This window comes from Vombatus ursinus, unplaced genomic scaffold (assembly GCF_900497805.2).
Source record: "Vombatus ursinus unplaced genomic scaffold, bare-nosed wombat genome assembly UNPS02014804.1, whole genome shotgun sequence".
Classification (NCBI taxonomy): domain Eukaryota; kingdom Metazoa; phylum Chordata; class Mammalia; order Diprotodontia; family Vombatidae; genus Vombatus; species Vombatus ursinus.
This window is the reverse complement of record NW_020954582.1, coordinates 5,158,664-5,230,752: the sequence shown is the minus strand read 5'-3', so window position 1 is coordinate 5,230,752 and position 72,089 is coordinate 5,158,664.

Genomic DNA, 72,089 nt, shown 5'->3' with positions numbered 1-72,089 from the left:
ATTGCATGCCCATGGCCACCCAGCCTGCATGGAGATGGAATGTGTGGCCAGCTCCTCACATGCTAGGTCCAGCCTACTCCTTTCTCCTCCACAGTCTACCTCCAAGTTCCCCTTTAAGCCATGTTTAATGGAATTTTCTATCACAAACTCTACCTTCCCTCGGGTCAAGTTAATTAGTAGCTTTTCTCCAATTTTGATGTTACATTTCCTGCCTCCATAGATTTAAATGTGACATTTTCTATTCCTGGAACACACTCGTTCCCCAGCTCTACCTCTCAGAACCCTAGTCTTCTGCCACAGTTCAGCTTGGGTATTGATTAACTCTGTATTCCATCATCTTCAAGTTGTCAGTATCTTCACTATGATCTCACATGATTTCTTGTGAAGTATTAGGCTTACCCTGGGCACTACCATTCAAGAAGGATATTGGCAACCTAATATGTCCAGATGATGAAGAACTTGAAGCCCATGTCATAAGGGGAGAATCTGAAGGAACTGAGTAAGTTTAATCTGGAGAATAAATGAGTTAGGGGGACCTGAAACTCTTCTAGTATTTGAAGAATTGTCATGGGGAGTCATGTTTAGAAATATTGTTTCCAAATCATAGGTTGAAACAAGAAGTGAGGGATACAATTGTCATTAACAACAATTTTGGCTGACAACAATTTTTGTTACCAACAAAACAAAACAAACAACAACAATAACAACAAAGTCACTTCTTACCCCAACAGCATGGCCTGCATTGAGATGGTGCCTCTTTTGGATTCTTGCCTTTCTTTAAGCAGAGCCTGGACAGTCACATTTGGGATGATTTCCTTTTTCATATGCATTGGACTAGATAACCCTGAGGTATCTTCCACTCCTCAAATTTTGTTATGTTATGATTTTATTCTTCTATTTTTCCTTGTATGACCTGAAGCCATCAACACATATTGGAGAGAAAAAAGCAAGTCTAAAATTGAAGAGGAGATTGAGGGAAAGTTTAGATTGCTTTTGAGAATTACATAGAGTTTTCAATAACGTGAAACTTCCCCCAAAATAAAGGATCATGTATTTAACATCAATATTATTCCTACAATGCCGGATGGCTGAAAATCATAGAATATCATAGTCTCTGAAGGATCAAAGTTTTAAGACATTCGAAAAGTAAAGGAAAGACACATGGAAGGTATAAGTTGTGTATCAACAACTTCTTCATGTAGACAAACCTAAGCCCATCCACCTTTTCCAGGCTTCTTACAACTATTTCCCAACACATACTCTTTTAACCAATGGCACTGGTTTCCTGGCTATTCCACGAACAAGACACTCTGTCTCTTGACTCTGGAAGTTTTCTCTGGCCTGGAATGCCAAAGAATGGTCCTCCATAGCTGGAAAGATGTCTCCCTTTCACTTCAACTACTGACTTTCCTGGCTTCCTTTAAGTCACAAGTAAAACCCCACCTTCTGGAGGAAGTCTTCTCTAAGCTCTCTTTATTCCATTACATTCATTCCTCTGTTAATTATTTCCTATTTACCCTATATTTAGCTTGTCTTGTGTGTATTTTTGTATGGTGTCTCCCTCATTAAACTGTAAGCTTCTTGAGGACAGGGATTGTCTTTTGCCTCTTTCTTTTTTTGAGGTATTATTTTTTTATTAATGTATTTTGATTTATCAACAATCACTTCACATGCTTTTGAGTTTGAAATTTTTCTCCCACTTCCTCCCCACCACCCTCCTTAAGATGGGATACAATCTCACATAGGTTGTACATATACATTCTTATTAAACATATTTTCACATTAGTGATGTTGTAAGTAAAAATGAGAACCAAATAGGAGGAACCACCAGAAAGAGGAAACAAAACTCAACAGAAGAGGAAAGAAAATAACAAATAGTATGCTTCAATTTGCATTCAGATTCCATAGTTCTTTCTTTGAATGTGGATAGCATTTTCCATCACAAGGCTTTTGGAGATGTCTTAGATCCTTGAGTTGCTGGGAAAGGCTAAGTTTATCAATATTAGTCATCACACAATGTGGCTGTTATCTATTTTGCTTTTCGTAATGTTCTCTATCTCCTGTTTGCTCGTGAATTCTTCTGTTCTCCATAGATCTGATAGGTAAACTATTCCTTGCTCTCCCAGTTGCTTATAGTATCAGCCTTTGTATCTAAATCGTGAACCCATTTTGACTTTATTTTGGTATATGGTGTGAGATTTTGATCTATGCCTAGTTTCTGCCATACTCCTTTCCAATTTTCCCAGCAGTTTGTGGCATCTTTCTTTAGACCTAGTGTTTAGCACAGTGCCTGGCATATAAGAGCCACTTAATAAATGTTCATCAATTTTGGTCAAATAAACAAGCATTTATTTACATCTCCTATGTACCAGTATGGTACTAAGTGCTGGGGAAACAAAGAAAGGCAAAATCAGTCCCTGCAAACAAAAAACTCACAATCTAATGACTTAGACAGCTGGAAAACACTTATATATGAACAAGATATATAAAGGCTATACTAAAGATACCTAGAATTCAGGGAGACCAGGAAATATTTCTTACATAATGTGGGATTTTAGCTAAGATTTGAAGGAAGCCAGATGGAGAGAGAGAGACCCATATATGGGGTAATACAAGGGGAAATGATGCATGGAGTTAGGAAATAGAGTGTCATAGGAGGAATAACAAGGAGGCTACTATCACTGGATTTGAAAATACTTGGAGGGAAATGAGTTGTAAGAAGATGGAAAGGTAGGAAGGGGCCAGGTTATGAATGGATTTATAAATAAAGCACTGGATTTTATATTTAACTAAGAGATATAAGAAGTTGAAACTATTCTTTAAGCAGATCATTTTGATAGTAGATTAGAAGATAGACTGAAGTGAGGTCAGATTGAGGCAGGGAGACCAACCAGAATGGAAATGAAGTGATGAGAGTCTAATATTTCTGAGATGCTTCTTAAAGAAAGACAGTGAACACATTATGGGAAAGTGGTGGAATAAAGTAGGAACCTAACTGGCTCTCCCAAATCCCCCCCTACAAAAATATAAAATAATGTTTCAAAGTAAATGTTAGAATGGCAGAAAAAATTAAGTCGGGGCAAAGCCGTTGTGCAGCCTAAGACAACCTGAAAGGAATTCAGGAAAGACCTGACCTCCATGGTAGTATTGTGGCTTGATTGAAGTGCAAATACCTTAGGGCAAATACCGCTAATGAATAAATAACAAATCCTGGGGGCAGCTGGGTTAGCAGCCTCAGTTTCAGGAACTTTCACCACACAGGTATAGTGGGGCTGATCAGAGGAAGATTGCAAGGGTCTTCTACTTTCTGGCGATGGATGTGATGCCCAGGTGCACTGACCAGTCATGGTTACATGCTATGGCTGTGGGTGAAGAGGAGTGAGTGAGTGCTGTAGCAGAGGGCAGGGCCCCTGTTGACTGTGTCCACACACAAGAGAGCTGATTCCCTGATTTTGGTTCCAAGGTATAGGGGTGAGCTGAAGCTTGCAGTCACAGGACAGACCACAGAGAGTAAAACATTTGTGGTGGCAGCAGGGTTGGGGGACTTGGTCATGGCTTAGAGGCAGAGAGGATCACCTAAGGTTACTTACAGACCAAAGTATGAGCTGGAGGATCAGTGACCATGCCTGGCTTTGGACTATAGAACATCGGAAGAACCAGGAAGTCAAAGGCCTCAAATAGAGCTGAGAACACAACAGCAGGAGATAAACAGGAAAGAGGAAATATGAGGGACTCAATAACATTACATTGTTTGCATCCCTACACAGGAAGATGATGCTTGTATCTCTATTTTTTTAATCATTATGAGGCAGTTAGAAGGAGTGTGCATAGACAGAGGGTTCGAGTATAACTTGACTTTGATGGGATGCTATCCAAAACAAAGAAAATAACAAACAAACAAAAACAAAGTTAATGGGTGAGAAAGATGATGGCACTGGGAGAAGAGGGAAGGGAGAAGTAGAATGGAGTAAACTGCCTTACGTGAAGAGGTATTAAAGACCCATTACAATTGAAGGAAATGGGGGGGGGTTGGAATCACTAGAATTTTAATCTCATCAGAAAAGAGGAAATAACATTCACACTCAGTTAGTTATATAAAACTATCTTACCCTATAGGGAAGTAGGAGGGGAGACAGATAAGAAAAAGGGGGACTAATAGAAGGGAGGGCAGATTGGGGGAGGTGATGGTTGGAAACAAAATACTGGTGAGGAAGAATGGAGGGAGGAGCAAAACAGTGAGGGAAAATAGGATGGAGGGAAATGCACAATTAGTAATTATATATCTGAATGTGAATGGAATAAACTTACCCCCCAGAAAATCAGAAATGGATATCAGAATGGATCAAAAACCAGAACCTGACAATATGTTGTTTACAAGAAATATATTAAAACTGAGAGACACACATAAAGTAAAAATAAAGGGCTAGATTTTTTTTTTGTGAGGTAATTTGGGTTAAGTGATTTGGCCAGAGTCACACAGCTGATGAGTGTTATGTGTCTGAGGCTGGATTTGAACTCAGGTCCTCCTGACTCCAAGGCCAGTGCTCTATCCACTGCACCAACTAGCTGCCCCACTAGAGTAAAATTTATTATACTTCAGGTGATATAAAAAAATGGGATAGCAATCTTGATTTCAAACATAGTTAAATCTGTAATAAATTTAATTAAAAGAGATAGGCAGGGAAACTACAGTACATTAAAAAATACCATAGATAATGAAAAAATACCAATACTAAACATATATGCACCAAATGCTATAGCATTTAAATATTTAAAGGAAAAGGTAAATGAATTATAGGTAGAAACAGATAATAAAATTATAATAGTGGGTGATTTCAACCTCCTCTCAGAACTAGATAAATCTAACAAAAATAAATAAGAAAGAAGTCAAGAAGATTAATAGAATCTTAGATAACCTAGGTATTATAGACATGTAGAAAGGAATGCAAATTAAAGGAATATACTTTTCTCAGCAGTACATGGCACTTTTACAGAAATTTACCATTTAACAGACCATAAAACTTTACAGTTTATAGAAAGTTTATAGAAAAGCAAAAATAATAAATGCATCCTTTTCAGATCATAATGTAACAAAAATTGCATGTGATAAATGGTAGTGGAAACACAGATTAAAAATTAGTGTGCTAAAGGGCAAGTCAAAGAAACAATAGGTAATTTTATTAAAGAGAATGATAATAATGAGACAATATATCACACACTTAGTGGGTTCAGCAAAAGCAGTAATCAAAGGAAAATGTATACCTTTAAATGCTTACATCAACAAAATAGAGAAAGAGTAGATCAAATAATTGGGTAAACAATTAAAAATAATTCAAAAAAGTAGCAAATTACACTCCCCAATTAAACATCAAATTGGAAATCCAGAAAATTAAAGAGAAGGCTAATAAAATTGAATGTAAGAAAACCATTGAATTAATAAATGAAAGTAGGAGTTGGTTTTATGAAAAAAAATAAAATAGGTAAATCTTTGTTTAATATGATATTTAAAAAGAGGGAAGAAAACCAAATCACTAATATTAAAGATGAAAAGAGTGAATAACTATTAATAAAGATAAAATTAAAGCAAGTATTAGAAGTTATTTTATTCAATTGTATGTCAACAAATTTAATGATTTAAGTGAGATGGAAGAATACTTACAAAAACATTACCTATCCAAATTAATGGAAGAAGGAATAAAATATCTAAATAAAACTATTTTAGAAAAAGAAATGGAAAAGAACACAAATGAGCTTTCCAAGTAAAAAAGCATAGGGACCAGATGGATTTACAAGTGAATTTTACCAAATATTTAGAGATCAACTAATTCCAATATTAAATAAATTATTTGGAATAATATGCAAAGGAGCCCTACCAAACTCATTTTATGAAACAAATATGATGCTAATACCCATACCGCGAAGAGCAAAACCAAAACTTTTTTTTTTGATGTCATAAAGATTTTTTTTCATCATTTCTTTTTTTTATGGTAACTTTTATTTATTTTTTTTTGTTTTCAACATTTACTTCCACAAGATTTTGAGTTCCAAATTTTCACCCCATCTCGATCCTCCCCCCACCCCAATGTGGCATGCATTCTGAATACTCCTTCCCCTAGTCTGCCTTCCCTTCTATCTCTCCCCCACTTCTCTTATCCCCTTCCCCTTCAATTTTCCAGTAAGGCAGTATAGATTTCTGTACCTCATTTCCTGTATTTCTTATTTCCCAGTTGCATGTAAAAACATTTTTTTTAAACTTGAGTTCTTTAAAGTTTGGGTTTCAAATTTTCTCCCTTCCTCCCTACCCACTGACCTTCATTGATAGGGTAAGCAACTAAATATAGGTTATATATGTGCACTTATGCAAAACACTTCCATAGTAGACATGCTGTGAAAAACTAATTCTATTTCCCTTAATCCTATCCCATCCCCCCATTTTTTCTATTCTTTCTTTTGACCCTGTTCCTCCTCAGAAGTACTTGCTTCTTATTATCCCCTTTCCCAATCTTCCCTCCTCTCTATCATCCCCCAACTCTCTTGTCCCCTTACCCCCCCATTTTCCTGTAGGGTAAGACAGATTTACATACCCAATTGAGTGTGTATGTTATTCCCTCCTTAAGTCAGATTCTATGAGAATAAGATTCACTCATTCCCTCTCACCTTCCCTTGTTTCCCCTCCACTTTAAGAGCCTTTTCTTTTCTGTTTTTTTTTTTGTGAAATAATTTACCCCATTCTACCTCTCCCTTTCTCCTTTTCCTAGTATAATCCTCTCTCACCCCTTAATTTCATTCTCCAGATATGACCCTTTCATTTTCAACTCACCCTGTGCCCTCTGTCTGTCTGTCTGTCTGTCTGTCTATCTATCTATCTATCTATCTATCTATCTATCTATCTATCTATCTATCTATCTATCTATCTATCTATCTGTCTATCTATATCTATATATACATACATAAAATTTTCCCCCTCCAACTACTCTAATACTGACAAAGGTCTCATGAGTTGCAAATATCATCTTTCCATGCAGGAATGTAAACAGTTCAACAATAATAAGTCTCTTATGATTTCTGTTTCCTGTTTACCTCTTCATGTTCCACTTGAGTCTTGTATTTGAAAATCAAATTTTCTATTCAGCTCTGGTCTTTTCATCAAGAATGCACAAAAGTCCTCTATTTCACTGAATGACCATTTTTTCCCCTGCAGGATTATACTCAGTTTTGCTGGGTAGGTGATTCTTGGTTGTAATCCTATCTCCTTTGCCCTTTGGAATATTATATTCCATGCCCTGCAGTCCCTTAATGTTGAAGCAGCTAAATCTTGTGTTTTCCTGATTGTGTTTCCACAGTACTTGAATTGTTTCTTTCTGGCTGCTTGTAATATTTTCTCCTTGACCTGGGAACTCTGGAATTGGGCTACAATATTCCTAGGAGTTTTCCTTTGGGGATCTATTTCAGGAGGAGATTGGTGGATTCTTTCAATTTCTATTTGGCCCTCTGATTCTAAAATATCAGGGCAGTTTTCCTGGATTATTTCTTGAAAGATGATGTCTAGGCTCTTTTATTGATCTTGGCTTTCAGATAGTCCAATAATTTTTAAATTCTCTCTCCTGGATCTATTTTCCAGGTCAGTTCTCTTTCCAATGAGATATTTCACATTGTTTTCTAATTTTTCATTCTTTTGGATTTGTTTTACAGTATCTTAATTTCTCATAAAGTGACTAGCTTCCAATTGCTCTATTCTAATTTTTAAGGAAGTATTTTCTTCAGTAAGCTTTTGGACTTCCTTTTCCATTTGGCCAATTTTGCTCTTTAGGGCATTCTTCTCCTCGTTGGCTTTTTGGACTTCTTTTGCCATTTGGGTTAGGCTGTTTTTTAAGGTATTATTTTCTTCAGCATTTTTTTGGGTCTCCTTTAGCAAGCTGTTGACCTGTTTTTCATGATTTTCTTGCAAAACTCTCAGTTTTTCCTCTACTTCTCTTGCTTGCTTCTCAAAATCCCTTTTGAACTCTTCCAAGGCCTGGGACTGATTCATATTCTTCTTGGAGACTTTGGAAGTAGGAGCTTTGACTTTGTTGTCTTCTTCTGGTTGTATGTTTTGATTTTCTTTGTCACCAAAGTACAATAATATAGTCTGACTCTTTTTGTGCTGCTTACTCATGATCCCAGCCAAATATTTGAGTTTTAAACTCTTTGTTAAGGTAAGATTTTGCTTCCAATGTGGAGAATGTACTGTCCCATGCTTCAGGGGTTTGTGCAGCTGTTTTCAAAGATACTTCTAGGGACCCGAAAATTTCAGTTCTTCCAAGGTGCTATGATAAGGGGAGAGGTGTTTTCTCTCTGTTGCCACAAGAAGCTTAACCACACCAGCATTCCTCCTCGCCCCAGGACCGCCCCTCAGAACTGTGACCCAGATCCAAGCATAGGCAGAGCAAGAGATTCCTGCCTCAGCGCTGGCAAAGAGAGCCCTGCAATTCCCCTCTGATCAGCCACTTGATTCCCTCTCAGTCTGTGAGCTGGAAGCTCAGGAAACAGCCGCCGCCCTGGAGGCAGCTGAGACTTACCTCCTTCTCTCACCCCAGTCACAGACTTTTCCCACTGACCTCCTAAATTGTCTTTGGCATTCATGGGTTGAGAAGTCTGGAAACCACCACAGCTGCCCGTGATTCAGTCCTCTGAGGCCTGCTCCAGGTTCACTGTGGCCTGCACACCATGCTGCACTGCTTTCCTCTCCCTGCCTGGCGCAATATACTTTTCAGATCAACCATTCAGGTTGTCTTTGGCTGGAAACTTGTTTCACTCTCTGTCTTTTTGTGGGTTCTGCTGCTTTAGAATTTGTTTAGAACCATTTTTATAGGTATTTGGAGGGGTTTGGGGGAAAAGCTCAAGCAAGTCACTGCTTTCCCTCTGCCATCTTGGCTCCACCCCCCAAAACCAAAAATTACAAACCGATTTCTCTAATGAATATTGATGCAAAAATAAAATAAAGTATTAGCTAAGAGATTACAACAATATATCACAAAGATTACATATTATGACCAAGTGGGATTTATACCAGGAATGCAGGGCTGACTGAATACAAGGAAAAGCATTGATGTAATTGATTATATCATTAAAAAAATTCACAAGATTATATCAATTGATGCAGAAAAAGCTTTTGACAAAATACAATACTTATTTTTATTAAAAACACTTGAAAACATAATTATACATTGATTTTTCTTTCATATTATAAAAAAGCATGTACCCAAAACCATCAGCAAGCATTATTTGTGACGTGGATAACTTAGAAGCCTTCCCAATAAGATCAGGAGTGAAACAAGGATGCCCATTGTCATCACTATTATTCAATGTTCTTCTAGAAGTATTAGTTATAAAATGAAAAGTAGACAAAGAAACTGAAGGAATCAGACTGGACAATGAAGTATTAAAACTATTTCTTTTTGCAGATGTTATTATTGTCTTCTTGGAAGATCCTAGAGATTCAGCTAAAGAAATTTGAAACAATGAATAATTTTAGCAAGACAGCAAAATATAAAATAAATCTGCATAAATCATCAAAATTTCTTTATATCACCAACTAACCCCTACAACAAGACATAGTAAGAGATAGTTCACTTAAGATAATTGTAGACAGTGTAAAGTACCTTGGAGTACAACAGCCAAGACAAGTCCAGGAACTATATGAACATAGTTCTATTATTTCTACAAATAAAGTTAGACTTAACATAATTGGAGAAACATTAATTGTTTATGGGTGAACCAAGCTAATATTATAAAAATGAAATTTGATCTTAATTAATCTACTTATTCAGTGCTACCCCAATTAAATTACCAAAAATATATTTTATTGAACTAAAAAAAATAATTTGGAAGAAAAAAAGGTCAAGAAAGGAGATAATGAAAAAAAATGTGAAGGAAGGAGTTCTAGCAGCGTCAGACCTTAAACTGTATTATAAGGTGGTAATGATAAAAAAAATAAATTAAAAAATTAAAAAAATAAAACTATCTGATACTATCTGATACTAAGGAGTAACAGAATGTATAAATTATTATAGTTACTTTGTGTTTGGGAAATGTAAAGATTTAAGCTTTCAGGATAAGAATTTACTATTTGGTAAAAATTATTGGGAAAACTGAGAAGCAATCCGGCAGAAATTAGTTACAAATCAATATCTTATACCAGTTACCAAAATAAGGTCAAAATGGATACATGACCTAGACATAAAGGGAGATAAAAGTAAATTAGAAAAATAAAGGACATATTACCTATCATATTTATGGATGGGAAAAAATTTATGAATAAACAAGGGAAAGCATTGTGAGATGTAAAAATCAATACTTTTTATTACATCATATTAAAAAAAGTTTAGAAGGAAAGCAGAAAGTTGAGGGGGGAGGAATTATAGACAGCATCTTGAATAAAGGTCTCATACAGAGAACTTTGTCAAATTTATAAGAATATTGTTAATTCCTCAATTGATAAATGATAAAAGGATATGTAAGGCAGATTTTTGGATGAAGAATTCAAAGCCATATATAGTCATATGAAAAAACCTCTAAATCATTACTGATTAAACAAATGCAAATTAAAACACCTTTAAGATACCATTTCACACACATCATATTGACTAAAATTATAGAAGAGGAAAATAACAAATATTGGTGGGGATGTGGACATATTGGGACACTGATTGATAGACTGTCGATGGAACTGTGAACTGATCCAACCATTTTGAAGCATAATTTGGAATTACACCCAAAGAGTTATAAAAGGGTGTCTACCCTTGAACACCCCAATACCACTTTTGTGTCTGTTTCCCAAGGTGATTAGGGTAAAAGTAACAAAACTAAATGTTCTAAAACATTTATAGCAACTCTTGTGGTGGCAAGGAACTGTCTATTGAGGGGATGCCCATCATTTGGGGAATGGATGAACAAGTTGTGGTATATGATTGTGTTGGAATACTACTGTGCTGTAAGAAATGATGAGCAGATTGATTTTAGAGAAAAAAAAAAACATGGACAGACTTGTATAAATAATAAAGAATAAAATGAGCAGAACCAAGAGAATATTGCACACAGTAAGTAGTATTGTTTGAAGAGTAAATATAAATGACTAAGTTATTCTGAATATTCAAATCAACTACAAAAGATCTATGAACATGTTATCTACCTTCAGAGGAAGAACTGATAGATAGATAGATAGACAGACAGACAGACAGACAGATAGATAGATAGATAGATAGATAGATAGATAGATAGATGATAGGTTGATCATTATATGTATATTTGTATGTATGCATATCTGTCAAATGTTGGTTGTCTGCAGTGTGGGATTGGGAAGGAAGGAAGGAAACAAATGGAATCTCAAATGTTACAAAATTAAAAGAGAAAAAAATCAAAATAAAATCTAGGGAAAAAAGAAAAAAATCAACTCTAGAGATGGCAAGAATGTGGGAGGGCATTCTGGATTTGGGGCTAAAGTCATTGCAAATGGCTTTATGGAGATAAGATGTGGAGTATTGGGAGTAAGGAACAGAAAGCAGGTCAGTTTGGTTGGACTTCTGATCATTGAAGGGAGGGCATATCCAATGAACTGGGAAATACAGGTTGGTACCAGTTCGTGCATAGCTTTAAAAGCCAAACATTCATATATTTCATTCTGAGGTAATAAGGAGCGAATGGAGATTAGTAAGGAGTGGAATGTGTAGCTTAGATTTGAGTCAGGGAAGGATCTGAAAGAGGGAGATCAGTTAGAAGTCTGAATAATCTAGGCAAAAGGTGATGATGGCCTGAACCCAGGTGGTAGTTGTGTGAGTAGAGAGAAGGTGTCAGATAGAAGTGATATCGTGAAAGAAAAATAACATAGGTGACAAGTCATTCAACTTCTACTTGAAGAATTTTCCAGATACATACCCAATACTGCCAGACAGCCACTTGAGCTCAAAAAGAAAATAGCAATTAAAATAATCATATTTCTAATCATAAAGAAATTGTCTGTATCACTGTCTTTAGGAGATAGGGCATAAAGTGGATTCCTGCATTCATCAGAAAGTTTATTTGGATGAACAATAAGTTGTTTTCTTATCCTAATAATGTGTCATGATGAAATTAGTTTTTGCTTTTGAGCTTCTCACATTTGAATGATCAGGATAAATTCAGATAGTCACTACTTTAATTTTTGGTAACAGTTCATTTGAAGCGGGAAAAAAAAATACATCAGTGTTCTCTCCAATTCATATATTATAAATTTTGGCCTTTTAATTAGAGGGGAAAAAAAGCACAGAAAGACCAAAGTGATACCATCCATTTAGAGAGCATATTTTGGTTGAGTGTTACAGCTCCTTAGAACGTAGTTTTAGAGTTGGAAGGGATCTAAATAGTCATCTAGCCTAGAACCTCTGTCAGTTTAATGGTGAGAAAAGTGATGCTAGAGGAGGAGTCCATGGTCACAAAGGTAGAAATTGACCAAACTAATCCATTGGACTCTAAATTCTGTGCTCTTTACACTGGACCAAAGAGCCTCAGTTAAGTAGCATTCTGCTGGAAGAAAACGGCAACAGGCTAGCAAGCAGCAGTTGATGTCTAGTAATTTCCAGCATCGATTTTATGGAGCTTCCTTTCTAAATTTGTAAATTACACATATATTGCCAGTTGGACATTTTGGGTATTCAATTCACACTGCTTGAGAGAGAGATGGTAACTAACATCTCTTTAAAATTTTTTTTTCCCTGCAAGTAATTATCTTCAGGCCACCCTTTCAAATCTCAGTTGGATTCATTCAGTCAATTCCTATTGCAGCCTCAAACCTTAAAAACCCATGTTCATTCCAATCAGACTCCTATTATTTTTTTTCTTTGACAATTTAGGTAATGATCCTGATTGTGAATATGGTAAAGATAGTGTGATATCCATTCTGGGAATCTAGTCAGCTCAGGGAAATGAAAGGTGTCACTGAGATAATGTCACTTGATTGGTGTCAAAGCATTAAATATCCTCTGGCATTTATACAGATACATTCCAAGGAAAAAACACTAGCCAGAAGTCAGTTGGGGAGGGTAGATCTGGGAACACTGTGCCTTTCTTTTGTGTAGCTGGAAAATGGGGAGAAATTCTGCCCGTGGACTGGGGGATCTATTTTGCCTTTTTCCACATCAATTTGCTCAGGAACAGCACAAGGGTGAGATCCATGTCTTTGGTCAATGTCCTCTGATGTCCTGCAGAGCCACCATTTAACTTCCATGTGGGAGACAGCAGTATTTATGATACAGGGTAAGAAATCCTAATTTTTCTTGGTTCCATATAAGGAATTTAATGAGTCGAGAGAAGTAAAAGTCTTTGTGACTTCCACCACTATAACCAATGTTGCTGAAGTGTTGTTTGTGGGACAGAGGAAAATGGGAGCTGGGTGTTCAGGTCAATGAGCAAGAGATGAAAAGGGTCCAACATGTGCTGTGTCTTTGGCTCCCACAATTACCCCATGCAACTTTTGTGTTTCTGGGCGTCCAGAGTTGTATGAATGTTTTGCATTTTGAGCAGACTGAAGGTCTATATCATGGTACACCTTGGTGGGTTACTTTTTTTTTTTACCACAAATTCATGCAAATAAATAATAAATAAAGCTTATAAAAGACTAGCCACAGGAAATCCATGGGATGTGGGTGCCAAGATTCAAAGTTCAAATGCAAAACTTTAGGCTTTGTGTTTCAACTTCCAGAACAATCTCAACTCACTGCAAGGTGCTGTTTACTGCTCTAAAGATTTCAAACATCTTAAGCAAATACAGCAGTTTTTAAGGTGACAACCAGAGGCAATCCATCTTTTATTGTATCTTTCCTGCTATATGAATATATATATATATATATACATGTGCATATATATATGTGTATATATATATGTATTCCTGTTATACACATGTATTTTAAATGAATGCTTTTGAGTTTTGCATCACTTATCATTTCTGGATATACCATGCTACTCTGACTAAATGTACATTATCTCAATTTGATAACATTTCTAGTGCCTAGTACATTGACATGCACAGAGTAGGACAGTGGTCATTAACCTATTTTTTAGACCTCTTTGACAATCAGTCTGGTAAAAATCTATGGACCCCTTCCCAGAATTACATTTTTAAATGAATAAAAATATGTAGTAAAGAAAGAGAATTCATTTAGATTGAAATATTTTTATTAAAAATAATTTTAAAAATTGCATAGACACTAGGTGAAGGAATCTTCAATCGAGTATTATGAATGCTTACTACATGGGATTGTATAGCACACTGGGTACACTAAGGCATTTTCCTTATCTAGGAAGTTTGTTAGTCATCACTGTGCGAAGAACTATCAAAAGAGGTTATTATCTTTTAGCAAAAATGTCTGAATTAATCAGGGCTTCAGATATTCCTATAAAATACTATTGTGATAAATATTACTAAAATATATAGGATTATCATATTATTATTTTGAGGCAGCTTTGAAACATAGAGGAAAGTGTGCTAGATTTGCAGTCGGGAATGTCTGAGTTCAAATTCTGCCTCAGGTACTTATAAATTGTGAGTCCCTGGGTAAATCACTTTACATCTATAAGCCTCAATTTACTCATCTTTAAAATAGGAATAATAATAATAATACCTACCTCACGTAGTTTTGATGATCAAATGAGATAATGCATGTAAAATATTTTATGAATCTTAAGGTCCCGTGTAAGTGCTATCTACACTGCTTTTTCCCCTTTTGAATATAGGGCTAAAGCCTAGTGTCACCTGCATACCTTTCTCATCATTCTATGAAAGATAAGAGTCTGGCAGATGAAAGAATGCAAAAGGGTGAAGAAAGATCAGGAGAATATTTCAAGGAACACAAGTTCAGCAGGGAGAACTTGGAATCTATTGTGTTTCTAGGCATATTCAATCTCCTGACCTTGATTTCTAGTATATTCTTCCCCTGTTTAATCTTCTGGTGCAGATTAATTTTCCCTTTTCCTTTCTGGGAATCTTTCTTTCTTATTTGGTTTTCATTGACTTTGACACATTTCTACCATTTTTTCAAGGAGCACTTCAGTATCCCTGACCTCCTAGAGAGTGTTATCGTCGTTGAAACATTTTTTTCAGTGATGTGTGACTCTTTGTAACCCATTTTTGGGAATTTATTGACAAAGTTAAGGGATGGGTTTATCATTTCCTTCTCCGGCTCATTTTACAGATAACGAACTAGGGTTGACAAGGTTAAGTGCCTTGCCCAGGATCACACAGCTAGTAAGTGTCTGTGGACAGATTTGAACTCAGGAAGGTGAGTCTTCATGATTTCAAGGCCAGTGCTTCATCCACTATGCCACACAGCTGCCCTAACCTAGAGAACAGAGCCACATTTTTGCATCCTGCTCATCTTTTCTTCTTTCAGAAAAACCAACCTGTGTTTTTTTGTCCAAGTAGTTGTTTTCCCCAGTACCAGGAGTACAAACATCACACAACATCCATATGGCATTTGAGTTTTCTCATCACGAATATATGACGAAATGAAGTTTTTCGGTTCTTCATACTTTTGAGGCTGTCATGGTTGAGTCGAACTACTTGATGCCTTGTTCATTGTGCTGGAGGCTCTGCCACTGGATGGGTGGGGGTGGTTTATTTAGCTTTTCTTTCTGATACAACTTCTCAGGAATTATTATTGCATGTTGTTTCCAATTCAGAGAGTAGCTGCCTCTAACTTTTATCTAAAAGAATGCACTTCTGTTTCCATCATCTCATAAAGAAATCAACCTTTCAGCCATTTATTGACTCTTCATTTCTCTTCTTTCAGCTGTGCTCAGATATAAAACACTGCTTATTCATTTCCTTTCTTTCTTATCATTTTGCCTTCTTTTCTCTTCTGTAAAGATGGAGTGAGGTGGAAGGAGAGAAAGAGAGAGAGAGAGACAGAGAGAGACACACAGAGAGAGAGAGAGAGAGAGAGAGAGAGAGAGAGAGAGAGAGAGAGAGAAACAGAGAGAAGAGCAAGATCTTTGTGGGGGGGGAAGAGAATTGAGTTTGTTTTTTGTTTTTTCCCCAGAAAATATGAAGGATAATATTTCTTGGTTTTAAAATGTAATTCCTTGTATGCGACCAAAAATCAATCAATTAACAAGTATCAATTATATGCCAGGTACTGAGAACAAAATAATAGTAAAATTTGGGTCATTCTGGAGTATGTTGTCATGTCATCCTAAATGTACATTATGTGATGCTCATGTGTTGTACCAGTACCCTTTCCTCCAGGATGATGCTTGCACTCCAGGTATGCTCACTGTACTGATACAGACCCCCATACTCACAGATGTACAAGTTAGTAAGCCTGGTTAACAATCATTAATCAACAAGCATTTATAAAGTATTTATTCGGTGCCAAGATCTGTGTGAAGTAATAGGAATGCAAATTAAAATAAACAAACAAACGGCCCCTTCCCTGGAGAAGCTCACATTCAAATGCAGGAAGCAATAGGCATATAGCTACATAAACAATAGTAGATGCAAAGTAACCTGAAAAGCAATGGTGCCACTGAGCTAGGGGCTGATCAGTATGGTTCTCTTTCATATTACCAAAGCTCAGTTGGTATTTCATTTTTATAGGCTCCAACAAGTCCCTACAAGCCACTCACACAGGGCTCCTGAACTGTAACTGTCAGGATGCCTGGGCTCCCACATTGGCATCTCTAGAGAGCCCTGAACACGTGATGAATAGGATGTGAGTGAGCACGGCAGTGAGCAGCAGCCCAAGGGAATGATTCCTTGGCTTTTCTAAATGATCTCATGTACCCATGATCCTTGAATTCCACAGTGACCAGAAGCTTGTCATTTATTTGTCAGAATACATCAATTTTAAGTGAATGTTTTAATAAAATATTTCTGTCGGATTCTTAAGCAAGAAATCAGTGATACTCATTGACCCATCCAAATCATGATCTTGATCAAGAAGTGGATTTGGATTCAGGGACAAGACCAGGACTAGGAAACTTCGGAGCCTGCAGTGGGATGATCAGGGCTCATCTGCTCAGGCAGCTGTGTAGGAGAGGAAATGGAGTCGTGAACCTGGGTCAGGAAGGTGAGGTCACGTCCCACCTCAGACACTTATTGCCAGCTAGGTGACCCTGGGAAAATCTCTTAACCTCTGCCTACTTTAGTTTACTGCTACTAAAAATGTGAATATTACCAGCACCAACAACTCAAGGCTGCAGTAATGACAAAGTGAAATATCCGTGAAACACTTTGCACACCATAATGTGCTTTCTTAAAACTAACTAATTTTATTAGATGTAGAGCAAAAAGAGACCTTCAAGATTATCAAACTGGAACCTTTATTTGACAGAGAAAGAAACTAAGGCCCAGAGAATTCAAGTCAAGCAAAGCAGAACTTCTTAAGTGCCTACTCTTGTTCAGGCTGCATGCTAAGTTCTGAGGATAGAATGAGAAGCAAAACCCAAAGAAAACACTAATACAAAAACTAGCCTGGTCTAAAGGAATTCCAGACATCACTGGGGGAAACAAGATGCCCAAACTATAGATCAACAAGTTTCTATGTGGCAAGAAACACTTCTTAGAAGAGTTGAGGTTTTCCCTAAGACGTGAAAGAAGACAGTGAAACTAGGACGCAGAAGAGACAATGAGGAAGATTTCCAGGCAGGGGAAACAGGCAGTGAAAATCCCCAGCACCAGCAAATGCAATAGCTTTTGGGAGGAATAGCCAGTAAACCATTCTCTTCTCATTGAAGAGTAAGATCCAAGGGGCCAAAGTGGAGCAAGATATAAGAAGACTGGACATGAAGGAAAGGATCAGTGCTTGAAGGCTCTAAAAATCTATTGGAGTCTTTGCTGTTTATTTCCTGAACCATCAGATAATATTGAGAAGGGAGTGTGTGTGTGTCTGTGTGTGTGTGTGTGTGTGTGTGTGTGTGTGTGTTCGAAATATGTTCTCTTTAGGAAGATCAACTTGATGGCTCCTCAATGTCGTCATATAGTATTTATCATAGGAAAGAATTGGAGTCAGCTACTGTGACACTAGAGTCAATATTTTGTTCACTACATCACAGTACTAGAAGCCTTTCCACAGATCTTCTGTTCCAGGTTTCTACCTGTGAGCCTCAGCGTAATGGGTAGACGGGGAGACGGCTTCTGAAATTGCTTTCAGTTTTATGTCTATGATCCTGTGGTCAGTTTTGTATCCACCCTAATGTTTAGCACAGAGAACTGTACCCAGTAAATGCTTAATAACTATTTGTTTCATTTTAAAAGGTATAATTTTTATTTCCATCTTCATTGGTGATGAAATCCCCTTTTCAAAATATGGATGTTGATAATTTGGTTTTCTTTTATTTTTTCTAAATCCAATTAACCAATGGCTTATCTATTTTATTGCTTTGTTAATTAAACCAGCTCCTAGATTTATTTATGAGTTTATTATTTAATGTTCAATTTTATTAGTCTCTCCTTTGATTTTCACAATTTCCATTTTGACATTTAATTGGAAATTTGAAATACATTATTTTTTTTCTATTTTTTAGTTGAATGCTTAATTCATTCATCTGCTCTTTCTCTCTTTTATTGATGTGCCTTTTTAAAGATGTAATTTCTCCCCATGTACTACTTTAGTTGTATCCCACAAATATGGGTATGTTGTCTCATTGTTTTTATTCTCTTTAATTGAATTATTGGTTGTTTCTATGATTTGTTCTTGGATCTACTCATTCTTTAGGTTTATTTTATTTTATTTCATTTCCAATTAAGTTTTAATCTCTGCTTCCATGAACTTTTATTTAATGCATTTTTTATCTCATGATGGTCTGAAAAGGATGCATTTAATATTTCTGCTTTTATGTACTTGGTTGTGAGGTTTTCATACCCTATTATATGGCCAATTTTTTTAAATAAAAGTGGCATGTATAGCTTTGGAAAACAGTATGTATCTCTACCACCCTGTCACAAATCTCTCTTTCTGACCTCCTGAGTTTTTTGGGAAGGAAGAATTTTTCACTCTGACCTTTTGTTTGCTCTGCTACTCCAGAATTCAATTTAAGATATTATTTTAAAGGTGTTTGGAGGGGAATGTTGGAAGAACTGGGATAAATGTTTTCTCTATTCTCCCATCGTAGCTCTGCCCCCAGAAGTCCTTTAACTTTCCTAAGATTTTATTCATTTCTTTAACATTTTTTCTTATTTATTTTATGGTTAGATGAATCTAGGTCTGAGAAGGGAGAATTTATTTCCTTCAGTAGTACATTTGCACTGTCTATTTCTTCTTTTAACACATTTAATTTTTCCTTTAAGAATTTGGATGCTATATGGTTTGGTTCATTTATTTTTAGTATCGATATTACTTCATTGTCTAGGCTGCCTTTTAGAAGGATATAGTTTCACTGCTTATCTATTTTATTAGGTTTAATTTTGCTATTGCTTTGTCTAAGATCATGATTACTACTCCAGCCTTTTGGTTTTTCTTTAGCTCAAGCATAATATATTCCATTCTAGCCCCTTATTTTAGTTCTGTGTGTGTCTCTCTGTTTTAAGCGTGTTTCTTTCTGCTATCTGCTTCTGTTTTATGGATGAATACATCCCATTGCCATTACCAGTTATTGTTACTATTTCCCTCTATCCTATCTTTTATTTATCCTTGGATCTCTCTTTTTTACCCTGTCCCTCTTCCAAAGTCTGTCTTGCTTGTGGCAACTGCCATTCTTAACCTATTCTTTCTTTTATTATCCCCCTTTCTTATTTTATTTATTTATTTTTAGTCAATTGGGGTTAAGTGACTTACCTAAGGTCACACAGCTGGTAAGTGTCAAGTGTTTGGTCTAAGGCCAGATTTGAACTCAGGTCCTCCTGACTTCAGGGCCTGTGCTCTATCCACTGCGCCACCTAGCTGCTCTCCCCCTTTCTTATATGCACTTCCTTTCCTACTTCCTTCTTAAGTAAGATAGATTTCTATACATAATTGAGTGTAAATATGTGTATACACACACACACATATTCTTTTCTCTTTGCACCAATTCAGATGAATGTGAGTTTCAAGCCCTGCCTTCCATCCCCCCACCATTTTCCCCTCCACTGTAAAAGTCTTCTTTGAATACTTCTTTTATGGAAGATAATTTCCCCATTTTTCATCTCCCTTCCCCCTTCTTACATTGCATTTCTCTTTCTCACTCATCATTTTTCTGGGGAATATTTCAACATCCCTCTGCCTTTTGTTTATGTAGAGCCCTTCTAACTGCCGTTAATAACGATAAAGTTCTTAGAAGTTACACAAATCTTCTTCCCTTCTAAGAATGTGGTTTATCCTTATTGAGAACCTTATGGTTTTGCTTTCATGTTAATTTTTTGATGGCTCTTTTAAGTCTTATATTTGAAACTCAAGTTTTCTCTTCTGCTCCTTTGTCCCTCAGGAATGGTTGAAAGTTCTTTATTTCACTAAAGGTTCCATTTCCCCCTGCACAATAATAAATTTTGCTGAGTAGGTAACTCTTCATTGTAATTATAGGTCCCTTGCCTTACATAATATCATATTCTAAGCATGCTTCTCTGCTTAGTTGCTAAATGCTAGTTGCTAGTTGCTAAAGATGCTAGTTGCTAAATCTTCTATGATCCTGACTGTGGATCTGTGATCTTTGAGTGGTTTCTTTCTGGTTGTTGAAATATTTTTTTTTTCTTTTACCTGGGAGCTTTGCAATATGGCTATAATATTCCTGAGAGTTTTCATATTCAGTTCTCTTTCAGGAGGTAGTCTTTGGAGTCTTAAAATTTCTATTTTATGCTCTGAGTCTAAGATATTAGGGCAATTTTCCTTGATAATTTCTTAAAATATGATGTCTAGGACCTTTTATTGATCGTGGCTTTCAGCCAGCCCAATAATTCATAAATTATCTCTTCTTGACCTATTTTCCAGATATGATTTTTTTCTTTTACCAATGAAATGTTACAACTTTTAATTTTTTTCATTCTTTTTTATTTTATTTTGGCATTTCTTGATGTCTTAAGGAGTTATTAGCTTCTACTTGTCCAATTCTATTTTTTTCTTCGGTGATCTTTTGCATTTCTCTCTCTCTCTCTCTCTCTCTCTCTCTCTCTCTCTCTCTCTCTCTCTCCCTCCCTCCCTCCCTCCCTTTCTTTTGGTCAGTTCTGCTTTTTAGGAAGTTCTTCTCTCTAGAATTTTTGTGACTCTTTTGCTAAGCTTTTAATGTCTTCTTATAGTTTTTTTTGCATTGCTCTCAATGCTTTTCCCATTTTCTCCCTTTACTATTGTTATTTCATTTTGAAAATAATTTTTACCTCTTCCAGGAATTCTTGTTGGGCTTGTGGTGAATTCACATTTTTCTTTGAGTCTTTACTGTAGCTAGTTTTGAGATTAGTCTACTTCTGAGTTTGTGTCTTGCTCTTCCCTGTCACATAGTAGAATTTTCTGGTCAGCGTCTTTTTTTATTTGCTCATTTTCCCAGCCTATTTGTCTACTTCATGTTAAAGTTGAACTTTATTCCCAGTGTAGTGGGGTGGAGGGGTGGGACACTGTCACATGCTTCAGGTTTTTCCACCCTGCTTTTTTTAGAGCAAGTCCTGAGGCTTGTAAGTTTGTAGTGATTTCAAGGTAATGTGATCCAAGGAGCGGTGTGCTCACTGTTCTTTTGCAACTGCGGGTGATACTGCTATTCGAGGCCTCTGCACCTTTGTGACAAGAAGTGGTTCAGCTTCTCAGGACACTACTCAGTTGGGACAGCAAGGATTCCTCTCCACCCTGGAACTGAGACCTGAAAGTGGGTATAGGCAATGGATTTGCTGGACAACACCCTGTCCTGTGCCCAGTGCTAGAACAGAGGTTCCCTTTAGTCTCTATCTGACTAATTATCTGATACTCCTAATGTTTCTGAATTGAGAGCTCTTGAAACTGCTGCTGTTGCTATTGTCACCTCCAAGGCCCACCTGTGGCATTGCTGCTACAATCTAGTGTCACAGACCTTTCCAGACTCTTACGTTGTCTTTGCCTGGAAAAAGGCCTCATCCTGACTATTCCTTTGCTCCAGATTTTGATTTCAAATATTTAACATTTGTAATGAAATCAGCTTTAATGACATAGATCAAAGTGTTTTCATGGCTTAGTAAACTATATTCAACTCATATAGTCTAATAAATACACATATACACACATAGAAAATAAATATATACAATATATAAATTGCATATGAATATGTGTGTTTGTGTATGTGTATACAATGCATTTATATGTGTATGTATGTATATATAGTATGCATACACACATATATACATATCTCTATATCTATCTATCTATCTATGTATACACTCATATATATCACATATGAGCAGCTAGATGGTTCAGTGTATAGAGTGCTTGAATCTGCAGTCAGGAAGACCTGAGTACAAATCCAACCTCAGACACTTACTAGCTGTGTGGCCTTGGGCAAGTCACTTAACCTCGTGTGGCCTTAATTCATTGGAAAAGGAAATTTCAAACTAATCCAGTTTCTTTGCCAAGAAAACTCCATTGACAGCATTGGTAGGCTATGGCCCATGGGGTCATGAAGAGTCAGATATGACTGAAGCCCTGCACAGCAGCACCAACATGTGCACATGTACTGTTGCATACGTTTGTATATCTATCTCTTGACTTTTAACTTTTGGGCTATCTGGTAACAATCATAAATTTCTAAAAATGGAGCTTCTCTTTATATCTCATTGATGGCTTCTATGTATATATTCAATAATCTTTCTTGATGTACTTTAAACAAATTCCCTTACTCTTTTTATGGTTCTGATTATCCTAAAGCAAAGTGCTAATAAAATTAAAAACAAAAACAAAAACAAACACAGGCCAAATTTCTTTTGAATGTGCCCTCCAGACTTCTGTTACAAAATGTGTTTTTAAAATAGCTTTATTAGCGGCAGTTAGTCATAGGAATTCAGGGCTTAGAACAATCTTTGGAAAAATGAAACTCAGATCTTTCTCCAATGCTTCCCCCTCTCCCTTTAAGAACAGCTTTCGTTGCTTCTCTCTGAGTTCTCGGTTGGCTTTGCCATTTGTGTGTTGTATATGGCTGTCGATCATAAAGCTGTCTAATATTGTGCCAACTGTTTTAATACAAAAGAGGCATTTTAAAATGTGAATAGCTTCAGTAAAATTGATATTAAACACTGTTACTCATTATCAGAGCTAGTATGGTTTTGCTCAGCGTGAATAATTCATTTTCCTGACACATAAGTGGAATTGCCTTAAGTTTTGCGTGGTTAAGTGTACAATTTTAAGTATTTAATAAGCATCTCCCTTGACCCTGACCCTTCCCCACTCTAAAACTTTGAGACTAAGTATAAGATCCTATGAATTTTCCCTGTGTTTGTGACTCTTCAGAAGGCAGAACAGTATTCTTCCTGGGCTATTATCTTAAGCAGAGGAAACATCTGTTGGAAGATAGAGTGGTTCATTTATTTCTAAAAGGACTTTCCAGGATTGAAAATCTTTGTTGAATTGACTGCAAAGGAATATAACCATCACTGGCCTAAAAAGAAGCAGAGAGAGAAGGAAAGAGCAATTGTATGACACAGATCATTAGAAATTCATCTCCCAGTTGGATGCCAGCCCTTTCCTCAGTCTTTCCCACACTAGCTGCATGCCCGAGCCTTACTTTCCTCTAACCTCCAGGGCCATTATTACTTTTTCATAAGTCATTATTCTGGAAGATGGACATTCACCCACTCGCTTGGGTGAGCATTCAGGCAGCAACTTCAATGTATTTAGTAAGATGGCAGAAAGCAGATCCTTACCATCTGCTTCCTAAGTCCCAGCAGGCTTTACAGTTCGCCTTGTTGTCAAGTCCTCTGGACTCCCAGGCATTACCATCTGGCCTTGGCTGTGAACAAAGGTTGCTTGACTTTGCATTATCCCTGTAGCTGCCCCCTAAAAACCAGTAGCTCTTTCTATGAACCCCAAGGTGAAACCATCTAAGATACAGAGAAATGCTGTTTCAGTCCATTCTCTTCACTAGTCACCTCTCCTGAGTCTACCAAAGAGGGAAGGAAAAAAACACTATTCTATTTTACTCCCTTCTGGCCATCTTATTTGAGCCTGCCATCCAAGCAGGTGCCTCTCTCCCTTCCCCTTTCCAGGTACATATTTCTGCCCAATAACATGAGAAAACTTCATGCAGAGACCAAACTCTGGTCATGGTGATAACCTACCTCCACTCATCCCTCAATGTTTAACAAACCCCACCCTGTCATATCCTCTCCCACCATCCCACCCCCACCAATGATTCTGAGTCCATGGCTGGCATTATTCAAACTTTATTTCTCATTGCCTTCTAGCTGTTCCCAACTCTTTTACCCATCCTCCAAACATCTCACTCTAAAGCTTCCAATCTCTCTTACTGTGCTGTCAGAAATACTTACAATACTTACAATTTGCTACAATCAGTAACAAATGTTTCTATCTTAATTTTTCCTTCTTGACCCCTTCCATCTTGTGCCTCCCACTGATGACTGGCATCCCTGGCCACTGTTGCCAGCACTGGCAGAACTTTTTTCTTAACTCATACCTTTGATAGTCAACGCAAGGGAATTGGAATACCCCTTGTTTCCCATTGTGCCATCTAGGCTCTCCCTCTCTCTTCATCTCTTTATAACATTTTTCATTGTTTTTCATAACATTTCATTCATATTTAACACTCATTCAAGTGTTTGATAGCTTTTCTCTACTGAGTTCCAGACAGTCTCCCTTCCTTTCATGAATGAGTCCAGTACTCAGCACAGTCTTTCCTCACTCACTCCCTCCCTTACGCTAGGAGAATTCAGCATTCATAGAAATACTCATCCGAACACCCTAATGCCCAAGTTCCTCAACTTTTTCATTCCCTGTGACCCTTTCCTCCTGCCCGGGTCAGCCATACACAGAGATAGTCATACACAGGATCTTTCCATCACCCACAAATTCACCACTTCCACATCCATGAAAAACAGAACCCTAGGAAGATGAAATATTGTTTTTGAGGTCCCAAAGTACTATGCATCAACAGTTGTCCCTCTTATAACAGAGCCAGTCCTCTACCTACTCAGCTATGATATCTTTATATAGGAATCTTTTCTTTATCAACTCTTTGCCTTAGGAAATTTAGTACAAGCTATAAAATACTTAAAGCATTGTGTTATCTGAAACCCAAGTCTTATGGATCTGGGAACTCATCATTGTGGCTATTCCTTCTAAATCTCCAAATTGCAATCCATCATATTTGTCAATATGGTGAAAGTTTTCTCCATGCCCTCCCAGAAGTATTTTTTTTAATTTTCAAAAATAATCATTTGTTTTATCTCATTCCCACTTCTTCCACTCCCATACATACAAGAATAACAAAATCTTTTTTTTAAATAAATATGCATGGAAAATGAATACACATCCCTATGTTGTTCATGTCCACAAATTTCATCCCATAAGTTTGCCACACACCAGTGAGATCCACACACCAATGACTAAGGTTTTCTTTGCTTTCTTTTGATATTCCAAAGGTTTTATGTTGAGGGAATTATTTCATAGAATAGAATATGATTGGATTTTCCTGTTTATTCCCCAACATATAGTGAAAAATCTTCTCTATATGGGTGGCCTTGTTCAATGCAATAGTAGCACTATTGGGAAAAAAAAGAAAAGTCAAATAGAGAACATTCCTTTTTACACAAGGTTTATCAAACAGCAAAATATCATTGGTCATTTTTCAAAATAATGGAAAAGAGGAGTGGGATCCAATGGCTTCTGACACTCCACTTAGATTTATGCTAGGCTTCCATGTCTTCTCAGTTACTGGGGCTGGAGAGGGAAGATATTAGGTCTACTCTTCAGCATCTGGCATCTTCGGCAGGATTGAACTTAGACCCTGTGGCAGAGTTACTCTTATTTAGTGGAGAAAAAAAAAGTTTTATTTTCCACATCACTATTTATTATGAATACCACTTCTCCATTGTCTTTGAGGAGGTAAGAGCACTTATTATCCAGCACAAATGTCTGAGCTTGCATTGGTCTTTCAGGGAAACTCAACCTTGGCACACATTCAAAACCCTCAGCATTCTCAGATGCAGGTGCCTATTCTCTGGGTGGGGGAGGAGCCTATGATGGGCTGGTTCTCATAATTAGCCTAAAACAGTCAATGACTTTATCAAGTGACAGTTGGCCTAGGCATGGCAGCTTGGCCAGCTTGGGTGCTCATAATTAGTCTGAGAATGACCTTGACAAAAAGCAGCCATCTTCAAGTCCAGAGAGAGGTAACGGCCCTCCCCAAATTTTCAAAAGAAGGGAAAAGAACTATTGAAGTTTTAGCACAGAAACCAAGGAGATTAAAAACAGCTGTTCTTCAAAGAAAATTAATCACCCTTTAAGTGCTACAAAAAAAAAAAGGTTACAAAGAAGGAAACTTAATGTAAATGTCTCTTCTACTCAAAAGAGAAATGTCCAAAAATGGGAACTGCCTTTGAAGTTTCAATGTCCAAGAACTGTCAAAGCCTGGGATTGGTCCATCAGTTAGCCTCACTTCTCAGGGTGACTTTCCTACATCATTAAGACTTTTAAGGTTTGAGTTGTAGGGTCTTGATGTGGATCATTGTAGTACCACTGAACACACACACAAAAAAAAGGTTACCCAGAAAACAAGGAGACAATGAGGGAAAAAAAGGGACTATATAGGACAGTGGCCAGACTGCAGGCTTTAGTGGCAGGGAAATATAGGTTCCAAGCCTGTCTTTGTTAATGATGCATATGGGATACTAGGGAAGACAGTTAACTGTTTTGGTGTGTCAATTGTCTCATCTGGAAAGTTAGAATTTTAATATCTGTATTTCCAACATTATATCTATATCTATATCTATATCTGTATCTATATCATATATATCATATAGATGAGTGAAGCTCAGAAGTAATAAATGTAAAGGTTTGGGGTATTTTTTCCCCAAAGTTTCCAGTTCTGTAACTCCTTTGCTGACATTCTCATCACTGACTATTTCTCACTCTCACTACATGGTGAGTTGCTTCAATTACAGATTTTGATCCCATCCTTTACTTGGATTCTTTTTCATCCTTCCTTATTTCTTATATGTTGCAACTCATCACATTGCCTAAGGACAGGTAGGTGGCACATAGGACCTAGAGCAAGACCTGCAACTTGTGGTCACATGTGGCCTCCTAGGTTCTCAAATTCTTCCCTTTTACTGAATCCAAACTTCATGGGGTAGGGAACCTGTGGCCTTAAGGCCGTAAGGACACATCTGGCCTTCTAGGGCCTCAAGCATGGCCCTTTGATGAGTTTGGATTCATTCAAAGGGCCGCACTTGAGGACCTAGAGGGCCACATGTGGACTCAAGCCCTCAGGTTCCCCACCCCTGGCCTAGAGTCACTGAGTTCAAATCTGACCCCAGGTACTTACTGTGTGATCCTGGACAAGTCACAGAAGCTCTGTCTGCCTCATCTTCTTCTATAAAATGGACATCATAATATTAGCTACTTCACAATATTGGTTTGAGGAACAAACAAAATTAGATCTGTAAAGCACATAGCATAGTGCCTGGCACTGAAGCAGGAGAAGGAAGAGGGGCTTAAAAATGTTTGTTTTCCTCCTTGATCATCCCTAGTATGTGTTTCTTCATTGTCTTATATGAAGCATTCATTCTCAATTTCTTTGGAGATTACATGGCTCACAGTCAAACAAGGAAATGCATAAGGTATTGTTATTTTAAAGAAACGTGGCTATTTTAGGAAAAACTTTGGAGTCATAGTGTCTGGATATCCAAAAAAAGTGAATTACCCCTCTTCTCCTTCCCTGAAAGTTTGGGTTCAACTTATTGACAATTGATGGTGTTATTTTCCCCCAGATACACATATACAATGATGGGTAACCTTTATAAATGTCCCATCTAAATATATTTTATTTTACCTAAGACAGACATCCTGTGTCCATTTGTTTTTATTGTTTTCCTGTGTAGAAAGAAGACAAGGATATCCATGTTACACAGGTGATGGAGTCCTCTTTTGAAGCCAGGAAGACCTAGGTTACAATCCTTCATGTGACGTTTCCTGGCTGTGGAACCCTGGGCAAGTCACTTAACCTCACTGTGCCTCAGTTTCCACAGATGTAAAATGAGGATTTTGGACTAAGTAGACCCCAAGACCCCTCTAGTTCCGTGCTTTCCTCTCCCTTAATGTCTCCCGTATATGTTCTTGTGTAGTTCTTTAGCCCAACCAATTCTTAGGACATCATTAGGAATCCATCTGGAATGGTTCTGCTGTACGACGTTCCACTGGTTTGTCTCCCACATATACATGGTTCATGTAGGATGTAGGTGACTTTCATAAACTGCATAGCCTGGGGAAAGCCACTGATGAGCGTAGAGGTGTCAATGTGAGTTGTCAAGGGGACATAAAACCAGGATAATGGACAATGTAAATGTTACATCAAATTTTCACATAGTCATGAGCTTAAAACTCTATGTGTCCACTTGCTGTAGCAGTGGAAGTGGTTGATATCCCTCCAAAACTGAAGAATTTGCATTTCTCTCTGGAAAGATGAGACTCCACAAAATGGTCACACATCATAATTCACAAAAAGAGGATCATGAATTGCAGTCTATTGTCTCCTTGTTAGGATAGCATTTTTAAAATTATTTTATTCAAAAGAGCAGTTGCAAACATTAATGTGGGCCTTGGAATGGAGATGCATTTACGTGGAGATGGCAGCTCTCCAGGAAGGATTAGAAGGAAAATGGAACATGAGAAAGGCATCAGAGCAGTAGGCAACAGCATGCCAGGGAAACTTCCAGGTGCCAGCCATTTTAATAAGGCTCTCACACAAGAAGATGGCAAAGCACAGACATGTTGGGGGCTGTCACAAACCATGAGGAAGCCCCTGAATTCCTTGAAACATTTCCAGTGGCTTAAAGCTTAATCAAGTGACTTATCAACAAAAAAGATGTCTTTCAGGGAAAGAAATAACGGATTCTTTTGCTTTAGAAAAGTAATAATGATGTACATGATTCTCTGAACAAGAATATGTGTATATTTGTGTTTGTGTGTGCATGTGGATGCATGTGTGTATGACACACACACACACAGATAGAGACAGAGAGACAGAAAGAGACAGACAGAGAGACAGAGAGAGACAAACACAGAGACTATGGCAGGGATATTCTTTCCTGAAATATCAAAAATAATTGCTTCAAAAACAGACGATTCTGATTAATATAGATCAGTAAGCAAGGTGAAGCTCTTAGATTTACAGGTTTAAAAACATGAAATGCTTTATTTTGCCAGGAGATTTACAATCTCATCAACATGGATTCCCTACAAGGAAATAGGAAATGTATTGTGTTTTAAGGTTTCAAGGACCTAGAGATTCACTGGTAGGGGTTCTCCTTGCACTAATGTTAAGATCTCTAGAACAGGATCTCTAGAGCACAGTTCACTATTTTTAAGCTGCATTAAATAATCTGTCCCTTACATTTTCCATCATTTCAGTCCTAATGTTCTACCCAGATGACTCTTTGGCAATGAGATATAAAGAGCTACTGCAAACAACTCCCCAAGGTTGGAATGCTGTGTATCTGCACATCACTCCTAGGGGCTTCCTGGACATTGAAGCTGAATTCTACTATGTGTGCTTCCTCCCCTAATTAGGACAGAGCAGAGAATCTAGTCTTTCTAGTGGATCCCCAATACTTACCATAGTGTTTCACATAGATCTTTCATACCAAAAATCAAGGATAATTTGGAAAATCAGGACATCAAATTTTAGCATGATTAAAATATACTTGGTAAATTATAGCAAGGACACTGAATTTGGATTTGAAGGACTTAGGTTTAAATACACTGGTTCTACTTATTACTGCTGGTGTGACCTTGGGCAATTCATTTAACTTGTCTAGGTCTCGTTTGTAAGATGAGGTAGAATAAATGAATTCTATGACCCGCCTATGTCTATATCACATGATTCGTGAACTTTAAAAATATTTGCAGAAAAAGGTTGCGCTAAATAATTAATAAATGTAAAGTGTTCTAAAATATTTTTATTACTTGAGAGAACAAATTATACATTTTATGCTTATGAAAAATTTCTAAGCTTTATCTAAGTGATTTTAATATACTTTTTTTCTGTCTGGAAAGCCTAAAAGTTCTTGATTATAAACAGATAAATGAATAAAAATATATTAACTAACTATTTAAAATGATAAATCATTAGATTAGTAAAGTAATTAACAAAGACCTTTTAAATCATCCTTTGACTCACCAGCAGTAATTTCTTTATTTGCAGTTCTCTACTTATCCTACTCTATAGTACATATAAATACTTATCAAAGGTTAACCTCTTGAAATAAACAGGCAATCCAGCCCCATCTTAGTTCAATGACTAGAGAGCTTAGGTCTCCCATTAATAACATGTCCCACTGAGATGGTGCTTGCAGTCACTTCCCCAGACATCTAATCTCCCCATAGTCACTGAAGTAATCTTCCTACAGCACAGAACTGACCATGACACTCATCTGATGGAGGAGACATTGTGGCTCTCTACCGCCACTAGGATGGTCTATGCACTGCTCAGCTTGCTAGGTAAATCTCTTCCAGCTGATCTCTGCTGATATTTCAACTGACTCTCCTTCATTCATCCCATGCTCTAGGCAAACTTCACTGCTTGTTCTTTCCCTTCAGCTCCTCTATATGTCCTTTGAAGTCTGACTGTTCCCCATGCCTGTAATGCACACTCTCAATACTTCTTTCTCTGCAAAGTCTTAGCTTTTATTCCCAGCTTGATTCAGCTCCCATCTCCTGCTGGAAATCATTCCTAATCTTCTTAGTTTTGAGCAAGTCGTCCATCATCAAAGTACATTGAATTGTGATGTTTAGTTATTGTCTCCCTACCATCCAGAAGTAATGCAATTCCTTGAGGGTGGAGAAGGGTGATTTTGGTTTGTATTGTGGTTTGGTCTTTTCAAGCAAAGACTTTGACTTGCATGACTACATCATAGTAGAAGAGGAAGAAGGGCCAGCTACTCCAACACCTTCAAATCACAGACCCAAGAAGGTTCAAAGGACCTGCCCAGATTAGTTCAGGCAGCAAGCATCTGAGCCCATAGCTAGGGTTCTCTTCATTGTACAATGCTGCCTCATTTGTGGAATTTATTTTATTACATGTGGGGCATTTAGTTATCAATCAATGAATCTTATAAAAATCTTATAAAAAACTTATAAAAATCATATGTTAATTTTCAGTTCCTAATTTTCAGGAAGATCAGTGAGAACCTAGATAGTATTCAAAGGAGGGTCACCAGGATGTTGAACGGTTTCAGTTAAAGCCATGTGAATAAAGATAGACAAATACATTTAAAAAAATAAAAAGATAATAGATACATAGAATGTCAGACAAATACAGGAAGTTAATATACTATCATATAGCTTCTATTCATTTTGTATATATTATATGGCAGTTTACATATTTGCATAATATTATAAATCTTAAATATCTTAAATGTGCTTTATATGTCTTATATTAAATATATAATCAACATTCATGTCTTATATAAGACATTGTACATATTTCTACGGGGATAATCCTACAGAAGTAAAGACTGGAATCCTGAGGGCAAAAATACTGTTTTCAAGGATCTGAAGGTCAATAAGATGGAAGAAAAATCAGTCTTAGCCAGGTTGGCCCCAAAAGGTAAAATGTGAGAGCGAGAGCTCTGAGAACTTTGTTGAGGCAAATTCAGGCTGGGTGCATGTAAGAGAAATGCTTCCTATAAAAGACAGCTATCTCTCTACCAATGCATCAATAATTTTTTCTTCACTGAATTAGTCAATTGATCAAAAATCAACAAGCATTTATTCAACCTCTATTATGTGGTAGACTGTGGGGAAAGTTCATGAGATAAAAATGAAGGCAGAGAGTGCCCCCACCATCAAAGAGTTTACATCCCAAATGGGAAGAAAATTTGGAAATGAACAGGTACACGAATGATACATAGAGGGGAGGTGTAAGGTAATTTTAGAAGGAAGGGCTTTAATTTGCAACTTTGAAGTGAAATGACTTCTTAGAAGCAGACAACTAGACTGTGTCAGAGATGGGCTAGAAAGCAAGTCTTCACTGATTTGAGGCCAGATCTCCAAAACTGAGTAGCATTTGCGTCTTTGAGGAGCTCACATTCTATCAGAGGAGGCAGTATGTAAACACCTGAGACATTATAGACCAATTGTAGACAAAATATATTTAAGGTGCTTTTAGTGGGGAAGGAAACACTAGCAGCTAAGGGGATCAGTAAAGGCTTCCAAGTAAAGGTGTAGGCCCAATTCAATAGCTCTGTAAACTTAGGAAATATACTTGTACTCCTGGGGAAGACTGTTTCCTCATCCAGGTCACGCGCACACACACACACACACAGAGAATATTTTTTTTCTTTTTTTTCTTTATTTAGTATTTTATTTTCCCCAGTTACATGTGAAAACTTTTTTTTTAGGTAATTGGGGTTAAGTGACTTGCACAGGGTCACGCACCTAGTAAATGTCAAGTGTTTGGTCTGAGGCCGGATTTGAATTCAGGTCCTCCTGATTCCAGTGCCAATGCTCTATACACTGTGCCACCTAGCTGCCCCATGAAAACAATTTTTAACATTAATTTTTAAAATTTTGAGGTCCAAATTCTCTCCCTTTCTCCCTCTCCACCCCAACATTGACAAGGCAAACAATTTGATATAGGTTATACATGTGTAGTCATGCAAAACCCTTCTGTAATAGTCATATTTTGAAAGAAAACATAGACAAAAAAAAACCTTCAAGAAAAATAAAGTAAAAAAATAAGTATGCTTCAATCTTCATTCAGATATCATCAGTTCTTTGTCTGCAGATGGATAGCATTTGTCATCATAAGTCCTTCAGAGTTTTCTTGGATTGTTGTATTGTTGAGAATAGCTAAGTCACTTACAGCTGATGATCATACAGTATTGCTGTTACTTTGTACACAGTACATTTCACTTTTCATCAGCTTATATAAGTCTTTCCAGGTTTGTCTGAGAGCATCCTGCTCATCATTTCCTGTAGTACAGTTTTAATATATGGGCAGCTGGGAGGCTGAGTGGTTAGAGTTCTGGGCCTGGAGTCAGGAAGATAAGTTCAAATCTGGCTTCAGACACTTGCTAGTTGTGTGGCAATTCACTTAACACAATTTGTATCAGTTCCTAATCTGTAAAATGAGCTGGAAAAGGAAATAGCAAACCACTTCAGTGTCTTTGCCAAGAAAATCCCAAATGGGATCATAAAGAGTTGGACAAGCTGAAATGAATGAACAACCACAAAAAAAAATTAATAGATAAAAGTCAAAAAGGTACAAGCAAAGTATTGAAGAAAAATGTGAATTGGACAAGCCCAACAAGAATTTCTGGAAGCCCTATATACGACTTTCAAAATCAAATGAGAGTAATAGAGGAAAAATGGGTAAATAAATGAAAGCAAAGGGATAAAATTATGAAAAAGATGATTATAAGTTTGGTTAAAGAGACACAAATATGCTGAAGAAAATAATTTGAAAAAAACCCAGAAATAACCAAATGCAAAAAGAAGTACAAAAATTCACTTATGAAACCACAGCCTTAAGAAACAGAATTGACTAAATGGAAAAGGAGATACAAAATTCACTGAAGAAAATAATTCACTGAAATTTAGACTTCAGCAAGTGTTAACTAATGACTCAACAAGACACAAAAAAGTGAAAATAATGAAAAAAAAACAAAGAAAAATATGAAATACCTTACCAGAAAAACAACTGACCTGGAAAATAGATTGAGGAGTGACAATTCAGGAATTATTAGACTACCTGAAAGAGACGATAAAAGAGTCTAGACATAATAAAAAAAAAAATCAAGGAAAACTGTTCTAATATCCTAGAAATGTAAAAAAATCTTCTTATCATCACTGAAAAAAAAGATCCAAAAATGAAAACCTGCAGGAATATAATAGGCAAATTCCAGAGATCTCAGGTCAAAGAGAAAATACTTCAAGTATACAGAAAGAAACCATTCAAATACTTTGTAGTCACAGTCAGGATCACACAAGATTTAGCAGCTACCACCATAAAGGAATTGAAGGCTGGGATATGACATTATGTAAAACAAAAGAGCTGGAATTACAAGAAAGAATAATCTACACAGCAAATATGAGTATAATCCTTCAAGGGAAAAATGAATATTTAGTGAAATAGAGGACTTTTAAGAATTTCTAATGAGAAGACCATTGGATTATCAAATAAAGATTCAAGAGAAGCATATACAGGTAAACATAAAAGAGAAATCATGAAAGACTCCAAAAGTTTAAGGAATTTACTTTTCTATATGGCAAGATGAAACATGCATATTCTAAAATATTATTATTGTTCAAATAGTTAGAAGGATATATAGAAAGAGGGTGCAAAAGTGGGTGGATTATGTTGTGACAATGCAAAAAAATACATAATGGATAGGCAAAAAACAGAGATACCCTGGGAGAAGTGGGGAAGGGAGAGGAGCAATGGGAAAAGTTATTTCACACAAAAGATTCATGCAAAGAAGAGTTTTTACAGTGGAGGGGAAAATGGGGGCAGGGCAAGAAATGCTTGAATATCATTCACATCTAAATTGGTTCAAAGAGAAAAATAAAGCTGTATACTCAATTGTGAATATTAATCTATCTTACCCAGCAGGAAAATAGGAAAGAAAGTGAATAAGAGAAAGTGAGAGTGATAAAAGGGAGGGCTGATAAAAGAAGATGGTGGCTAGAAGCAAAACACACTTTAAAGGAGGGACAGGATAAAAAGAGAGAGACATGTATAAATAGAGGAAAATAGGATGGAGAGAAATGCATATTAATAATCATAACTCTGAAAGGGGATGGGATGAACTCACCCATAAAAAAAGCAGCAAAAAGGAAAAGAAGACAGAATTAAGAATTATGTTGTTTACAAGAAGCACATTTGAAACAGAGAGACCCATGCAGTATTACAACAAGAGGCTGGAATAGAAGCTATTCTACTTTAAATGGCATAAAAAGAAGAGAGGTGCAAATCATTATCTCAGACAAAACAAAAGCAAAAATGGATCTAATTAAAAGTGATAAGCAGGGAAACTACATCTTCCTAAAAGAGAAAACATAGACAATAAAGTAATATTGACACTAAACCCATATACAACAAATGGAATAGCATTCCAAATTTTTCAAGGAAATGGTAAATGAAAACAGAAGAAAATAAACAGTAAATGTATTCTAGTGGGTGACTTAACTTTCCCCTTTATGAACTAGAAAAACAAACCATCAAATGAATGAGAAAGAAGGTAAGAAGATGAATACATCTTAGAGAAGTAATATATGATAAACCTCTGGGGGGAAAATGAATTGACTGTGGAAGCATAGATCAAAAATTAATTGGAAATTTAATAATCTAATCCTAAAGTATACATGGATCAAAAAACAAATTGTAGAAATAAACAATGATTTCATAAAAAAAAGGAATGTCATTAATGAGACAACATTCCAAACTTCATAAGAAGCACCAAAATCACTACTTAGGGGGAATTTAACTTCTATAAACATGTATAACAATACAAGAGAGAAGGAAAAGATCAATGAATTGGGCATGCAACTTAAAAAACCTAGAAAAAAGCAAATTAAATATCACCAATAATATATCAAAATTGAAATCCTAAAAATGAAAGGAGACATTACTAAAGGCTAAAGTTAAAAAATGGAGGTAATAAATGAAACTCGGGGCTGCTTTGTGAAAAATAAAACAATAAAATACATAAGCTATTGGTTAATTTGAATAAAAAAGAAAGAAAGCCAGATTACTAGTATCAAAAAAAGGTTGAATGCACCATCAATGAAGATAAAATTAAAGCAATTATTGGGAATTACTTTGCCACTTAAATGTCAATAAAACAGCGTAAGTGAAATAGATAAAAATATATACATATACATATATATGTTAAACTTCCCAGATTAAAAGAAGAGGGAATAAAATAAATAATCATATCTGAGGGAAAAAAAAGAAATCAAACAAGACATCAATGAGTTCCTAAAAAAAGTCCTAGGACAAGATTTTTAGCAAATATTTAAGGAATAATTAATTCTGATGCTATATAAACTATTTCACAAATAGGTAAAGAAAGAGCCCTAACAATTATTTTCATGACGAAATATGTCTTTGATACCCAGACCAGAGAGAACAAAAAGAGAGAAAGAAATTGTAGACTCGTTCCCATAGTGAATATTAATACAAAAAAATTAAATAAAATACTGGCAAGGAGTTCACAGCAATATATCACAAAGATTATACACTATGACTAGGTAGGATTAATACCAGGAATAAAATTGCTGTTCAATATTAGGAAAATTATCAGCATAATTGACCATATCAATAGCAAAAAAACAACAAAAAAAAACATAAAAATGATTATATCAATAGATGCAAAAAAAGCTTTTGACAAAATATAACACTCATTCCTATTAAAAATACTAGAGAGCATGGGAATCAATAGACCTGATTTTTCTTTTTCTTTCTTTCTTTCTTTTTTCTTTTTTTTTAGGCAATTGGGGTTAAGTGATTTGGCCAGGGTCACACAGCTCGTGTCAAGTGTTTGGTCTGAGGCCATATTTGAATGCAGGTCCTCCTGACTTCAGGGCCTGTGCTCTATCCACTGCATCACCTACCTGCCCTTCTTGTTTTTCTTAAAATGATAAAAATTGTATGTATCTCAAACCAAGAGTGAGCATTATCTGTAACTGAATAAACTTGAAGTAAAGTCAGTAAAGTCAGTGGTGAAGCAAGGATGCTCACTATCACCACTAATATTCAATATTGTAATAGAAATGCTAGCTACACTAATAAGAAAATAAATTGAAGAAATAAAAATAGGCAATGAGGAAACAAACTATCACGTTTTGCAGATGATAGGATAGCATATTTAGAACACCCTAAAGAATCACCAAAAAACTAGATGAAATAATTAACAGCTTCAAAAAGTCGCAAGATACAAGATAAACCCACATAAATCATCAGTATTTGTACAACCTAACAAAATTCAGCAGGAAGAGATAGAAAGAGGAATTCCATTTAAAATAACTGCAAACAGTTTAAAATACTTAAGAGTCTACCTACCAAGAAAAATCCAGAGATTATCCGAACACAAATATAAAACACTTCTCACACAAACAGACAGATCTAAACAATTGCTTATGGATGGGTTAAGCCAATATAATAAAGATAATAATTCTCCCTAAATTAAGCATCTTACTAAATGCCATACCAATCAAACTCCAAAATATTACTTTATAGAGTTAGAAAATATAATAAAATATCATCTGGAAGAACAAAAGGTCCAGAATATGAAGGGAATCAGTGAAAATAAAATGTGAAGGAATTCAGCCTAGAAGTTCCAGTTTTCAAACTATATTACAAAGCAGTAATCATCAAAATAATCTAGTATGGACCTAAGAAATAGAGTGATGAATCAGTGGAATCGATTTAGTACACAATGCATGGTAGAAAAGGGTGACAGTAAATTAGTGTTTGATCAAATTAAAGATTCAAGTTTTTGGAGTAAGAGCTCAACATGGGAAAACTGGAAGGCAGTTTGGCAGAAACTAGACATATACCAGTCTCTTATACTGTATACCATGATAAGGTCAAAATGGATAAATGCTTTAGACATGAAGGGTGCTGTTATGAACAAATTAAGAGAGCATAGAAATTGTACCTGTCAGATATATAGATAAGGGAAGAGTTTGTGACCAAACGAGATCAAAAGGATCACAGGAAAAGAAATAGATAATTTTGATTACATGAAATTAAAAAGCCTTTGAACAAACAAAACTATCACAGTCAAAATTAGAAGGGAAATATGAAACTGGGGAAAAATACAGCAAGTTATTCTGATAAAGACCTCATTTCTAACATATGTGTGTGAGCCAATTTTTTTTTTTTAAAGTAAGAACCATTTCCCATTTTATATATGGTCAAAGGACATGAAAAGGCAGTTTTTAGAAGAAGAAACCAAAGGTATCAGTAGATAAACAAACAAATAAATAAATAAGTAGATAGATAAATAAATAAATATCTGCTGATTGAAGAAATGAAAATTAAATCAACTCTTAGATACCACCTCATACCTATCATATTGGCTAACATGACAGAAAAGGAAAATTGCAAATGCCAGATGAGATGTTGAAAAATTGGGACACTAATCCGTTGTTGGTGGAATTGTGAACTAATCCAACCATTTTGAACAATTTGAAACTATGGCCAAAGAGCTATAATTCTGTGTATACCCTTTGAGCCAGCAATATCACTCCTATGTCTGTATCCCAAAAGGGTAAAAGATAAAGGAAAAGGACCTATTTCTACAAAAATATATATTTATAGCAATTCTTTTTGTGTCAAGGAATTGGACTTTGAGGGGATATCCATCAGTTGGGGAAATGGCTGGACAAGTTGTCTTATTTGATTGTGATGGAATAAAATACTGTTGTGCTATAATTAATAACAAGTAGGACAGTTTCAGCAAACACTGGGAAGACTTACATGAGCGAATGTAAGTTGAAGTGAGCAGAACCAGCAGGATGTTGTACACGGTAGCAGCAATACTATAAGGATGATTAACTGTGTACAATTTAGTTAGTCTGAGGAAGAGAAAAATCCAACACAATCCTGATGGATGAATGATGAAAAATGCTATCCCCTCCAGAGAGAGAGAACTGACAAACTCAAAATGTTGACTGAAAGTTAATTTTAAAAACTTTCTTTATTTCTCATGTTTTATTTTCTTTATGTCTTTTTTTTTGCATCGCGGCTAATACTGAAATAAGTTTTGCATGACTTCAAATGTATAATTGATATTAAAATGCTTGCCTTCTCAATTAGAGGAGAGTAATGGGTGGGAGAGAGAAAATTTGAAACTCAAAATTTAAAAAAAATGATTAACTTTTTATATTCATTTGAGAAATATTTAACAAAAGAAATACAAATATAATAATATAAATAAATATAAAATAATATAAAAAGATCTTGAATGTTTGGCCAAAGAGTTTGAATTTGTCTTGGTAATCCATGCAGACCCACTGAAGGTTTTCTAGGAGAAGCAATACGTGTTCAGACTTTTGCTTTAGGAAAATAGCTATGGCAGCTGCAAGAAGAATACATCCATTAGGGGCCAACTTTACCTGCAAAGTCCCACTAGCTTAGGCCGTCATTTTGCCTCATATTTCTCTAATACGTTTTATCATACGGAAAACAGAATTGACTTGTTCTGCTTGAACCAGGTAGATAGGAGTAGGAACAATTGACATGAGTTGCAAAGAGGGCCATACAGGTTTGAAGGGGTGAGGATTAGGGGTATAGATAACCACTTCATGATCATAAGATCAATCCCAAGTGCAATTGGTTGCAATGAGGAGAGATGGATTCCCTCTCATGGAGGCCTTAAAGCAAAGAATGAGTGATCACTGGTTTGTATATTGTACATGGAATTGTTGTAGAGGTCCAGGGGCAAATAAATGGCCTCAATAGAAAGAACTCCTTGACCCTGGTTAGAGAAAATGTAGAACAAATAAAATGAACTACTTCTATACATAATAGAAAGAAATGTCTTGGATTTTTTATTGAAGAGATGGCATATGTTGAAAAATGGTGTTTCTGAAATATTTTTGGAAAAAATGAATCCATTGAAGAGTCATATTAGCTTATGATGAGAAACTTTTATTTGAGGGTCTCCATCCCTCAGCTTCTGAAGGAGAAGTGGGCAAGGGTGATCTTTTCTTGATGCTGCTGATACATTCAAAAGACTAGGTTCACAAGCTGGTCTTTCACACAGAATTCACTTATTTTGTTCTTTTATCTGAAATAAGACTAATTCTTTACTGTTTCTTAAAACCAAGTGTAAGAAATTTCACACAAAAAATTATTTTTTTCACACAAAAAAACATTTTATTGTATGTAAAATAATGGTCAGCAAGATAATTCCATAGAGGAAGCAATTCACTGAGGCTAGAGTAAAGAATGCATCAAATGTAGTGATAAGGAGGGTGGAGGGGACACAAAAGTATCATATTTCTACTACTATTACTATAAAATCATCAGAATGCACAGCTTCTTCCATGGTCTGAGAACAGAATTACATGTGTCATTGTTTTGTTGATAAGGTGGAGAAGAGCTTCATTCACACTCATTCTTTTCTATTTCTGAAGTAATGAATTAAGTCCTCAAGTTTAATAATGGTTTTGTAATACACTGAGTCACATGAGTGAAGGTTCATTAACAAAGAAATGGAAGTGGACCCAGTCGTATATTTTAACTTCACATGCTCCTAAGACATCCAAGAAAATCCCACATTATTCTAAATCCCAAATTACCAGGAAGAAACAGTAACATGAATATTCCTCGAATCTCCTGGTGCCTTCAGAACCAAGATGAGCTGTTGGATGCTTGAAAAATCTTTCTGTGTGAATATAGACTTGTATGGACTCCCAAGAGACTGCTTTAGAGTGTCCTTCATCTCCTAAGACTTAGACATAATCAAATAATACCCAGGTTTCATGTGCGGTTTCCTCGGCATTTGTTTCTTAATTGACAATGCTGTTTTATTCTTATGTATGTATGTATGTCTGTATGTATGTATGTATGTATGTATGTACGTATGTATGTGTGTGTGTATGTATTTTGAATTCCCAGCAGCAGTATGATAGAGAGCTGTTCTCGGAGTCAAGAAAGCCTGGGCTCAAATGCTACCTTTAGCAAATGATGGTTGTGTGACCCTGAGAAAGTGACTTAATCACTCAGCATAGTAGGCAGCACTCTAAAACAATGAGTTTCAGAATAGATATTGATTTTTGTCGGTAGAAGTTCCTTACCAGGAGCTATTGACTCTGATATGATAGAGTTATGGCAAAAATAAGCCAAAAAGTAATCCCAGAACCTAGAACAGTACAAAGAATAGTATGCACTTAATAATTTTTTTTTGATTAATTGGTGGAAAATGAAGTGGGAAAAGGTGCCAAATGAGCATCTATCTTGACGATGCCTGTTCCATTATGACCTCTTACTCTGTCACAGGATTTTTCAGAAATCAACGTAGATTTCTTCTGGTAAACAGTCAGGATTTGAATTATCCTTGACTCTTTCTAAGAGTTCTGTGTTAAATATGGGGTAGAAAGCAGATTGATATTTCCAGCTGCTATAAGGGGGAAAAGTAGGCTTTATACGATGAATATTTTAATCCTATTTCTGAAAGTAGAAGGGATAATATTCATCTTACAAGAAGCTGGATAACTATATGACAAAAATTAAAGTGATTTTAGTCCCCACAAAGTGTTTTTTTTTTGTTTGTTTGTTTTCAAAAGGAGACAATAGTTGTCAAAAAAAACCCCAAAAAACCTCAAGTGAATCCCCTGGTGTCATAATAAAGCACTGCATTCTATATGTAGTGGCTTGATGAGGAGACGCTCAATGTGTTTTATTCTACTTCTTCATCTTTCACTTGGAGGCCATTTTTGGTAGGTGAAACTCTTTGTCCTCTACATCCTCACTGAATTTTGGCTCTTTGCCTTGTTGGAAACAAGATAATGCTGCACATAGTATTTTTCTCCTTTCAGATACTGAAAGAAACTAAGCATTTGAATGATTTTTGTACTAAGAAATGCAAAGACTGTAATTCAAATTCATAGCTTTGCCCTTGCTGACCACTTTGGTCCAGGAGAAATGAGACGCTCTCATTTCCTTCTCTTAAACACGTTTCTTAAACAGTATTCCCCCCCTAAATCATTGTTCTCAATCCCTCTCACTACGACACAGATAAATAGATAGATAGATAGATAGATAGATAGATAGATAGATAGATAGATAGATAGATAAATATATAGATAGATAGATAGATAGATAGATATAGATATAGATAAGTATGCACATACATATATGTGTATGTAGTTACCTAGCTAGATATAGACAGATATATGTATGTGTGTAAATTATTCAATCTATTAAAGTCATTAATTTAAGAAAAACATTAGACTTGAATGTCTATCTGCTGTTATTTTGATAATCTTTTTTTTCAATTCATCTGATATTACTGTATTTTAGTTTCTTCACCTGGAATATACAAATGATATTAACTGCACTATATACTTTGTGGGGTTTGTAGATTATAGAAAGTCTGAATGACCACTGGGGTTCTTTCCAACTCTCTATATATAATACTGTGACTTCACTTAATTTGGTAACTTTTCCTAGACCTCAGTTTCCTTATATGTAAAATGAGGTGTTTGGATTAGGTGCCCTTTGATTCCTTTTCCCACTCTATATCCCAGATTAATCATATTATATTTTTCAGGTTTGGGAAATATCTCAGGAATCTTTTGGTTTAATCTTATCATTTTACAGATGAGAAAACTGAAATCTAGAATACTTGGACTTTCCCCAAACATACCATCACTAAGTAGTGGAATCCATGTTCCAACTCAGTCCCTCTAATTCCAAATGCTGTGAGAATAGGCTAAATAAGGCCTTGAAATGGATTTGGTAAATGACAGCTACTATGACCTTCATCTTCGTCATCATCATAATTATCACACACTACGAGGAGGATAAATCACATCACTGAGATGAAACAGCTATTAGAGAATAAAAATATTACTAGTAATGATTATTATAGATCTCCTTTTAAAAATTCCTTCATGTTGACTGTGAAATAAGCAGTTGCCTTGTATAATAACAGAGCATGGGGTGTGAAGGGTACCTTAAAGGCAATTTCAGTTCCACTTTACCTGACCTTTATTGAACGTCTACGATACAGGAAACATAGGCAATGAGTAATTTAGAGTTGCAGGTTGACCACACGGTGAGAAGGATCTAAGGTCATGGCCCAACTCTGTCTCAAATTATCTGGGTGAACATCAGAAATCAATTTAACCTTTCAAAATCCTAGATGATTCTTTAAGACTATTAGTTATAGACAATAGGTAATAAGAACAATAGAGTGTTTTAAGGTTTGTAAAGCACTTCATAAATATCTCCTTTCATGCTCACAGTAATCCTGGGAGTGGTAGATTTCATTATTATAACCATTTTACAAACAAGGGAACTGATATAGAGAGGTTATGTGACTTACTCAAGGTCACACAACCAGTAAATGTCTCAGTTGGAACTCAGGTCTTTCTGATTCCTGAAGCAGCTAGGGGATGCAATGGAAAGAAACCTGGGCTTGGAATCAGGATAATCAATCATCCTGAATTCAAATCCAGCCTTTAATACTTACTATCTGTGTGACTGTGGACAGTCATTTAACCCTGGACAAGTCATTTAACCCTATTTGCCTCAGTTTTCTCATCTATAAAATGAGCTAGAGAAGGCAATGGCAAATTGCTCCAGTATCTTTGCTAAGAAAAGCCCAAAAAGGGTCATGGAGAGTCAGACATGACTAAAAACAAATGAACAGCAGCTCCCTAACTCCAGATCCATCACGCTGTCCCCTTTGCCACCTGTTCACTTCTATTCAGTAAACATTTATTAACCAACTACTATGTGCTAATAACTGTGCCAAGTACTGGAGATCAAAACAAGAAAAAAGATAGTCCTTGCTGTGAAGAGACTTATGATCAAATAAAAAAGATACCACACAAAAGGAAGTTGGAAAATGTGGAAGTATCACCAAAGGGTACCTGGTACATGAGCATCATGTTCTGTGAAGTTCAAACCAAGAGAATTTACTGATGAAAAATGGAGATTTGGTTAGAAAGTCAAGATTCCAGCTCTCTATAAAAGAATGCTTTGGGAGAAGTTATTGATGCTCTGAAAGCTCCAATCACAGGGCTCCTTCAAGACTCCAGTCAGGGGAGAGAGGAGGCTGTGGGAGGTGGGAAGGTCCTGAGCATACGAAGCTATTTTGACAGCAAAAAGAATTGTCTTCTTGGCTTCCCTTGAACGTATACTACACTCCTCCATTTTATTGCTACTGCCCTGGTTGTTTACTGTAAGTTACCTGTCAGCTTGATCATTTTCTTTCTTGGAGAACCTTCCACATACTTTCAAGATGCATTAGTCAGGGTGCTTCTCTAGATCACCTCTTAGGTGGCCCAAGTAAAAAGTAGGGCAGATACCTGGGAAAGAAAACTGCCCAGCAATCACGGCCAAGATATCATTAATGTGTTTGTCTTTCAGGGGAGTGGGGGGGGATGCTTCTTGCTGATCAAGCCCTCCCCATTGCCCATATATTTACACATGTGGAGACACATATGATGTTTAATTCCAGACAATTCTCAGCTTGGGCAATATCAGATAGATATTCATCATTGCATTATCCATCCTTCTTTATTCCTCTTGTACACTCTTTCCCGTTTTACAGATATTGAGAGAATCTACGTGCTGTCTGGCCAGCTGCACTATATCTAAGGAAGATGTCAAACATTTCTTTGAGCAGAAGGATCCAAAACAAAAGAGAAATAATTGAATACAGGAAAGTAGAAACTTTAGTAAGAAAACTATTTCCAACTTCAAAACTTCAATTCCCTTTTTTTTTTGCCTTTTTTTCCCTGCAGAAAATTTTTTCTTTTGATATTTTAATTTTCTTTGGCCTGGATGTGAGAAAAGTTCATTTGAAACAGATGGTTGTCAGCAAACTAATGCCTGCAAAACACAATTGAGAATTACTATATGAAAATGATTGCTCAGAACCTCTTCTAGATGGAATTGTCAAAAGAAATCTGTCTAAGAAATTCTGCATAAACTATTTTCAATATGTATTTCTCCCAAATTTTGAATAAATAAAACTTAATATGTTGGTGTATATAAAATGTTAACATAAACATCTATAAATGAAAATGTTTGTAAAGGACATATGTTTTATATCAAAATCGCATTGAATTTCCATGAAATAATAGGAAGAATAACTCTACTCAAACATAAGGTTTACGAAACTATGATATCTTTCTTGTAAATAGCCACCCCCATTGACATATGCAGATGTGTATGGATTTATGTATGCCCCACATGCTCAGATCTATCTGTACTTGTGTATACATTTGTGAATAGATGATATATAGACATGTGTACATTCTGTATTTGCAGTTAAGAATATAGGTCAGGATTCAGGGTTCTGAATAAAGCCAGCTACATGTGCCATCCAAGATTCTAGGTGTCTACCTGAGTGGTTGAGGACTATCTTCTTGATTGGCATTGGCACAAGCATTAGACTTAATCTTCGTGAGAATAGGCACTGTTTTGTTGTTTATTTCTTTGTTTTTGTTTTTCTTTGTATCCCTCACACTTAGGACTATACCTGGCACATAGTAGGTATGTAATAAATGCTGACTGAGTGACTGACTGACACCATTTGAGACATTCCCCTTTCTATTCTGTTAATAGCTGGTACCCCAGGTCCATTAGCTTTTTTAAAAGGGCTATTCTTTTAAAAGATAGCACAGGAAATGAAGTGCATATATTTGCCCCCAACACCTCTAGGACCCACTTCTCCAATAAGACCCTGTTCTCTGGGGAGAGTGGACTCAGACTTAATAGATGTCCCAAACAGTACTATGCCCACCAAGTTAATTTCTTCATTAATATTATTAGCAGATGAATTCTCATCTCAGGGACTGAAAGGCTCAGGTCTAACAGTCAATTCTTGGCCGTTGATACTGGGCTGGATGAAAAACCTGGCATAAACTGGCTTTTTGAACCCCTAAAACTCCAATGGCTCATTATTCTTTTGAAAATAAAAACAAATGTGCTGGCCTCTAGATGAATATCTTTCTTCTCAAAAATAAAAGAAAAATTATGACGAGAACAAAGCGAGGATGAATTTTGTGACCCACATATCTGCATTAGAGAGGAGGTCCCAAGGCTTCTCCCTTTGTAGTAGCATGTCATTTCTCTCATTGACTGAACTCTGACAACTAGGATGATGTCAGCAAATACAAGCAAATACATTTAAAAAGAGAGAATTGAATTGACTAATGCTTTGTAACTTCCCTGACCCCCAGTCTGGTTCAACAGCCACAATCAAGCAAGAAACTCCTCACTTGATTGACAGATCAGAAAGAGCAATGAAACATACATCCATTTCCAGGGGCTTTCCAATGATCATGGATTGTATGAGATCATTACTGCTCATGTACCAATAGTTATTCACACACACAATCACACGTACATCAAGGTAATAATAATAATAATAATAAATTCTTATAACAATAATAACAGTGTTACATAGAGTTTTAATGTTTGCAAAGTGGTTTACAATTATCGTCTCAATTTCTTCTCATAGCAATTCTGGGAAGTAGATGCTATTTTTTTCCCATCATTTACAAATGAGGAAACTAATGCAGAGAAAAGTTAAATGGTTTGCCTATAGTTACAAAGCTCTATACAAACATACACACAAAACTATATGAATCAGGAATTGAACTCAGGACTTTATGACCTTTGGGTCCAAGACTAAGCTGGCCCAGTTAGCCACATGTATATATGCACATATGTATGTGTGTGCTACATATATGTATGCATATAAATTATATGTATATATGTGTGTTTTTTCTGTGTTTATAGATAGACATAGAGACATATCGATCTGTAAATACAGATAGATTTCTCCACAAAAAAGCAGAGAGGTTAAAAGACTTGCCCAGGGTTATACAGTAATCGCATGGCTTAATCAAGATTCAAACCCAGACTTTCAAGAGTTTAGGTCAGTCCCTCTATTCATACCATCCCTGGGTTATCATGTAAGAAACAGCATATAATGATAGAAAGATGGCTAAACTTCCATGTCAGAAACTCGACATCCAATGCTGGTTCTTCTGTGAGTTACCTCTATGACCTTGTCTGGTCACTCTAAGGACCCCTACCCCATCCAATGCTGGTTCTTCTGTGAGTTACCTCTATGACCTTGTCTGGTCACTCTAAGGACCCCTACCTAACTTAGACCAAGTTACCATATTTAGAAAAGTTCACGCATTGAACATCTAACATCCTTTCTTGCTCTAGATCCAGGGTTTTAACCTTGAGTCCATTAACCCCCTAAAAGATCCTGAGTAGATTTCCAAGGATCAGTGGCATGATAATTTCACTAGGACAATACATCTAATTACACCACAATCCTATAAGCCTTCTAAAGAAGCCCAGGACTCCAGGGTCAAACTTAGTGATCATATCACATTTGAATCCTGCTTAGCTTTTCATCCAAGCCCTCCCCCCTTCAATTTTTTTTGAATGAACTTGTGCCTATCTATGCCCCAACCTGTGTAACTGCCCCCCTACCTGCCCAGCTGTGCCTTCCAATCTGGGAACTATTAGGTTGCTATCTTGACCCAAAGTATAAAATTTTCCATTTATGCCTAACAAAATTCATCTCATTAGGCTTGGCTTAATGGCTCAGCCACTTAACTTTTAAATGGCTGGAGCTAGACTATTACAAGTTGTTTGCTTTGGATGGTAACTCCTTTAGCTCATGGGAACTGCCTCAGACCAGGACTTAGGGGGAACTGAGCTGAAATCCTGTCTCAGATACTTACTAGCTGGGTGACCTTGGGCAAGTCACTTATTTTCTCTGGGCCTCAATTTCCTCATTCCTAAATTGAAGATAAGAGTGTTGATCTTCACAGGGTTGTTTTCCCAATAATGAGCTTCCTAGGGTGTGGTGGAGGTAGTAGAGAAGTCCCAAAGTAGCACACTGAGGTAAGAGATGAAGAACTAGGGTATAACATTTCAAGAGCCTGCCTCAAAGTCAGGAAAACCTGGATTCAAGTCCTGCTTTTCTCATATATTTGCTGTGTGATGCCTAGATAAATCACCTAATATCTACAGAAAAACCCCTAAAATAAGTTTCAGAATATGGAGTTTTCTTGATTTAGAGAGGGAGCTTCATGTCCCAGGATTTCAATATGACAGTGAAATCAGAGAGGTTGCTCTTATCCCTATGCAACTAATTGTGATAGGTTTCTATCATCATCATCATCACCACCATCATCATTATCATCCTCCTCCTCCTCATCTTCATTAATTTTTTGAAATCCTCATTCTCATGTTATAAGATCAAAGATCTTTAGCAAGGTTTATTTAAGCTGTTAGTGTTATGGGCCTTTTGGGCTGTCTGGTGAAGACTATAGTGAAGACCATTTTTAGAATAATGTTTTAAATATGTTTTCTCACTTGATACTCAAAACAATTTTGTGAAGCTAGCAAGCCCCCAAAGAGCTCACATTCCAATGAGGGATATAAAGTGCAAAAAAAAAACTATTTAAAACCAGTTACAAACAGGGGAAATTAAACATGATTTCAGAGGAAACCTACTAGCTTTAAGGAACATAGAGAAAGTCTGAAAAAATGTAGAATTTTAGCTGAGGTGGCCAGGAGGTGCAGCTATTGAAGGAAAAGTTCCAGGCAAGGTGGATGGCCAGTGAACATGCCTGCAATTGAGAGGTAGAGTGTCATGTTTGAGGAACAAGGATATCAGAGTCACTGAATTGCACAGTATATGAGTGTGAGTAAAGTAGAAGAAGACTGGAAAGCTAGGAGACAGGCTCCATGTAAAGGGCTTTGAATGTTGAATATGATTTCATATTTAATACAGGAGGTGATGGGAGTAGACCAAGATGGTCAGAACTGAACTTTAGGAATATTACTTTGACAGCAGAGCAAGGAGAGATTGATGTGGAAAGAGATTTGAGACTGGGAAACTAACCAGGAGGATATTGCAATGGTGATATATAAGGCGAAGTTCTCAGCAGAGAGAGTGGGAGGAAAGGAGGCTTGAGGAGAAATGAAAAGGTCTGGAAAAGTCACTTAGGTGAGTGGGATAGTGAGTCAATTAGGTGAGTGTCAAAGGATTGCCTTGTCCCAGTGCTGATCTGCCTGAACTTATGTAATACAAATTTATAGTGAATCCAGTAAGCACCATTTCCTTATTTTCTCCACCTATATTCAGCAGTATGTGAGTAGGAACAAAGAGAAAAGATGGTGGGAACAGTCTAGGGTTGAGGTTTGACCTGATAAGATTACCGATAAGATACAGAGGCAAGGGCCTTGAGAGAAGAGAATGGGGTAGAGTTAAACTGGGTGACCAAAGGGTCAAGATGGAGAACATTGGAAACTGTATTCCATAGAGGGATGGGGTAGGAGCTATCAGTGAGGACTAAGAATATTTTGGGGGTAACGAGGCAGTGGGAGATGTGGAATGACAACAGGTTATGATGAGAGAAGGGAGTTGCAGAATTGTTCAGCAGGGTGGCTTCTGCACTACATTGCTGGTGGAAGTAATTGTGATGAGAACACATAGCTATCAAAGCATTTAGCTTTGTGAGTATATACAAGAAGAAGAGGTCGGTGCTTAGAGTACAAAGATGCAAAGAGTATAAACATGTTCTAAGAAAGCTTAAAGTTGACTGGAGGAAAAATGTAAATAAATAAGGATAATACAAGATGGAGTATAAGCAAGTTAAAGAAAAAAAACCCTTCCTTCCCAACAAAAAAAAATGCTAGGAAAATTTGAGAGAAATAATATTACTTGCTGTTATATTTATCAGGGAGAACTTTCCAGGGGAGACAGTACATCAAGCTAGCCAGATAAGAAAAAAAGACTTTAAGGGGTTGACATCCATTCCAAATTAAGGGAATTGTCTTTGGTGAAAGCACTGGAGTGGAAGTACTCTAGCATGTTGTGATCAGGGTCAGGAAAGGTTTGGCTAAAATACAGAGTTGTAGAAGAAAAAGGCAAAGCACTCCAGTATCTTTACCAAGAAAACGGCCAATGGGCTCACAAAGAGTCAGACATGACTGAAACGACTGAACAACAGCAATGATACAGAGTATGAGAAGGGAAATCATTTGAAGGATGAGTGGAAATAGACTGAGCTTTAGAAGCCAGCTGAGGGTGTTGGCATTTTATATTAAGAGACCTGTGCCATCTACAGTGGGGTGTGCAAATGCTAGGGTGGTACATGAGCCAATAAATTTGGGTGGAGGAAGAAAGTGTCCATATAGTGCTATTTTTTATTATTATCTAAAACAGAAAAAATAAGCTTTACTAATGTTTATTAGAATTAACACTTATATTATCAATTTTCCATATGTCAGGTAGACATGCAAAATATGTATAACATCTAGAGGAATGTGTAGGAGTTCCATAATGCAGAAAGGTCACTCGTTCATTAATTTTAAATATATAATTATCCATTCCAATTTTATACTACATATATCTAGTTAGCATATTCCATAGTTTTCGTTAAACTAACAGCATCATCATTATCACCATCATCATCATCAGTGAACATTCACCAAGTCTTCATTATGTGCCACGGTCCTCGCTAAGAGCGGGGAAAAAAAAAGCACCACTCTTGTCCTCAAACAGTCCACATTCTAATGAAGGACAAAATAGGTGAATTCTGTATATAGAAGATAAATACAACATGGACAGATGACTGAAAAGATTTCTGCAAAAAAGTCATGAATTAAAGATTACACAAATAATGTGAAGGGGGAAAAAAAAAGAAAATAGCAGTTGATCATTTTGTTCCTAAACAAAGTCCTCCATTGCCCTTCAAAATGGGAAATTTTCAAGAAGAATATATGAAATATAGATTTATAAGCATGAAATGAATAATTCAACTTTCCCTAATTGTATATTGTGCCCTCTGATATTGACCAACCATAAATATGAAATCATTGTTATAATCGAGACATTTTACAAAGGCGATTTTGTTGATTAAATTGATGTTGCCTTTAAAATTCTCATTTCAATAATGATGATGATTATGATATTGACAATAACACATTTTGTGGTGGCAGAAACAAAGGTGGCAATGCTTGTCCCTTCTTGAAATGATTAATTCGATTTTAGAACGTTCTCCATATCTATTATAAATGTGATGTCACTTCTGATGTTGTGTTTTCCTTTTCTTTACCTTAATTCCTCTAAAAGGAAAATCAAAAGACAGAATCCACCATGTCTCAGAAAATAAAGGTCAATGATAGGTGCAATTAGGTAGTGTAATGGGCAGGCTTATCATGGAGTCAGGAAGACCTCAGTTCAAGTCCTGTCTCAGATACCAACTCTGTGACCTTGGGGAAAACGTCACTTTATTTTTCTCTGCTTGAGTTTTGTCAACTGTAAAATGAGGATCATAATAGCACCTATGTCACAGGATTATTATAAGCATCAAATGAGATAATCTTTATAAAGTGCTTAGAACTTAACCTGATACATAGTAGGAACTAGATAAGTCATTAGCCATTCCTCCCCACCAGCAAGTCAGAGTCTCTTCTCTCTCTCCTGAACACACTGAACTGCTTCCTGGGACAGTAATACATTGGTTGGGAACCTAGGATGACTATGTTGTTTTTCTCCAATCCAAAAATACCTATGGGAAGTGGCTTCTATTAGGAAGTCCACCTGCCCCACAAAGACACATTCTTTTTATATGCCAATGAATGTGTCTCTCTGTCTTAGCATGTAACAATGTATGGAATGATTTTACTAATATACTTTATTATTATTATTTAAATATTAATATATTTTACTAATCTACTCTAAATTGAAAACAAAAAAATCTAAAATTGGGGGGGGGGCATGACACTGGGCAACATTATTTTCTAACCTGACTAAGAATCTGCCAAAGGAAGCATTATAGTGGGTTTTAAGGTCATTCATTATAAAAATAAAAATGTAACACTTTCCATTTAGGTTTATAAGAAAAATTGATTGACATCAGGGAAGATCAGATTTTACTTGTAGAATTTTGATAAAAACCTTTGGATAATTGGTTGATGACCTAAAAAAACGAGCATTTTTGTTTGAGAGTATCATCAATGACAGACTTCTTCCGTTTAGATCTTTGTGAGATCTTATTTTCAACAATGACAACAAATTAAACCAAGTAATGAAATAAATTAAACACAGAGCCAGAGCATAAAATATTTTAACCTATTTTTAAGCCACAATTTTCAAAAATAAAGAAGCAGACTTGATCATATTGCTTTCAGTGAGAGGAGTCTGGGGAGATGATGGAGTTCATCAGAAAGTTTTTGACTGTCCAAATTTCTTGCATGAGGGAAAAAAAAAGACAGAAAATCACCTCAGAGCAGCAGAAATAATCACAGGGTAAAGTAATTGTGATCCTAAGACAATTTGAGAAGACCCCAGGAAAAACTGGATGGACCTCCAGCTGAGGAGGTGTGTCCTGAGTGAAGTGCAATCACCTCCAGGCCAACTCTGCAGAATCTACAAACAAGCCCTGGGGGCAGCGGGGGTGAGAGGCAGCCTCAGCCTTAGAAACTTTCATCTTGCAGACAGTGTTGGTGTCTGATGGTGAGTAGGAAAAGATTGAAGGACCTTCCACTGTCAAGTGAGGCCTAGCGTACTGTGCTGACCAGATGCATGCTGGGTTGGGCTGCCACTGAGGGAGAGAAGGAGCTAGTACACACCTGGTGAGTGCAGTAGTGAGGGAGGCAGGGAGCCTGTTGGCTGTGGGCACTTGCAGGAGAGCAGAGTCCCTGGTTTCACTTCCAGGGCGGAGAGGACAGCTGCTGTTTGCAGCCATTGGAGGGAGTACAGGAAGAAAGATTATTTATGGGACGGTGTGGCTGGAGGCCGTCGCCATGGCTTAAGAGTGGAGGCGAGAGCCCAAGGTTGGACCCCAAGACAGACCTCAGAAAATAACAGTAAAAAGAATTTGAGGCTTGAGGCATCATTCTCCATGCCTCAAGACTACAACTTGTTTACACTAATAGCTGCTAAAAACAAAATAAAAAAAATAAATAAACTAAAAAATGAGTAAGCAAAAGAGAGAGCACAGATAGTTACTATGAGGATAAAGAAGATCTTCACATATATTCAAAGGAAGATAATGGAGCTAAAAAGTTACTCTTTTTTCAATGAGAAATATCAAATGGTCCCAAGCACTAAAAGAGTTCTTGGAGGAAATTAAAAAGGACTTTAAAAATCAAATAAGAGAGATCGAGGGAAAATTAGAAAAAAAAATAAGAGCAATCCAAGAAAACCAAGAAAATTATGAAAAGAAAGTCAACCACCTTGAAACAGAGAATCAAAAACTTAAGGAAGAAAATAATTTGTTTTAATTTTATATTATTAAAATATTTCCATAAGAGGCAGTGTACCTCTGAGTCCTGGAAAGTGAGATGGCTTTTTAGTTAAGAAGAGCTGGTTTGGGTTCAGATTTTCAAATATCCTGACAATGTGACCCTGGGTAAGTCGCTTAACTTCTTACTGCTCTCTAGAAACTCTCTAAACCTATGAGGGGCATAACAGTTAGAGCTTCATCCACAGTAATTCCCTATAGATAATCTATCTAAATAGATATAAATTATAGAAAGAAAAAGTGAAGGATAAATATTAGATTGAGATCTATTAGAGACAGATTAATTAGATATATAAATGAGATAGATTCATGCACATAATGTCTAGGCAAATTAAAGAATACGTATAGGCATAATTTCTAAATCTTTACTTCTGATTATCTCAGTACTTTGAATTTATACAGAAATTTTTAAAAGTCCTATTACTTATTTGTCTGAACAAAGTGAGAAAGACCTCAATTATATGACCTGCTCTGCCCCACCACACAATAGAAGGGCACGAGGAATAGAGAACACTTTTTACCATAACATTTCTCTTCCCATTTCAGAACTGAGAAAATTGAGAAAAGATAAAACCTTTTTCATGGTCCACTGCCAACTGCTGCTCTTTGAAAAGTGCTAGAGTTCATCTTTGATTTCTTTTTTAATTTAATGTGCAGTTAGTTCTCCTTGTGACTCATTTCTTAGCTTGAATTTTCCTTCTGAATTGTGGACATATGTGTAGAATGTAACAATATTTCTGTGAGTCTAGAGAATGCATTCTAATTAAAATACAATAATATATCCTATAACATATAGGCTAGGACTTATTCTAATTGGCCTCCACACCTCGTCTCTCCCCCTCTAGACAATCTACCTTCCACAGAACGGCTTACAATTTGATATTCCTAAAGCAAAATGCAGGCCCATACCCCTGTTGTTCAATCAACTCAAATGGCAACTCTCCAACACAATTAAATAAAACATTCTCTGCAGAGCATTTCATCTAACCTCCCTTCATTACTTCCCTTCCCACAATCTATGGTCAGTCCAAATGGCCTTCCTGCCCAGAGAAGACATGGCGTACTCCACCCCATGGTTTGCACTAGCTATTCTTCATGTCCCAAATGCACTCTTTCCTCATCTCTATCTCTTTCAACTACCTGGTTTCCTTAAAACTTCAGTTCATGCACCAGCTGTTCTATGAAGACTCATTCACATAGTTACTAGGGAGTCTTCCAGGTTATAGGGTGTGTTCAGGGAAGAGTAGTACCTCTAGTGTGAGGGTTGCTGAGTCCTTTTCAGTGCTGCTTTCCACCTTTGGTGTCTGCCTGATCCACCCAACTCTCACCTGTGGCTCCAAGAAGCTGTAGTATGTTCAATAGCCATTCCTTGGTAAACTGTTTCAATAGAAGGGTTAAAACACATTGAGGATAACTGACAGGTCTTAAACCCTTCAGTTAGATAGAGGGTGTCTACCCCCACCATATAAAGACTTCTCCTGGTAGAATGGGCAGATGAGAACAATTTTTCCAATAGCCATGAAAGCGACTGCAACTCTAGCCATCACCAGTCACTTTGACTCTGTCCTACCACTGAATTGTGATGACTCTGGAAGAGAGAGTGAGGCAGATGACTTGGTGCAACTCTGCCTCAATTAAATACAATTTATGCACAAATCAAAAGATATCATCTATACTTTTTTTTTTTTTTACCATTTTTACCTATCTCAAAGTCCCACGGTGATGGGTAAGTGATGAAGCAGCAAGTGTGGATACACTGGGAGCTGTAGTCACAATCCTGCACACAGGTGGCCCAGGCCAAAGAGTGTCTCCTCACTGCAAGGAGCAGTGGGATTCAGCAGCCCCCTGGATGACTGAGCAGTCTTTTAAGGACCACACTGCTCAGCTCCTGTTGTGGAGAAGGGGATAAAAAAAATGCCCTAAAATTGTCTGCTTGCCCAACGCTGGCCTGGCAGGCAGGAATCCCACCCTGCAGTTGAAATTTAAAAAAAAATGTGCAAAAACTTCAGCAAAGATGATTCCACTCACCATCAGTACATGGAATGTGCTCAAAGTTACGGACAACACAAAATCCAGCAGACCTGAAAGACGAACAGCTCTTGTTGCAAGAGAACTTGGCACGTATCTTATCCAAATTACAGTCCTGAGTGAAAGAAGGTTGGCAAAGGAAGGCCAGCTTACTGAAGTTGAAGCTGGATACCTGTTTTTCTGGAGTGACTGCAGTGAAGGGGAGTGCTGTGAAATTGGTATAGGTTTTGCAATTTAAACTAATGTAGTCAAAAAGCTTGTATACCTACCGAAAGGAGTGAATGAGAGAGTCATGACAATGTCAATGTAACCCTAATTGCGCTACTTGCAGAAAAATGCCATGCCACCATCATAAGTGCCTGTGCTCCCACCATGAGGAACTCTGATGAGGTCAAAGAAAAGTTACATGAAGATCTGGAGACCCTCATCATCAAGGTGCCAAAAGAAGACAAGCTTATAAATATGGATAACTTTAATGCTAAAGTAGGCACAGACTATCAGACATGGCAGGAAATCCTTGGGAGGAATGGAGTTGGAAACAGCAAACGCACATCACTTACTACTGAAGACTTGTGTATCTCATGATCTTCTCATCACCAACACTGTCTTCAGTGTACCTAAATGCAATAAAACTTTGTGGATGCACTCTCGCAGTAAATATGGACATTTAATAGACGATGTGATTGTAAGTGAGAGTGAAGGCAATGCATGGTGCAGAGGGATGGACTGATCAAAGACTTATCCTTTCCAAACTAAATATGCACATTCAACAAAAGCAGTGACCCCAAGGCAAGATGACTAGCAGAAAACTTAATGTCAATAGATTGGAGTGCTTCACTGCACGTGAACAGTTTGTTGCTAACTTGCAGGGAAAGTTGAGCCAACATACTGTTGGCAATAGTGGAGCAGAAAAGGAGGGGGCAGCTTTCAGAGATTTGTTGTACAGCACTGCATTTACTCATCTGGGTCAGAACATTTGTATGCATCAAGACCGTTTTGACAAAAACGATAGGGAAATTCAGAAGTTGCTAAATAAAAAAAATAGAACTTCACAGGGTTTACTGGCAGGATAGTTAGTTCATCTGTCTCTAAGAAGGGAGCATTTAACTCCACCAAAAGTAAAGTACATATGAAGCTTAGAGAGCTGTGGGATTCTTGACCCAGTAAGAAGGCAGATGAAATTCAGTTTTATGCTGAGAGTAACAATCTAAAGAGTTTTTTTTTTTTTTTTATGTTGCCCTAGAGGCTATTTATGGGCCAAAGACAGATGGTGTAGTTCAACTACTCAGTGCTGATGAAGTCACATTGATAATGATAAGGACATGATCCTGGAGAAATGGGCTGAACACTTCCCTAGTGTTCTCAACAGGCCACATCAATCAATGCCAAAGCCACTGATTATTTCCTAAGATTGACGTCAATCCCTCTTTAGACAAATTTCCAACTGAAGAAGAGATTTTGACTGCCATTAGACTCCTCTTGTGAGGTAAAACACCTTATGCTGCTTCTATTCCAGCTGAGATTTACAAAGTGTGTGTTTGTGGGGGAGGGTCCATTGCTCATACAAAAGATGACTGAAATTTTTCAAGTTATATGGCAAGAGGAGTTCAAGAACTTCAAGGATGCCTCCATTGTTCATCTTTATAAAGGAAAAGGGAATTGATTATCCTGTGCCAATCACAGGGGCATCTCTCTCTTAGTCACTGGGGGCAAGATTATTGCCAGAGTCCTCTTTAATAGGCTGATCCTGAGAGTCAGTGTGGCTTCAGAAAGGGCCAAAGAATGGTCCATATAATGTTTGCTTCCCCGTATCTTCAGGAGAAATTCCAGGAGCAGAGCAGAGGTCTTTATACCACATTCATTGATCTGACCAAGGCCTTTGATACCGTCAGTTATGAGGGCTTATGGAAAATTATGTCCAAATTTGGTTGTCTGGAGAAGTTCACAGTATTGTATCAATTGTGTCAAATTGTGTCAATTTATGAAAGCATGAAAATATACTTGCCTGAGTTCTGGATAATGGGCAATGCTTTCATGCTTTCCCAGTCACCAAAGGAGTGAAACAAGGTTGTGTGCTTGTGTTTTCAGCAATGTTGTTGGATGACTTCAATGAGGAGGAACACAGTACCAAGGTCAGTTACCAAACTGAGGTTATTTTTATTTTTAGCTTGAAAAGCCTACAAGCCAAGACTAAAGTGTAGGGAGAGTTGGTGATTGATTTTAGTTTTGCAGATGATTATGCATTCAATGCAGCCTCTGAGGCTGAGATACAACAAAGTGTGGATTGATTCTCTGCTGCTTGTGCTAATTTTGGCATAGCAATTAACACCAAAAAACAGGTGCCCTGTCAGCCAGCATCATACCATTCATATGTGGAATCATTGGTTACAGCAAATGAAAAAATTTGGAATACTGTGGATAAATACACTATCTTTGGCAGTGTACTTTCCAAGGATACATACATTGATAATAAGGTTAATGCATGCATTGCCAGAGCTAGCTCAGTGTTTGGGAAGTTCTGAAGGAAAGTGGGAGAAGAAGACATATTAGAATGACTACCATACTGAAGGTCTACAGGGCCTTTGTGCTGACCTTATTGTTGTATGGCTGTGAAACCTGGAGATTCTACCAGTACCATGCCAGGAAACTAAGTAACTTCCATTTGAATTATTTTAAGAAATTTTGGGGGCAGCTAGGTGGTGCAGTGGATAGCGCACCAGCCCTGAAGTCAGGAGGACCTGAGTTCAAATCCAGCCTCAGACCAAACACTTGACACTTACTAGCTGTGTGATCCTGGACAAGTCACTTAACCCCAGTTGCCTAAAAACTAAAAAAAAAAAAAAAAAAAAAAAAAGAAGGAAATTTCTAAAGATCACCTGACAGGATAAGATACCAAACACTGAGATCCTTTATCAAACTAAACTGACAAGCATTCAGACTCTACTACAGAGAGAATAGCTGGCCACATTGTTTGAATGCCAAATATCCAGTAGCTTAAAAGTCTATTGTACAGAAAACTCACATGATGTCAGAAGAAGCAATCAAGACACTTTCAAGGTGTCTCTGAAAACCTTTGTAATTGATTATGTGACATGGGAGATACTGGCACAGGACTGCCCACCAGGGCATGCCTGCATCAGAGAAGGTGCCATGTTCTATGAGCAAGGCCAAAGGAATGCAAGATGCACAAATTTAGAGAATCCACCATAAATGTTTACAAGGATTCTGTGCCTGACCTGGGGCAGAATATTCTGAGCTCATGTTGGTCTAAACAGTCACAGTCAGACACACTAAAAACTGACTCTATCATAGGGACGCCATCTTAGTCCCCTTCGAGAAGAAAGGAAAGTAACCAATCAGAGAGTCTTCCTCCAAAGGGATTGTCTTGTATTTCTTTTGAATATACATATACATGTGCATGTTATCTACTCATTAAAATATAATGTCCTGGAGGACAAAAACTGTTCCATTTTTGCTTTTGTAACCTCACAATACCAGGTACATAGTAGGCAATTAAAAATCCTTGTTGATTTTCTTCAGCTAAATTCAACACAGTGTATGGCACTGTATTTAGCATTTAAGAAATAGCATTTGAAATAAAATTTTCTTATTTTTGCTAATGTGCACTAAGTAATCAGTATTCTTCCTCATTTATAATGGCTTTCTGTGAGCTACTTCTTATTCTTTTGACTATAAAATGTAGTCTGGCTCCCTAACTTAACAAAACAAAACTCTTCCTTCAAGCCTTGATACCATGTCAAGTGTTTGTCTTCTATATGAGTTTAGGAGAGGAAGGCTGTGACCATAGCCCAAACATTCATGGCTTGAACACATTTTCAGTGTTTCTTGGGGCCAATTATGTACAGTAGGAAGAGGTGGATTTTCAACCGGAGTTTCTATGTTCAAATTCCTTCTTATGTCTAAGCCCTCGATGTCTTCATTTATAAAATGCAGAAGTTGAGATAGACAGCATTACAGTTCCTTTCCAACTCTCAGTCTATGATCCAATGAAACTAGGTCTATTTACATTCACTGCCTCTACTTCTGAACCACTTCCTCCTTCTCCAGTCATTTGACATCATATTTCTAACTCAACAATTCCATTGAAGCACCAGATTCATTGACTTCATCTTGCTGGACCCCATTCTGAAAGATTTAACCCTGAACTAGACACAATTTTCCAGTCTTACACCATTGAACATTGCCTTCCTCTTTAGCTTTCATGACATTTCTCTCTCAGTTTTCTTCTTAGCCACTTGACAGCTATTCCTCAATCTTTGACTGTTCTTTTTTCCTCCTCCTCCCCCATAAATGTCAGTTTTCCCTACTGTTTTGTCCATAACCCTTTCTTCTTTGTCTAGACTCTTCCTTAGTATTCTCAATCACATTGCTTTTATCTTAGTTGAGGCCATCATATGTCTCCCTGGGACCACCATAGTAGCCTCATAATCATTCTATACCCACCATCTCCATTGCCTTATGAGTCTGATTTAAGATCGCTAGATTTGGAGCTAGAACAATTGGGGGTAAATCCTAGATGGACAAGATTGTCTCTAGGATACTTTTAAGTTCTTAACCTGGGATATTATCATCCTTCACAAACTACAAAAATGAATACCCCTATTCTACAGTATGACTGTATCACTTTCTTGGTCAAAATATTTAATAGTTTTACTCCAGGGAATAATAATAATCTTCTCAGCTTGGCCTTTAATGTCCTCAATCATCTCAATCCAATTTATCATTCTAGTCTTTTGTCACATTAGGTGGGCATTGAAAACAGATTTAGAATTGATTCAGGAGAGAAAAATTCTTAACAATTAGAGCTGTCCAAAATTGGAATGGGCTACTTCAGGAGTTGATAGCTTCTCTCTCTTGAAATCTCCCAAAAGAGACTGCATAATAATGTATTGATTATGCTATATTAGAATTCCTTTCATGTATGTCTGAACTAGATGACCTCTGGGGCCCCTTCCAGCTTTCCTGCTTCTATTTATTTGAACAGACCATCCTCTATGGCAGCCATTTATTTTATCCACATCTCTAGATATTCAGCATCCATGAAACTTCTGTGATCCCTACCAGAAATAGATTTCTTGCCTCATCTTCTACTCATTTATCTGGATTTCTTCCTTCACACTAATCCATCCTACAGCATCATTCTTGCAGTGATCAAGAGCTAGGACTTCATCTAGAGCACATAGGTGGCATACTGGATAGAGTGTTGGGCCTCAAGTCAGGAAGAATCTTCCTGAGTCCAGATCTGGCCTCAGGCACTTACTAGCTGTATGACCCTGGGCAAGTCACTTAACCACGTTTGCTTCAGTTTCTCAGCAGTAAAGGAAATGGCAGCTTACTCCAGTATCAATGCCAAGAAAACACCCAATAGAGTTGTGAAGAGTTGGAAATAACTGAAAAATAACTAATAACAAAGAAAAAGCTGTGGAACTAGCAGGAGTGGCAATTCTCACTGTTAAAGAAGATCTATTTCTGCTCTCCATTTCTATCTCAATAAAGTTACCTGGGATACCGAGAGATGAAGTCACTTGTATTTTACTTTTTTTTTTTTTGTTCTTGGGCATCTCTCTTGTCTGTCTATGCCTGAATGATCAAACTAGTTTGAGATGGGGAGGAAAAAAATATTGTTTAACTTAATCAAACAAATCATTATTGACAGTTTCAGAAATATTTTGGAAACTTAAAAAGCCTTATAAATACTAGATAGTATTATCCTGATTACTAAAATTTTATAAGTTAATTACATAACAGATGTAATGACCAATGTTGAACTGGGATATATATGAGCATTTTACAGCCTGGGACTTAGTTATTTCATTCATAACATCGGATGGGTTGGACTACATGAAGTCTAAGATTTCTTTCACTTCTCGTATTTCCTATTAATTCCTATAACTTTCTGTAACCTTATTTTCTATCCATCAGTAAAGATATTGAGGACTATTACCAAAGAATTTTGCATGTGATTTCAAATACAATTGTTCTATTGATTGATTTGGAATAACTTATTTTCTGTACTATAAGAACGTATTTTATAAGACAAAATGGTGGGAAATTGCTGTGGAATGCATTAAAATGGTGCCAAAAAAACTATGCATTTCTTTTTGCAGAAAATCCCTAGCACCATCTTCCCTATGTCACTATTGGTGTGGCCATGAGAAAGACATTTTATCTTTTTGTCCTCAAGAAACCCCAATTTCTTCATCTGCAAAATGAAGGATTTGGAAGCAATGGTCTCTAAAGTCCCTTCTGATTTTCTGTTTATGACCCTATCATCTATTCCCATGTCTGCCGATCAGGATGGAACTCATGCTCATTAAGAGAGTTGGGGACCTTGGGCACTTTCATTATATATTTGAGGCTTTTTTGATCAAGAAACTACAATGCCTTTGTCTCTCCTTCAGGACTAGGGCTTCTCTTTAGATATCGGAGGGAAGTAAAGGAGTCAATGGGCTTCTTTGGCTGGTTTTCTCCCTCACAGCGACAAGAGGAGGTATAGTTGCTTGGGGGAGAAAAAAAGAAAAAATGAATGCAAAGGTACCAAGCCCATAAATTGCTTAACTGCAACCTATCCCTTTCAACAGCCTTAGTTATGTAAGCATCTGACTACTAGCAAGGTAGGTATTTTCTAACATCAGGTAGTGTTTTCTAACAAACTTTGACATAAATGTGGAAATATTTCACTCATTTCTTAGGACACCTGGCTAACAAACTGAATTTATACACTCACCACTTGCAACTTATTTTAGAAACATTCTTCATTGCCTGGAGATACATGCTCCTCATAGGGGGAAAAAGTTAGATATGTATAAGGTGCAAAATTGTGTGTTAATTTTGAAATGCAAATTTGTTTTTTTTCCTGAGTATTCTTCTCAGCGTCAGTGTTTCTCTTTTGCCTCTGAGGGTCAAGTTGACCTTTTCCTCCAAACCATTTATTTTTGCTGCTTGTTTACTGGTGGGTAATAAATAACACCTTTTAGAACATTATGTGGCTTGTTAAAAGGAGTCACAGAATTGTTTTCTGGTGTCTTCATTAATATTATCACTAGAGGAATAACCAGAGAACACTGCAGTAATTGTTGGCTGTGTCAGTATGTTTGACAGCTCGCCTAATTTGATGCTCAAGTGAAAACCTCACCTCGTGTTGTCCCCTTTGCCTGATTAACAGACACAGAGCCATTCATCATCTCGTGACTGGTGGTAGATGATGAGGTCAAGGTAATCCATCAATATCCTTGCTCCTCAATACTGTCTGCACCTGACACACTAACATTGTCAGAAAGACAAGCAGGGGAATTTGCCATAATCCAACTTTTCATACTCTACTGAGGTTTTGATGAGATTGAGTTGTTATTGGAGTCGGTAATTGCCGTTTTGTGTGTGGTGACATTAAAGATAGATTTGGATTAATATAAAGATGCTGGAAACAGATCATTACAATTTCCTGATCATTGGTCATGCTTCAGATAAACTCTAATACTCAAAATCATCAGGTTGATTTCCCCCCTAATATCTTTTAATGCATTTCACTGATACAGTCGACTTCCTCACAACTCACTGACCCAGGGCCACAATACACAGAGTGAGAAAGGTCTTCCAGTCTCAGTAGAGTTCAATGTCTTGCAATGTCTTCTACCTGTCAAAATCTGTGTATAATTTGGATTAGAAGAAAGAAAGATAATTGGAACAAATGTGTTTATATCTTTTTCAATTTTGTTGAAACACCAACTCCTGTCTTTATCATCAGATTTCGGAATGGTATATAATTGACAAAGAGGTGCCATATGAATAACAAAATGAAATGGAATTCATCCTCATTGTACCATTTTAACTCTGGGAAAATAGCAAAAATAACTTTAATAATGATGCTTAATCCTTTTACTGCAATGGTAACTCATGCCTATATGATATTCATTGTTATTTAAATGATTTCTTCACAAGAGCCCTGTGTGATAGGCAGTAAGTCAAGTCAAGAAGTATTTCTTAAGTGCCTAGCACTCTTTAGGTACCATGCTAAGCATTGTGGGTACAAAGAAGGATCAAAGGAAAGCAAAACCAAGCAAACAAACAAAACCAGCCCCTGCCCTCAAGGAGCTCATAGTCTAATGGGGGCTACATGTAAACAAAATATAGACACAATACAGTGAAGATAATCTTGGTGGAGAGGATAGGCAGAAAGGGTAAGAGGGATTAGCAAAGGCTTTGGAGAAGAGGGGATTTTGTTATTGTTTAGTCATTTCAGTCATGTCTTACTCTTCCTGTCCCCATTTGGAGTCAGATACTGGAGTGGTTTGTCATTTTCTTCATCTCATTTTATAGATGAGGAACTGAGGCAATTAGGGTTAAAAGACTTGCCCAGGCTCACACGGCTAGTAAATGTTTGAGGCCAGATTTGAAGTTCGAAAGATGAGTCTTCCTGACTTCAAGCATGACACTCTATCCATTATATCACCTAGCTGTCCACAGAGGGGATTTTAGTGGAGACTTGAAGGCAGCCAAACCTCATAAGAAGAAGTGGTGAAATGCTTCTATTTGTACTATAGGAAAATCAATTTGACACCTGCTTGGGGGATAGACAGAAGAAGGATTTATCTGTCTATTTATCGATCTGATCTTGTATGTAGTTGTATATGTTATCTCCCCCACTAGACTGTATGCTGCTCAAGGGCAGGTACCCAAAGCCTGGCCCAGAGGAGGCACCTAAACCATGCTTATTGACTGACTGACCATTCATTCTTTCATATATATTTTAACTAGGCCTCATGTGTCATTGTTTCATGAACTCTGAATGACTAGTCTCAAAATAAGGCCAATTAACCGCTGTTATATGTCAGAGACTTGGGACCTGCCTAGGTTAGGACCTGCCTTGTATCCCAAAGTCATTATGCATTAGAGACAGAGCTTGAATCCAGTTCTGGAGGGTTCTGAGGGTGGCCTTCTATGTCGTAAGCTCTGCTGACTCTGTAGTGTACTTATTAGCTCCATGTACAGATGAACAAAATGAAGCTTAGAGTTTAAGCAATGCCTCTAGGGTAGCCTAGCTAGCATGTACCTTAAATAACATTAACACTTGAACTAACTCTACCCCATTATACTGCCCCGCACCATTTCAGTGCTGGAGAATCTTGAAGTGGTCCACAAAGATCACAAGCCTAAGTCTTATAATAAAGCTCTATGAGAGAAAAAAACTGCTTAATCATCTTTAAAAAATTTCCACCCCAATCCCGAACACAATAGAGAGGGGCAGAGAGAGAGATTCCATTGGTATAGGGAGCTCCTGGTGAGGAACTTTCTTGAACAATATACAGGCCCTGAAATTTATACTCTTACACAGTTGCTTAGAGTACTGATAAGTTAAGTAACCTCCCCAGGGTCACACAGTCAGGATATACCAAAGGGGGAACTTCGACATAAGGCTTCCTGACTCTTGAGACCTCTAAAGATTTTATGCACTTTGTCACAATGCAAAACAGTAAGTAGGTACTTATATGTATTTTTGGCAGGAGTAATCTTTTTCACTTTTTGTTTTCTTTGTTTTGGTCAAGATTCATGGAGGAGGCACTCTCACAAAGGAAATGCCATTCATGAATGTAAGCAATCAACTTCAATATACATGTATATATATATATATATATATATATATATATATATATATATATATATGCACACACATGTATATATAATGTGTGCATATATTTTATTTCTATCAGTATGTATATGTATATATACATGTGCATGTATATATTAATTTCTATGTATGTATGTGTGCATACACACATATACATATATATATGTATGTATGTATGTATATATGAAACTTACTCATGGTTACACACAATGATGTGAAGCCAGGTTTTCTATAATGCACTGCCAGCCTTCTTAGCTACTGACCCAGCTACTTTTTCTACCAAATGGAAGTACTTACGCTCTTTTAATTTAATTATGCTTCTTTTTTATTAAAATATTTGTTTTGTTATTATTCAGTCATTTTTCAATTCTTTCTGACTCTTTGTGACCCTATTTGGGGTTTTCTTGCCAGAGATACTGGAGGGGTTTGCTATTCCCTTCTCTAACTCATTTTATAGATGAGAAAACTGAGATATCAGAGTTAAGTGACTTACCCAGGGCCACAAACTAATAAGTGCCTGAGGCCAGATTTGAACTCCTGAAGATAAATTTTTCTGACTCCACAACCAGCACTCTATCCATTGTGCCACCTAGCTGCTTATTTTCTACAAAACTACTGTCCTGATGACTCTTTATGACATTGATGTGAACCTAGTGTCCCAAAGTCTATTCTTGCAAAATGCGAGTACTATGAGGTCTAAATGAATTGGAAAGGCTTGGAATACCAACTGGTGGTAGGCTGAATGTCTGCTGGTCAAGAACCAACCTAGGCAGGTTGGTCTTTGGGGAAAGAACCTTTTATGCCCTGGAAATTGCACAGGTCAATTGAGGGATCCCCCTTGAAGAGCTATGATCAATGTAATTGGAGGGAAAATCTGTGCTTAGGAACTTATAAATCCCTAGAGAATGGAAATGTTTCAATAACAGTGACTGCCAAAGAGTCAATGTGACAAGGACCCATGTACATTTATTTCCTGCACATTTTATTTTTTTGTTAACAAATTTATTTATTTTTTGTTTTCAACATTTACTTCCATGAGATTTTGAGATCCAAATTTTCACCCCATCTCACCCTTCCCCTACCCCAAGATGGCATGCATTCTGAATACCCCTCCCCTAGTCTGCCTTCCCTTCTATCTCTACACCCCTTCTCTTATCCCCTTCCCCTTCAGTTTTCCTGTAGGACAGGATAGATTTCTGCACCACGTTTCCTGTATTTCTTATTTCCTAGTTGCATGTGAAAACATTTTTTTAAACATGTGTTTTTAAAACTTTGGGTTCCAGATGTTCTCCTTTCCTCCCTCCCCATCCACCCTCATTGAAAAAGCAAGCAACTAAATATAGGCTATACATGTGCAGTTATGCAAAACACTTTCAGAGTAGACATGCTGTGAACAACTAACTCTATTTCTCTTAATCCTATCCCACCCCCCCCCATTTATTCTATTATTTCTTTTAACCCTGTCCCTCCTCAGTATTTGCTTTTGATTACTGCCCTTACCAATCTGCCCTCCTCTCTATCATCCGCCTACTCTCTTGTCCCCTTCCCCCCCCTGTTTTCCTGTAGGGTAAGACAGATTTCCATACCCAATTGAGTGTGTATGTTATTCCCTCCTTAAGTCAAATCCTATGAGAATAAGATTCACTTGTTCCTTCTCACCTTCCCCCGTTTCCCCTCCACTATAAGAGCCTTTTCTTTTCTGTTTTTTGTGAGATAATTCACCCCATTCTACCTCTCGCTTTCTCCTTCTCCTAGTATAATCCTCTCTCACCCCTTAATTTTATTCTCCAGATATGACCCTTCATCTTCAACTCACTCTGTGCCCTTTATCTATCTATCTATCTATCTATCTATCTATCTATCTATCTATCTATCTATCTATCTATCTATCTATCTATACATACATATATTTTTCCCTCCAACTACCCTAATACTGACAAAAGTCTCATGAGTTACAAATATTATCTGTCCATGTAGGAATGAAAATAGTTCAACTTTAATAAGTCTCTTATGATTTCTCTTTCCTGTTTACCTCTTCATGTTCCGCTTGAGTCTTATATTGGGAAGTCAAATTTTCTATTCAGCTCTGGTCTTTTCATCAAGAATTCTTGAAAGTCCTTTATTTCACTGAATTACCATTTTTTCCCCTGTAGGATTATACTCACTTTTGCTGGGTTGATGATTCTTGGTTGCAATCCTATCTCCTTTGCCCTCCAGAATGTTATATTCCATTCCCTGAAGTCCCTTAATGTAGAAGCTGCTAAATCTTGTGTTATCCTGATTGTGTTTCTGCAATACTTGAATTGTTTCTTGCTGGCTGCTTATATTTTCTCCTTGACCTGGGAACTCTGGAATTTGGCTACAATATTCCTAGGAGTTTTCCTTTGAGGATCTCTTTCAGGAAGAGATCGGTGGATTCTTTCAATTTCTATTTTGCCCTCTGGTTCTAAAATATCAGGGCAGTTTTCCTTGATAATTTCTTGAAAGATGATGTCTAGGCTCTTTTTTTGATCATGGCTTTCAGATAGTTCAATATTTTTTAAATTTTTCTCTCCTGGATCTATTTTCCAGGTCAGTTGTTTTTCCAATGAGATATTTCACATTGTTTTCTAATTTTTCATTCTTTAGGATTTGTTTTACAGTGTCTTGATTTCTCATAAAATAACCAGCTCCCAATTGCTCTATTCTAATTTTTTAAAGGCACTTGGGGTTAAGTGACTTACTCAGGGTCACACAGCTAAAAGTGTCAAGTGTTTAGTCTGAGGCTGGATTTGAACTCAGGTCCTCCTGACTTCAGGGCCAGTGCTCTATCCATTGCGCCACCTAGCTGCCCATCTATTCTAATTTTTAAGGAAGTATTTTCTTCAGTAATCTTTTGGACATCCTGTTCCATTTGGTCAGTTTTGCTTTTCAGGGCATTCTTCTCCTCACTGGATTTTTGGACCTCTTTTGCCATTTGGGTTATTCTATTTTTAAGGTGTCATTTTCTTCAGTATTTTTGGGGTCTCCTTTAGCAAGTTGTTGACTTGTTTTTCATGAGTTTCTTGCATCACTCTCAGTTTTTCCTCTACTTCTCTTACTTGCTTCTCAAAATCCCTTTTGAGCTCCTCCAAGGCCTGGGACTGATTCATATTTTTCTTGGAGGCTTTGGATGTAGGAGCTTTGGCTTCCTTGTCTTCTTCTGGTAGTATGTTTTGATCTTCTTTTTCACCAAAGTAAGATAATATAGTCTGACTCTTTTTGCGCTGCTCACTTATGATCCCAGCCAATTACTTGAGTTTTAAAACTCTTTGTTAAGGTAAGATTCTGCTTCCAATGTGGAGAATGTACTGTCCCAAGCTTCGGGGGTTTGTACAGCTTTTTTCAGAGATACTTCTAGGGACCCGAAAATTTTCAGTTCTTCCAAGGCACTATGATAAGGGGTGAGCTGTTTCCTCTCCATCCCCACAACAAGCTCCACCATGCCAGCACTCTTCCTCCTTCCAGGACTGCCCCTCAGAACTGTAACCCAGATCCAAGCACAGACAAAGAAAGAGATTCCTGCCTCAGCACTGGAAAAGAGATCCCTGCAATTCCCTCTGATCAGCCACTAGATTCCCCCATAGTCTGTGGAGTGGAAGCTCAGGAAACTGCCACTGCCCTGGGGACATGCTCAGGACTTCAGATTGAGACCTAGCTCCTTTCTCACTGCAGTCACAGACTTTTCCCACTGACCTTCTAAGTTGTATTTGGTGTTGTGGGTTGAGAAGTCTGGAAACCACCACAGCTGCCTGTGATTCTGTCCTCTGAGGACTGCTCCAGGGTAGCCCGCCACACTGCGCTCCTCTCCCCACCTGGCATGATATACCTTTCAGATCAACCATCCAGTTTGTCTTTGGCTGGAAATTTGTTTCACTCTGTCTTTTTGTGGGTTCTGCTGCTTTAGAATTGGTTTAGAGTCATTTTTATAGGTATTTGGAGGGGTTTGGGGGGAGAGCTAAAGCAAGTCACTGCTTTCCCTCTGCCATCTTGGCTCCGCCCCTTAACATACATGTTAAGTATGACATCCTATGTTTCCAATTCTATATGCTTTGTCCTGGAGCATTAAAGTTATAGTGGGAGAAGTGATAAGATTTTTTTTATAACTCTTAGATATTTTTTATTCCAAATATATCCATCGCCTAGATCTCTAGGCATAACTTTACATTGATCAAAACATATCAGTGCATTCCCTGTCCCCCCAGGTAACTGAGAAATGCCCCTAAACATTATAGAAATATTAAAGCCACCAACATAATGACTCCAAAAACTTAGAGACAGTGTCTCATAGTGGATAGAGAACTGGACTGAAAAGTGGAAAGAAAATCTGGTTTTATACCCTACCTGTTCTGCTTATTATTTATGATAATTCCTTGAATTTCAGTTTCATCATCTGTAAAATGGATAAATATGTTTGCCATACCCATGTCCTCCAGTTTTGTGAATTTTAGATGGGATGAATTATATAAAATGTTCTCTGAAAGGTAATTGATATTATGATAGTTCCTGATTTTATTTACTATCTTTTGGTTTTTCTGGTAATGACTCAGTAAGCCTTCCTTTTGAAATCTTCCTCAGTCTACAAAAGAAATGATCACATTATGCCCATTTGAAGATTTTTTTTTTCTCCAGAGTACTCAATATCCAGATAAATGATAAGGAATGAATGGAGACTTTGCCTTTTCTCTTACTTATGGGCAACATGTATATGTGTATGTGTATATACTTGTATGTGTATATACCTAAATACATCTAAATATATGCATATATACACATGCATGTGAATATTTAATGTGTATATGTATCAATATAAATATATGGAACTATCCATCATAGAAAAGGGAGAAAGGATATTTCCCTTCCTTTTCTATCATTATATCTATCTATTAATCAACTAATTGATCAATCAATCTATTCCTCTATTTTCCTATCTGTCTCTCAGGTAACCCAGGGTAGTTAGATGGTTTAACTGATTATAGTTCTGGGAATTTAAGGTTCCATAAGCCCTTATCAAATTGTCCAGATTCTGTCAGCCAAATAAACAATAGCTACCCATGTGGAAACCGCCAGAGGGGATAACTGGGAAGATCAGTTATGCCCTTCAATTGGAATTTTAAGGTTTATGATTTTGAATACTGCCTGGTTTATGAATGAAATAAAGGCGCACTGTTACTGTGCTCTCAGTTGGAACTCTACGTGTCCTGAACTAGCTTATTGATTTTACAGATCTCTATTCTAAAAGTCACAGAATTTTTTTTCACAAAAGAATTCTGATAAAATAATCTCTAGTGAAGGTCATATTTGCCAATTGTTTGTAGCATTTCCCCATCTAGTCTTTAAAAAAAATAGCTACAGCTATAGAAATTTAGAGAAAGATATCTATAGCTACACACAGAGACATAAAATATACTTATGCATTTAAGGAACAGAGAGGAAACTGCTATGTGTATGTGTATATGTAATATTTTATTTGTTTTAAGATATAAGAAACATTTCCTTTTCCTTCATATATATATATGTATATATGCACACATACATACATACACACATATATGTACACAGACATATATATATACATACATTATATATACATACACACATGTACACATATATTTATATATCAACACCAAATTTAATGTTTGATAATCTTCCCTGAAATAGACAAAAAAAGTCAAACATCTAGTGATCTCAGTTCCCTGTTTCTATTTCTCTTTCTGTTTCTATCTCTGTCTTGTTCTCTTTCTCTTTCTAGTCGTGTTGGTCTGTTTCTGGCTGTGTCTCTGTGTCTGTCTGTGCCTTTTTGTTTTTTGTCTCTTTACTGCTCTGTTTTTCTCTGTCTCTTTTTCTGTCTCTCTTTCTCTTTGTGTGTGCCTCCCACAATGCAGATATAAATCCTCTAAATATATATTAATGTAGTTATCAATCTATTTAGCTACACACATTTGTAGATATTATATATGCAGATATATATGGACACACGCATGTGAATAAAATTACCCACTTCTGACATGTATTGGTTGTGTGACCTTGCCCTCTCACCTTTCCAGTCTTCTTATAACTTAACTGCATTCCCTTCCTGCTCTCCATATGTATTATATGATCCAGTGACACCACAATACTGCTTGTTGTCTCTCTGACTAGACACTCTATCTCCACTCATCTGGGAATTTTCTGCCTCCTGGCTTCCTTTAAGTCCCAGATAAGATTGCACTTTCTATAGGAAGTCTTTCTCTATCCCTCTTCACGCTACTTATTGCTTTTCCTCTGTTGATTATCTCCAGTTTGTCTTGTTCGTATTTTGTTTGTATGTAGTTGTTTTCATTGAGAGCTCCTTGAATGTGGCACTTTTGCCATCATTTGTAACTTCAGCCCTTAGCCTAGTGCCTGGCTAAGGTACATGCTAGATAGTTTCCCTCCTCCCCAATTAACACTATTTTATTTTTCTCTCAATTACATGTAAAGACAATTTTCAACCTTTACTTTTGTAAAATTTTGAGTTCCAAATTTTTCTCCTTCCTTCCCTTCCTTTCCACCTTCTTCCCAAGACAGCAAGCTACCTGACATAGGTTATACACGTACAGTCACGTGAAAAATATCTCCACATTAGTCATGTTGTGAAAGAAGAATCGGAACAAAAGGGAAAAGTCACAAGAAAGGAAAAAGCAAGCAAACCAAAAAGGTGATAATAGTATGCTTTTATCTGCATTCAAATTTCATAGTTCTTTCTCTGGATGTGGATAGCATTTTCCCTCATGAGTCTTTTGGAATTGCTTTTAAGCATCGTGCTGAGAAGAGCTAAGTCTTTCCTAGCTGATCATCACACAGTGTTGCTGTCTCCGCGTACAATGTTCTCCTGGTCCTGCTCACTTCACTCATCACCAGTCCATGTAAGTCTTTCAAGGTTTTTTCTGAAATCTTCCTGCTCCTCCTTTCTTATAGCTCAATAGTATTCCATTACATTCATATACCACAACATATTCAGCCATTTCTCAATTGATGAGCATCCCCATGATTTCCAATTCTTTGCCACATGATAGACACTTGATGACTTGATTTCACATAATATTGCAGTAACTTTGGCAACTCCCAATAACTATACATTATAGCAGGGTTACTGAGAATTTCTTTTCAGAGTTCCAAATAAAAAATGAAGTCACACTTCTTATCCCTATCCCCATCCACATATAAAATCTTTTAGGTACTGGGTCTATATTTCATAAAAGACAAATTTATATTAGGAGGGTAGAAGCAACTTA